The 69,912-nt window shown below is 33.2% G+C and overlaps 9 protein-coding genes across 17 annotated transcripts; 6 read left to right on the top strand and 3 right to left on the bottom strand.

Moving 5' to 3' along the window:
• On the top strand, nt 4,397–4,870 carry LOC110013194 (auxin-responsive protein SAUR50-like). The gene has a single exon (XM_020699312.1). It carries the CDS (start codon nt 4,431–4,433, stop codon nt 4,728–4,730), a length of 300 nt encoding a protein of 99 aa, XP_020554971.1. The 5' UTR covers nt 4,397–4,430; the 3' UTR covers nt 4,731–4,870.
• On the top strand, nt 9,332–12,656 carry LOC105178140 (peptide methionine sulfoxide reductase A5). Of its 2 annotated transcripts, XM_011101517.2 has the most exons (5): nt 9,333–9,695; nt 11,395–11,507; nt 11,586–11,730; nt 12,120–12,291; nt 12,396–12,656. In XM_011101517.2, exons 1-5 carry the CDS (start codon nt 9,417–9,419, stop codon nt 12,413–12,415), a joined length of 729 nt encoding a protein of 242 aa, XP_011099819.1. In that variant the 5' UTR covers nt 9,333–9,416; the 3' UTR covers nt 12,416–12,656. The 2 variants fall into 2 exon arrangements, with proteins under 2 accessions (XP_011099818.1, XP_011099819.1); XM_011101516.2 differs by having other exon boundaries at nt 9,332–9,695; nt 12,120–12,656.
• On the top strand, nt 14,787–17,992 carry LOC105178139 (peptidyl-prolyl cis-trans isomerase Pin1). Its single transcript, XM_011101515.2, has 2 exons — nt 14,787–15,250; nt 17,537–17,992. The coding sequence occupies exons 1-2, from the start codon at nt 15,016–15,018 to the stop codon at nt 17,659–17,661; spliced, it is 360 nt and encodes a 119-aa protein (XP_011099817.1). The 5' UTR covers nt 14,787–15,015; the 3' UTR covers nt 17,662–17,992.
• On the top strand, nt 21,512–23,121 carry LOC105178138 (GDP-mannose 4,6 dehydratase 1). Its single transcript, XM_011101514.2, has one exon. It carries the CDS (start codon nt 21,650–21,652, stop codon nt 22,796–22,798), a length of 1,149 nt encoding a protein of 382 aa, XP_011099816.1. The 5' UTR covers nt 21,512–21,649; the 3' UTR covers nt 22,799–23,121.
• On the bottom strand, nt 23,859–28,090 carry LOC105178137. 3 transcript variants are annotated; one of them, XM_011101512.2, is made up of 6 exons: nt 27,994–28,090; nt 27,754–27,840; nt 27,553–27,637; nt 25,323–25,411; nt 24,718–24,829; nt 23,859–24,279 (listed from the first exon to the last, which is right to left on the bottom strand). In XM_011101512.2, the coding sequence occupies exons 1-6, from the start codon at nt 28,027–28,029 to the stop codon at nt 24,056–24,058; spliced, it is 633 nt and encodes a 210-aa protein (XP_011099814.1). In that variant the 5' UTR covers nt 28,030–28,090; the 3' UTR covers nt 23,859–24,055. The 3 variants fall into 3 exon arrangements, with proteins under 3 accessions (XP_011099814.1, XP_020554690.1, XP_011099815.1); XM_020699031.1 differs by having other exon boundaries at nt 27,754–27,837; XM_011101513.2 differs by lacking the exon at nt 23,859–24,279 and adding an exon at nt 24,316–24,553.
• Nucleotides 32,212–39,381, top strand: LOC105178136 (nucleolin). Of its 2 annotated transcripts, none has more exons than XM_020699022.1 (11): nt 32,212–32,566; nt 33,081–34,024; nt 34,188–34,277; nt 34,357–34,821; nt 35,401–35,518; nt 35,602–35,769; nt 35,888–36,120; nt 36,216–36,306; nt 36,381–36,433; nt 36,512–36,595; nt 36,683–39,381. In XM_020699022.1, exons 1-10 carry the CDS (start codon nt 32,341–32,343, stop codon nt 36,578–36,580), a joined length of 2,457 nt encoding a protein of 818 aa, XP_020554681.1. In that variant the 5' UTR covers nt 32,212–32,340; the 3' UTR covers nt 36,581–36,595; nt 36,683–39,381. The 2 variants fall into 2 exon arrangements, with proteins under 2 accessions (XP_020554681.1, XP_011099812.1); XM_011101510.2 differs by having other exon boundaries at nt 36,216–36,309.
• LOC105178135 (protein BASIC PENTACYSTEINE6) lies at nt 41,757–46,380 on the bottom strand. 2 transcript variants are annotated; one of them, XM_011101509.2, is made up of 5 exons: nt 46,213–46,380; nt 45,201–45,241; nt 43,867–43,906; nt 43,423–43,470; nt 41,757–42,930 (listed from the first exon to the last, which is right to left on the bottom strand). In XM_011101509.2, exons 4-5 carry the CDS (start codon nt 43,423–43,425, stop codon nt 42,043–42,045), a joined length of 891 nt encoding a protein of 296 aa, XP_011099811.1. In that variant the 5' UTR covers nt 43,426–43,470; nt 43,867–43,906; nt 45,201–45,241; nt 46,213–46,380; the 3' UTR covers nt 41,757–42,042. The 2 variants fall into 2 exon arrangements, with proteins under 2 accessions (XP_011099811.1, XP_011099810.1); XM_011101508.2 differs by lacking the exon at nt 45,201–45,241.
• Nucleotides 48,390–49,479, top strand: LOC105178134 (histone H1). Of its 3 annotated transcripts, none has more exons than XM_020699266.1 (3): nt 48,390–48,576; nt 48,607–48,684; nt 48,877–49,479. In XM_020699266.1, the coding sequence occupies exons 1-3, from the start codon at nt 48,490–48,492 to the stop codon at nt 49,312–49,314; spliced, it is 603 nt and encodes a 200-aa protein (XP_020554925.1). In that variant the 5' UTR covers nt 48,390–48,489; the 3' UTR covers nt 49,315–49,479. The 3 variants fall into 3 exon arrangements, with proteins under 3 accessions (XP_020554925.1, XP_020554926.1, XP_011099809.1); XM_020699267.1 differs by having other exon boundaries at nt 48,390–48,591; nt 48,622–48,684; XM_011101507.2 differs by having other exon boundaries at nt 48,390–48,684.
• LOC105178132 (NAC domain-containing protein 37-like) lies at nt 60,309–65,143 on the bottom strand. Of its 2 annotated transcripts, XM_020698954.1 has the most exons (4): nt 65,077–65,143; nt 62,681–62,856; nt 62,019–62,290; nt 60,309–61,066 (listed from the first exon to the last, which is right to left on the bottom strand). In XM_020698954.1, the coding sequence occupies exons 2-4, from the start codon at nt 62,844–62,846 to the stop codon at nt 60,452–60,454; spliced, it is 1,053 nt and encodes a 350-aa protein (XP_020554613.1). In that variant the 5' UTR covers nt 62,847–62,856; nt 65,077–65,143; the 3' UTR covers nt 60,309–60,451. The 2 variants fall into 2 exon arrangements, with proteins under 2 accessions (XP_020554613.1, XP_020554612.1); XM_020698953.1 differs by lacking the exon at nt 65,077–65,143 and having other exon boundaries at nt 62,681–63,064.

Genomic DNA, 69,912 nt, shown 5'->3' with positions numbered 1-69,912 from the left:
TCATGAACTCAAACTTCTAACAACTAAGCACTCCATGTTATCATCGATGTCGAGCTTGAAATCTTGAACCAGAACTGTACATACGAGGAGTTTGTTTATATGTACGGGTGTACTGTATTGGACTTTTCTTATGATGCTGCTACATTTTGGACAAGTCATAGATTATTTGTGTGGTGAATTGGTGAAACTTTAGACTAACAAGGCAGCTCTCTAGTCCTATGAACATGGGAAACTACTACTCTGTCACCAAATATACATATCAGAGTTTCTAGTGATGGTCCTTTTGATTAGGGCCAAAGACTGGTTGGTAGTTTTCTTCCTTTCCCATTGCTTGATTTATTAGGCATTGACATGAGCACATGGGTAGTTCAAAATACCTGACATTTATCTTTATATTCAACTGTCTATTGAGGTGAGAACATACATGTGGGAAGAAGAACCATAAAAGGCTTATGTGGGTGGTTTGATCAGGTGTGATTGATTATGGTGGAGCTTTATGACTTAGTGGCTTAGATTTCAATATTGCCACAATCATGCATTGGCGCCCAAAGAGGCTCGATCTATGTTGGTTTGCTCCTCATGTGATTAGGCTTTGGTTCTTGACTATTGTTTGGTCTTTAGCTATAGAAACTCTGATTGCCACTAAAACGTCACATACTTTCTCCTTTTTATAAGGGTTAACTACATTAAAACCCCATTCTGAAAAAGTAAAATTGTACTTTTTCCATAAAGAAACTTACACTCATGTCCCTTCGAGAATTCATTGTTTACCTTTGATCTTCTTGAGATATGATTTGGATGAAAAATGTTGATGTCAGTAAAAAAAAATACATTACTTTTTGATTTTATTCTCATTTAGCATTTTGCCGTTATATTTTTATACTTGTAAAGGGATGAATTTGATACATATAAATTAAAAAGGTGTAACTATAATAAAATATTATTATCAAATTATAGCAATTGGATAAAGTAACCATAAATAATGAAAAAAAATTAGTCATCCTTTGATTTAATTTTATATATATATGAAGTGAGGTTATCATTATTATTGCATCTATTTCTTTCCATAGCAACGTTGTTTCCTTGCAAAGTGCTTTCCATCCAACCACCTTTCCATAGAAGATTTCGCTTTCGTTCTCGTACGCCGGGTAGACATACATGACCCCCGGATGAGTGGGAACGGCATTGTGATTAATGAGGAATGCAATGGGTGGGCTTGTTTGAGTCTTCTGACGGTAGAAGAAATGGCACTTCTTTTCATTGCTTTTAGTCACTTTATGATGGGTTGTGTGGCGGTGGGTCGACCCCCCCCCCAACCCAACTTGATTTTTGTGATTGATTGCTTTGATTGACCAATAACATTTTTTTACTACATTTTCATATGCAATCTTCATTAGATTTGGCTATGGTGTTAGGTTTAGAGGTGAATTAATTAAAAAGTACTTGTGGACTTTAAATTGTAATTTTATTTTTTAATTTTTTTTATGAACTAAGTTGATGAGTTTTTTAAATATAATTTTTCAAGATTTTCTATCACATTCGTTCGATTATTTATTTTTATTTAAAAAAATATTAAAAAAATTAGGTAATTTCATGCTTTCATTCAAGAATTAAATAATTTCTTCGGACCCAACATGAAATTTCTTTGCTGTGAATATTAGAAATTGAATAGAGGCCATTGAGCACTCAAAGTAGCGTCACAAGTGTAAACGCAATTTCTTGTGTTGTTTGATTCTCTTTTTAATCATTATTTTTGTGATTAAATTATATCAAAACCATGTTTGAATAAAAGTTACAATTTGTACCTTCTAACTTCAAGGCAATACTTTTATCTAATTCCCCATTATGCCAATTGAATAGTTTTCTTTATTTCGTTCATTAATTTTAAGAATGAGGTTATTTTTGGAATTTAAACTTACATAATCAATTATGAAATTACAAATCCAAATGCCGTTATCATTTTTTTTAAAATTAATTATTTTATAATCAATTATATGGTGAAAGATTTAGTATGATGAGCATTCTCCAGTTATTATATGGTAAACATTTCAGAACTAAAAATGCACTAATTTTCCATTTTTAGTAGCTCTCTTTATTCCTAGCATGATTATGGTTAAGATATTAATATTAAATGTTTAAATTTTTAAATAAAGTGTTCGTTGAACATATATTAGGGTCATACCCAATAAGAGATCTCGAATTTGAATTTTATTGCCATTTATTTAATGAAGAAATGTGCAATATTTGTGGGACTATTAAGATTTTAATGGTAAATAATTTTTCTTTCAACAACTTAAGTTTTTACTATATGATATGTTTAAAAAACGCACAGGTCCAATTGATACGAACGACGCTCAAAGCTTGGGCCGAAAGGAATGCCAATTCTAAAAGGGGATCTGCAAAAAAAACGTTAGCACTCTGACGCCCAAGTTAGTATCGGATTCAAGAGAAAAATAATAGTAAGAAATAAAATGTAATGAGAAATTGTGATAGAGTAAGCAATTTCGTCAGATAAATCGTGTTAAGAGTGCAATTTGAATGTTAAAGCAATAATAGAGAGTGTTTTTTCAAATTCTAGAGGGTGTCCCTATAGAGGGATTGCAGATATTCCGTGGGAGGACTCAAGGTTTCTGTTGGTGGACTAAAGGTATCCTCTCTTGGTGGATAGAAAGTGTCCCTCTTGTGAACTGAAGGTGTCCCTCTTGGTGGATGGAAGGTGTCTATTGAGGGGTGCTTAAAGGAAAAATTGAAATAAAAATACGAATTTCGTGAATAAAATATGGCAAAAGCACGACAGTTTTCAGCTTTTTGAACGGGTCTAACCCATGAATCAATTTTCACATTTTCTATGAAATATAAAAAAAAGTGAAGAATTTTATAAGATAGTCGAAACTCACAATTCATATGTGACCATGTAATTTTATTTTCTTTTTTTTTTTAAATAAATAGATAGTATACAATTGTATTAAATTTCAATAAACATATTAAATAACAATTTATAACGAACTAACATGTATAATTAATATAGACAAATTATTATTATTACGACTGAAGATTCATAATTAAATTCCACAAACAATTATGGAGAAATTAATTGCACAACTATTCATCTCATGATTTGTTTAAAAAAAAATTCATACTTACTACTTAGTCCGACACTATTTTTTTTCAATAGCTATTGAGTCATTTTTTTGTAGTATAGTAATTATATTAATTATAACATAAGTGTATTGCATATTATTTAAATAATTTAATTTGATGAATTAAAATTTTCCATGTCGCTATCACGACTTTAAAGATACGTGCCAAAATTAAATTGATGAATGTACTTGCAGCCAACTAATGACCCATTGTTCAACCTTTAATTTGTTACGGACCTTACATTTTAACGTACCACTAAAAATGCACATTATCCAGTCAACTAATTACACCTTCATACTTACCAAATTATTTTTTTATTTAAATATATATGACATTTAATGAATAATAACGCGACATGTATGCATGAGTTATAACACAAGACTAAGTACGAGAAAGTTGTCTCCTTATGTGTATGTGTTTCTTTCTCTTTTCTATTCTTTTTGTCGGTATGGATCTTCTTACATTTTTTAGTATTATATTGGTATGATATCAATGAGGGAAAAAATTATATTTTTACGTTACATAAGTCAATCCCTTTATGATTTTATCATGTCGACTCTGAATTCACATTGCATTCTATAACTTCAAAAATATTTATAATTTTTAGCCCCAAAACCCTAATTCTATTTAATTTGATGGAAAAATCAACAAAATATATCCTTCAAGATTTAACGGGTCTCGTGCAATGCACGTGATTTTTTTATAAAAAAAAAAATTAAAAGAGTTACGGTTTAGTTGGGACTAAATTTATAAACTTTTTGAAGTTATGGAATGCAATGTGGTCATGAGTTAAAAAACATGGGACTAAAATCGCGACAAATATAACTTATGGGACGCAAAATTGAGTATTCCCCATCAATGAATATTGACATATATATATAATGCAATCAAATCAGATTATAATTTTAAAGTAATTAAGAGTTAATATGTGATAGAAAATGAAATGTTTGTACCTTTTCTTGGTTTCTTAGGGGTTGGGGTGTTAATTAGAGCCAAAAATTGGGAATAGTAGTAGTGGTCCTAATGTCCTTAGGAGGGGTAACAAAGTAGGGCAAATTCCCATTGGAGAATGAAACCCTTTTTTCTTCTTTAAGTGACTTCTGCAAAAACATCCATGCAACAATCAGTTCTTTGCCCCCACCATCCACATGTTCATGTTGTTGCAAAAATCTCATTTCTCTCCATACTACATTCCATCTATAAATACCCTCTACTCCACTTTAATTCTTCCCCAACACCTTATATATAACTTCATCTCATTCCTTTGTTTTCCACCAAAAAACGAAGCAATGGCTATAAGGAACACGAACAAGAACAACGGTACGCCTCCGAATTCAGCAGCCCTCAAGCAAATCCTCAAGAAGTGTCCGACGTTTGGCAAGAAGCACGACGTGCCTAAAGGGCATTTTGCAGTGTACGTGGGCAAGAACAGGAGTAGATACGTCGTTCCTATAACGTTTTTGGCGAATCCCGAGTTTCAAAACTTGCTGCAAAGAGCAGAAGAAGAGTTTGGATTTCACCATGACATGGGGATAACTCTCCCTTGTGATGAACAAGATTTCTGCTTTTTGATCTCCATGATGAGATGAGTAGCTGGTTGGAGTTTATCTGAATTTTCAGAGTAATTGATCATTAATCTATATAGAGTAATTTAGTATATATATCAATGCAGACTATCTATGTCTCTATCTAATCGACTGAGTTGAATTCTTGATTTCTTAGTATGAGCATGAGGCGTGCTATTAATTTTTCAAATAATTACATCCATTTCCTTTGAATTTAGCTTAATTGCTAAATCATCCCTTTAAGTTTCGAAATTATCAGTACATCCCTTATGGCGGTGATAAATCTTTATTTTCTTGTTACTTTAGAGCTATATATATTCTTACTATATATGAACGTACGAACCATACAATATTTTTATTTTTGGTACGTACAAATATTTTTGCACCAATTAATATTACCTTTTTCCAAGTTGTGATTGTAATATTTGCGAAACCAAAGAATTAGTACTAGGGGAGACATTTATATGATTTCAAATTCCACGATCATATTTGATTGAATATTTTTTGAGGAACTGAACGACAAACTCCAAAGAGGCCCGTCTATCGCATCTTTTCATATAAAAACGAGTATAAAATATCAAGTTTTTGTAAAATAAACTATCACAAAACATGCTATAAAAACATATTTTCATTCTACCACATATTTCGTACAAAAACTATAATAAAAATACAATTTCAGATATATTTTTATTTTATGACATCATTTCATAAGAAAACATATCATATCATAAAATTTACTAATCCAATCCAATCATGTTTTTATTTCTCAGACAAAACTCAATAAAAAGCAAAACTCCACTAGTGTTTGGATTTATGGTTTTAGTGTTTTGTTTTGTGTTTTAGAGATAGAGAGCGAAAATAGTGATAAATAAGTATGTGCTGAAAATAGATGATATGTTTGGATTTGTGTTTTGAGGTAATTTAAAAATATTTTAAAATAAGTGGTGTAAGTTTGGTGTTGGGTTTGAGAGACAAAAATCATTGTTTATTGTCGAATCATATCTTTTTATATATAAATATTGTATGTTTAATGTTGTATTTTTTGAAGACAAAAATCACTATTCCCCCGTTTTACTTAAAATTTCTTTCCAAGTATTCCCTTTTGAGCAAAACCCCTAATTTTAGAACCCTAAATTACCGCTTAAGTTCGGATTTGGATGCGGTTGCTGTTGGAGGGCTATGGTTCTTTTTCAAAATTTGTACATGGACGATGGCAAAGCGCAACAAGTATGCGTTGGATTTCACTCCAGTCTATGGTAAGTATTTATTGGACAAATTCGAATATTATTTTTGAAGTTATAGAGTTTTCTTAAATGAAATAATATAATTAGGATAAATGATTTTTTGTCCTCAAATATAGTAATCAATGCCATTTTGGTCCTTTCATTAACTTTAACTTTCTTGTCAAAATATAGCACCACCATCCGCCATCATGAGAAGCTGTCTACTTTTCTTTCTCAATTTGGTCCAGATAGTAGTAACTTTCCGTTTTTATACTTTGTATCTCGTCCATATTGCGATTATATTTTCTAATTTGATATTCTGACCCAACTTTTTAACAAATATCTTTCAATTGTACGTTCTTAAAACTATTGTTGAAGTTTGAACACACACGCCGCAAGCAAAGTCGATACACACCGCGAGGAGGAACAAAGTCAGGAATGTCGTCTATTGCTCCCATGAGCCCTGAATGGCGGTAAACAAAATAGTGCAATGTCAAACAACAACCAACCACGGACAGACTATGCATATAAGTTATTCAAACGTTGGTTCGAACATTTTGTAGAGCATGTGGTAAATAGATTTAATCAGTTCGAACAGTCAAGCTCAATGGTTACAAAATGATATCATGGGTAGGGATGCAACACTCACGTTGTCAAAATTGCCAAACGAGGGTGTTCATGTGGCAAATAGAGCCAGTTTGGAATCGATTGTTCTCATGCTCAATAGGTATCCGCTGCATATAAGCTTAACGCTGCGCCAATGCCTTACATAATGACATATTCTATGTATTTCCAACCTTTGATGGCAAAAGAGTATTGGGATGTTCCAAAATTTTAATTGGTCCACGATACTACTATATGCACCACTACTCGTCCGGGTCGACAACAAACTACCAAAATTCCTAATGAGATGGACTGGCCCCAAGCACAGGCAAGACAACAAATTCGTATCCAATCACAACAAAATCAAGCTCCATCGCATCAAAATAATGTGTTAAGACAGGATCGCAGACGTCAAAATAATGAAGCCAATACTTGAATACATTTTTTTATTTGTATGTAATTCTTAATTTTATTAGTTATTAAAAATTAATTTAATATTAAGATATTTTTATTATAAAAATTTTAAATATTATAAAACTCAAAATAATAAGTATTAATTAATTAATCAATTAATAGAAATAAAAAAAATGGCTCAAGTCGTTACAAGTGCACAAAAAAATATGTAGAATATCTAAAAGTCGAAAGGGAATAAAAAAAAAAGTGGCCCTCATATGTATACCTACGTAATGTTTAGCGGATGATTGTATTCTATTTTCTAAATCTACACAGAAATTTACAAACAAAATAAATTGTATTTTTGATACCATAATAAAATTATGATACTTTGCAATATTGGTACCATATTTTTCAAAATAGCTTGAAATAATACTAAAAAATAGAATTCTTTTGTATTTTTGATAACTGCAGTTAGATTTCAAAAGGCAAGAAGCGTGAAGCTGTTAAATCAGGCAGAAAGGGCGGGCAAGAAACGAGAAAATTGTACTTTTGGTACCATAATTTAGGATACCTTACAATATTGGTACCATTTTGTTAAAAAATTTTATGTGACCCTTTAAGTTCACCTTCAGTTAGATTGGGCTGTATCGTATTTATAATTTATTTGACAACTAATTTGGACTAGATTAATAATCACGATTAGTTAACCACCCTCAATTAATCCCTTAATTGAAAGGGTACCCGTTACCATAAATAGCCATCTAGCGAGGGTCCATAGTACTAGAGAATAAGTGAAGTTTACGTGAACTTGTCAGCTATGCGTACCATGAAGATACGGTCCTTTGGCTACCTAACTTTCTAATAAAAAAATACAAGAGAAAACACACTCTTGGTACACCAAATATTTATCCTACTCAGGTAGACTTATTCTTTTCAATTTTGGAACCACAAATGGCTTGGGTGATTTTGAACTAAAGGATGGTCCATGAAATAAAAAATAGAACAGTTGAACATCTACTAAGAGGTAGCATCATAAGCAAGATATTAGCTACTCCTATTCCTTACTTCAACACAAACAAGACACAAAATCATGGATTTAGGAAAAGCATGGGATTCCTACAACCAAAAGTGCATAATATTTAGGGTTAATTACACTTAAACCCCTCAAAAAAAAATAAAATTTAAACTTTTTTAAAATATTTTTGAAATTATACTTACATTCTTTTTGAAAATTCTCCATCTATACCTGACTCTCTTCGATTATAATTTGAACAAAAAGTGCCAACGTCAATAAAAGAAATATATATATATATATATAAAGTTTTAACATTAACCCTCATTTAATATTTTTATTATATATTTTTTATATTTATAATTGATTAAAGTAATATATATATACATGGAGTGATGCTAACTTCATTATAATTTTTCTTTTATAAGTACAAAATTATTATATGAAAAATATTAAATGAGGAATAAAATTGAAAACTTATCTAATTTTTTTTCTGCTAATGTCAACATTTTTTGTTCAAACTCTAACGAAAGCAGATTAGATTTAAACAATTAATTTTTGAAGGGGAGGTAAATATAATTTGAAAACTTCTTTTAAAAAAGTGTAATTTTGAAAGTTTAAGTGTAAATAACCCTAACATTTATTAATAAATAACTACACTCAACATTATATCCCCAACTCCCTTGGCATATGTTAAGAACACCAAAATTACATCCTTGACCTACCTTCTTTGCTTGGTTCATAGCACATGAAAGATTTCCATGTTCAAAGTTACTATTCATCAGGAAAAAAAATCTTATACCATAAATGGGCAAAATGCACTAGAACATTATCACCTCTTGAGACAGGATATCCCTGTTGGATGATAGTCTTTAGTGGAGAGCAGATCCACGCCTAGCAGCATCTAAACATAAAAGGGTAAATAACAACTACTTACTTCCTCTGAGGTTTCGCATAATTATGAATATCTCCTTATTGTTTGAAAAATTACAAATACTTCTCTCAAGTCTCAAATAGAAAATAATTATGTGGCCCCTAGACGGTGAAGTGGATATTACTATTTTACTATTGTTGATTTTTTTAAAAAAATAAAAAGTATTTGAAAAAATATAAAAAAAAAATTGAGAGTGAATAAAATAAATAATCTAGAGGAAATATTAGTTCATAAAAGTATTTTAAAAAAATATAAAATTATACTTTACAATCCAAAGGGCATTTTGATAAGCTCACTACAAAAATTGGATGAAAACCTAACAGAATGAACTAATGAAGCAACAGCTTCTAATTTTGAAACCCAAAGTTATCACGAATACTTCGAATTTTTGAACAATAATTTGCATTCAAATGGTAAAAGAAACATATATGGACAAGAAACGTGTTTTGAGAGGCTATCTGGCAATTTTACCTCTCCTCTTTTCTTCTGTAGTTTCTATATCTATGAAAATTCATATCTTCCACATTTTTCCTGTGTGAAAGATGAAGCTGACTGCTTCAGTTTTGCTCGTGACTGTTATTATTTCTTGGGCGGCAAGCCCAGCTCTGAGCATCAGATTTCCGGATCGGATCTCAGGAAACGTGAATGCCTTATCTGAGCAGCCACTCAGAACTGCGGTTTTCGCCCTCGGCAGCTTTTGGAGGTCTGAGGCTGCGTTTGGATGCTTGGACGGCGTCGTACGGACAGCCGCAGGTTATTCTGGTGGATCCAGACCTAACCCGGAGTACCGAAGCTTAGGTGATCACGCTGAGTGTGTGCAGGTTTTACCCTTTCCTTTCAATTTTTTTTGTTTTTGGGGTTCTACTTTGTGTTTTTCTTACGAGTTTTTTAGTGCTGGTGGTGTCTTCTGTTCGTAGTTTGTGATAATGTCTAAATGATTATTGAGAAGATTATATGTGATTACTCTGTGTTTTTCTTTCAATTGGGCTACTAAATTTAGAGTTAACGTGGTCCTTGAAGCAGGGGAATTATGTGAAGTGTGGTTAATCTGAGTAATAGGTGAATCATACATTGATTCCGTTAAAAGAATGTTTTTATTGAGGTGGCTGAGCGGCACTGTGATATGACGGGAGTATGTGCACTTAGGATTTTGGAGATGTATGATGATTTAGCACAAATCTAGAGGACGCATTGGAAACAATACTTTTCCTGGATTGTGTTGAATATGTACAATTGATCAATTCGTCGTTGCACTGAAGTAGCCGACTCACTTGTTTCTCCTTGAATCTCAATTTCATGGTTGTGAGCTTCACAAGTTTACATTGAACTCATAAACATCACTCTGAACATGCATTCCGCATGTTTTTACCCAAACAAAAAGGAAATTATTGCAATTTTCTGTTAATTTCTCTAAGTTTTGTCAAGCCTATGGTAAGACTGAGCCTATGGTGACAAGAATTGATTTCAACAAAATGTATTTTGCAATGATTCATTTTAAGAAAAAGAAAATGTTTGATGATTAAGGTTGGCCAATAGCTCCATTTTTGGCTAGTGAGGCTTTGGCCTAATAACAAAATTGACGCTCCAAAACTCTGCAACTAAAAGATTCTGGATTTAAATCACCCAAAAGAATCCATTTGTTTTTCACATATATATTCAGTGTGCTTTGATATAGAAAATTTCTTGATAGTTTGTTATATTCAATGTATTAATGTTGCAACAGAATGCTCCCTGTAAAAGCTCCATTTTGCAGGTCTTCCAAAATGCTCAGTATTTTTTGGACAATCCAGTACTGATTCTGATTTAGGTTGACAAACATTCTACAAATGAAGTAGACTAATTCTAAATCCAGATTTAAGTTCCAAATGTCTTTAGAAACCAATGCATAAGTTCCACCATTATTTTGGGAGCCCCAACTGCTGAGCCTAACAGCCTGTTAATCTTGCAGCCTCTGATCTTTCAGTAGAAATCCAAAAAGATTCCGTTTTATTTTCTGTACAAAGCATTTCGACCCTATCCCACTGTGGTTTTGCTTTAAATCTTAACAATGGGATTGAGGCCTATTTCGATGTGCATCTTATTCATCTTTTACCCTGAACAACCAATAGAGAGGTGTGTCTAATTTATACAAGTGATTTCAAATGCATATATTTGCAACTTTCAAATTATTACTTGGTCTTCGTGGCGCATGCTTGGCCTATTATTGAGCGCAATAAATTTAGGTTGTCTTACTGAATGACCGAAGGAGTTTAACTAGGTGTCAATCTTATTATTCATGGAGTTTAAATGTTTGAATAGCTTCCACACCCAAGAAACTTGCCTTCCACAATCATCATCCAATTGCTTAAACCCATGGCTGATTGGCTAACATGTATTCCTATAGTTGCACGGTATTCTACGTTTAAATGTTTTCAGTGGAAAAATTACATCTTACTTGAGTTCTTCTCTTGTTCTACTTTTCTGCTGCCCTTACATGAAACTAATATACATATCTCATGTGGTTCCATTAATTCTGTGCAGATAGAATATAATCCCAGGATTATTAGTTTCAGAGAACTACTTGATGTCTTTTGGACTAGTCATGATTCTAGGCAAGTATTTGGGCAAGGTCCTGATGTTGGAAATCAATACAGGTACCAGTTTTCACCTGAAGCACTTATACACCAAGAAAGAAGCCTCTCTGACATGGTAAATCATTTCACCTAGAGCAGGTCTATAATCTTCACAAATGGAACTGAAGAAACCAGGTCGGCTGCTCTCAGCAAAGAAAGGGAGCAAACACGGTCAAAGACCAGTGTTGTCACCACTCAAATTCAACAGCTAGGAACGTTTTATCCTGCAGAGCCTGAACATCAGGTTTGTTGTTCTTAACCTTATCTTCTGCATGGAAGCATGGAGCTAGTCTGAGTTATAACTTAATTAGTCAATGGGATTTGCATAAGTGTAAAACAAGGGTGCCTGAAGTTCCTCTGATCTTAGTTAGCCCTTTTTAACCATGCACTTCAAAATGTCACACTTTCCATATTCTCTTAATTCATCTCGTAATGCAAGTTTTTTATTGCTTTCACAACCAACAGAGCAAACTATCAAAAAGAGAAATCAGCTTCTTACTTAGTAGAGGACATATGTGGAGCTCAAATCTTTATTTTCTTAAACATCTATATTTATATTGGCTTCCTTCAGAGCTCAACTGGTTTCAACATTTTTTTTTATCATTGGCTGACAACCCCTGCTCCCACTTGTAGAAATTTGAGCTTAAACGGAACCCTTTTCTTCTTCAATTGATTGGAAACTTGCCAGAAGAGGAGCTTGAGCAGTCTACCCTGGCAACAAAGCTTAATGGATATGCTGCAGAGCTTTGTCCACCTAGGATGCAGAGGCAGATTGATGCTAAGATCGATGACATTATAAGAAAAGGTTGGCCGATCCTAAGGGAGATTTAATTTGACTTTCTGCATATCCTAGTTGATACACAACTTTACAAGCCATTTTGTGCGCTAATTTGGGCCGATATCTACCAGCTGACAGAACCCTCTCTTGATTAGAGATCCATTTGTTCACAGCGGAATAGTGCAGAAAAGCCCTTTGGAACTGAGCCTGCTAATTCAGGTGTGTAGTGTCTCTGATGCTGGACTCCAGGTGGTTTCGTGGATTTAGTGTTCTTGTGTCAACTTTACCGTTTGTAATTCTTTTATATGACACGAGACTGCTCATTGAGAATGTAATATGAAAAATTAATAGCTGAATTTATCAACTCTTTTTGTGCTTTCACTGACTGATTATCTTTTTTCCATATATTTAAGCTACTAGCGCCTCAGAGAGAGAGATTTTACCTTTAGAATTGTAAAATACGGATATATGACTTTCATTCACACTGAATTTCTTTGAGAAAGGACGAGTGAAAAATCTTTCGCCTTTCGCTTTCCCAGGAAACGGCATAATAATATGATGGCAAAATGCATCCTTGCCCTACTGTGTTATTCGAAGGTGGAAATGCGCTTTTGTGAAAAAAATTCTCAATTTATCTCTTTGGCTTTTTTTTAAAATAAAAGTAAAACACCCCTTTACAGTATGGTGTGTGCAACACGCGTCCTAAATACGATTTTGATAAAATTTTACCTATAAAATAGTGATAATATCGAAAGTAGAATTTCCTGATATGATAATGCTAGATTATTCCTCATAACATGAGGCACTACAGTCATTTTGTATTGAATTTCTTGTACTTTGATTTATCTTCTGGTCATTTAGGTGATCATAAAGGGGATATTTTGGGCACCCATCCAATATGAAGATCAATGAGTGGCACGTCAAGAAATCATCAACTTGACCTAATAAGGCAAGAGATCTCCTATGCTCTTTTGATATTTGTGATTGATATTCTTGGCCAAAGTATCACAACAAGGGTTTTTAGGTTGACCATTTATAATCAAGAAATATAAAAGATGGGATGCATAGTTATTGGGCCTATAAGGTTTAGATTCACTATCCATGTCTTGGACTTATCAGGAGATAATTGACGAAAGAATCTTACTTGCATGGTATTCATTGTCTAAAGGTTCACCACCTTCATTTAGAGATACAATTTAACTAACATGATCAATTAAATTTGACAAATCATGTAATTCAAGTGTTGGATTAAGCATGTAGAAATATTAAAGTAAACTAGTTTATAGTTCTTGAACTCAATTAATTTAATAATAATAAATTAATTGTGTAAGGAATTTAATTAGATTAAACAAGCTCAAGAAGGAGTGTGAAATTAATTGATTTGGTCCTTGATTAATTTTATAGGACAAAATCAATTAATGAAGTTTGTGGATTTAATAAATCTCACGACCAAACCTCTAATATTTTGTAGGACAAAATGTTATTATTTGAAAGTAACTATTTTTGGAAGAAATCAATTAATTAAAAATATTTCATCTATACTATATATAAAAATATAACTTATAAGTGTTTGTTTGTCATTGTAAAAAGATAATTATACCCTTACTTAAGTAATCTATTTTTTATAATAAATCAAATTAGTTATAAAAGAATAAAATTCTATAAAGAAAATACTATTTCGTAGTCTTAATACCAATAAAATACTTAGACAATCATAGATATATTCAAATAAAAAGAAAAAAATAAGAAAATAATATTTTTTATGTAATTAATTTGTTAAAAGAGATTTTAAACATTTTAAGAAAAAATTAACTTACAAGGGGACAATTAAATTTAGAACGAAATAGCGTACAAATAATATATAAAATACTAATCTAAATTTTAAAAATAAAAAAATTAAAAAATAAGGATCATAAAATTTTAAGTAAAAGATATCAATCTTACTGAATTAAAAATGCTTTGTAAAATTTTAATATGCGTAACTTCTAACTAATTAATTTTATTTTAATATTAATATTAGATAATTACTAAAAAATTTTCTCATCAATTAAAATAATTATCCTTTATTTCGTTTATTTCCTTTAAAAAAATTTGGTCAAATTAAAAATTTCAATATTTTTTCGTCTTAACTACCTACCACTCCATGTTTCTCTCTTACCTTACTTCTTCCTATTTATTATAATTTTTTCTTTTCACAAAATTCTTTTTTCTCCTTATCATCAAGATTCTTGTTATATTGCGAGCAACCATAACTATATACTAACTGTTGTGGCACGTTGTTACTATGTGCATAATATAAATAATGTTTTATATTTTAAAATATTTTATAAATAAAAAAATACATTATATTTTTTTAAAAAAAAGAAAGCAAGAAAGAAAATCAACTTAACGCGTTATCGGCATAACAAAAAATTGATGTTGTGATATTATAATCGCAGTTATATATAATATAGATATAGATATATATAGTGTATTTGGTGCTCACACTATATCGTGTACATATATTACATATAAATAGCGTTATGCATATAGAAGCCGGCAGCTACTTTGGCGACTTGTTTTCATTTACTACGCAAAACAGATATAAAAATTAGATTCCATCTTCTACGCCGATCTCACTGAAAGAACAGTAGCTAAAGCCCTCAATCAGCAAAAATAGAGTCCGATCGCAAGAGGAAGAAGTCGGCGGATCAGGCCGACAACCACCACCACCACAAACACAGGCAAAGCAGCAGTAGCAAGAAGACGAAAATGTCATCGTCGGAGAAGGTGAGGGCTTCCCACATTCTGATTAAGCACCAGGGCTCACGCCGCAAGTCGTCCTGGAAGGATCCCGACGGCCGCGTCATCTCCGCCACCACCCGCGAAGAAGCCGTTGCGCAGCTCCAGGCCCTGCGCTGCGATATCCTATCCGGCGATGCTTCCTTCAAGGACCTCGCTTCCCAGAACTCTCACTGCAGCTCCGCCAAGCGCGGCGGCGATCTCGGTCCGTCTCCGATTTCTTTAATCTGCATCCCTAACCCTCCGACGATTTCACTTTATTAGTACGTGGGGTTTTGTGATTTTGTTGGATTCATTTTCCCGCCTCATGAGAAAGTCGAGCTGTGAGAAAAATTTCACAGGGGATTAAGCAGTTGAAAAGTAAATTAAAGATACTTAGTGTGTTTATGGTTTCTTAAGGTTTCTTTATAGAAGATTGAAGCTAACTGAATCCTGCTGATGAATTGTAAAGAAAGTGTTGTTCCCTTCCTCAAGATGCAGTTCTATCCGCTAGATGTTTGTACTTGTGTGGATTGGTGCGTACACTTGTCCACCAGACCTGCTCGCTGTAAATGCTTACCGGAATTGAGTTGGGAGAACTGTTATATATACATACATGTTTAAATTCATGAGCATGAGGGAGTTCTAGGTTGAATGATAATAGGCCAGCATGTCAATTGTGTCTCTAATCTGAAGCATTAGGTCACAAACTTTGGTACCTATGGAGAGCACTCTAGTGTTAAATTTGTATGAAATGAGATTTGCGTACATTACTTTATTAGAGTGACTGGTCCTTGTGGCTATACCATTCACTGGCTTTTGCATCACTGAGTAAACAACTTAGCTCTTAGTGTTTCCTTTTGGGAAGAAATCACACACACAAACAAAAGAAGATATAACATTATTAGTATTCATACATTTACCTCCTTACATGTATATATATATTGACTCAGTAACTCAGCTTTGTACAAGTGTGAAGCTGAAGAAATCATGTAAAACCTGTATGAAGATCTGTTTTGACTGCAATGTGAATCTGTAGGTGGGGGGTTCCAGAGTTGTACATTTAGCAGACTTGTGATAGAATATGTTGTACTCCCTCCATCCCAAACTGAACATACTTACCTCCTTTTTGAGATGTTCATAACCATTCCTATTTCCTAGAATTACATATTTTCGTCAAATAATATCATATTACTAAAAGAACTTTTGAGTTTTGACAGCTACTTCTAAGGGTACATAAGATACCCAAGAATCTTTAGTTTATGAACACTAGTTTAAGTTATGTGGCTATTCAAATTGCAAAGATAGATTATTTTATTTTGTTTTATTTTTTAACTTCGATTGAGAGGGAGATACATTTTGTGCATATGTGTCATATGTTGAGACTTTTATTGCGCTTTATGATGTATAATTTACTAAGGAACATACTAGCTTCAGTTATAGTATTATACTCTATATTTCAATCTTGTGAGGCTCCCTGGACTTGTGCTTAGTGTGTTAAACTACAATAGCACGTTCCTTAATGCTATTCTGAGTTTGTAGCCCCTGTCTTTGTTAGGATATCTTAGCACTCATGTTTGATTTTAGCCCGTCTTTGTTAGAATATCTTAGCTTTCATCTGTTAGATTTTTCTAATTCAGCTCATGCATATTTTCTGACCTTGACATTGCAGCATCCGTTGAAGGCCTTTACCTAAGCTCTATGTTCTATACATTAACATCTTCCCCTGATTATTTCTCTAAATTTTTGGAGCATCATCATTCATATGCACTTTTTATTACTTAATAGCTATCATTACCAAACCAGAAGGGATTTAATTAGAAGTGAAGAATACTATTGCCAGTTCAAAATTTGAATCGAAAAAGGACAACTGTGATGGTAATATAATTGTTCTTGGATTTGTTCCAAACAACAAATGCTTGGGAGTAGGGCAAGGAACATAACATTTAGCATGGAGTCTTCCTTACATTGTTCAAAGGAGCTAAGTCCTAGCTAATTTGGTATAACTGTGACATCTATCATACTCCTTGATGGGGCAGAAAATTGATTTTGGAGGTTGTGGCATAGTCTCAGATGATGTCATATTATTTCAGTTGCACGGTACTTGGATGGAGTCTCAGCGAGATGAAGATATGTCTACATGCTATTGATTTCTTGCTTTCGTTTGTCCTTAGTAACTTTTTGGTAGGTGTTTTCTTTTTGGCAAGTGGAAATTACCTTAATACTAACTATGTAAATGATGAGTAAACTAGAAAACGGATATAAAACATCTCCTGCAGTTCCTGTGCGATTAATAAATTCTGTACCTTCCAATTATTGCATTTGTTTCTGTCAATTGATGATGGAGGTTTGGAACATCAATTGCCTGCTGAAGTGCAACTTGGTGCTGCACGGGCTTTGTTTGAGTTGTCACGAATTATCAAAATAGCCTAAGCTTTAGGTCGAGAAAATTGTTGCAATTGTTGACTGACTTTACTGCATCTATTTCTTACAATGTGCAAACTGGGTGCAGGTTCATTTGGAAGGGGTCAGATGCAGAAGCCTTTTGAAGAAGCAACATTCGCACTAAAGCTTGGGGAGATAAGTGACATAGTGGATACTGACAGTGGAGTTCATATCATCATGAGAACAGGTTAACTGCCTATTCAACTTCGCTGGATGCAAAATTTGACATATTAAGCAGAAGGGAGAGCTTCTCCTTTTAATTGGGAGCAATAGGTTCTTGATTCTGTATTGCTTATAGCCAAAATATCTAAAGATTTGCAACTCCTCTTTGCTCCGAATAGCTCACATTTTAAACCTTCTATTCTGCAATTTATGTACAAAAGCATTCGATCATGGCATCTCTCTGCATAGACATTCTTTTGTGTGATGCCAGTCTATCTGCCTTTTTCCTTGTGCCCTTGTGCACGAACTCCTATCTTTTTGCTTATGATTCTTCCAGTGAAGGCTTCACAGTTTGCGTGTATGGTTCTCGTTCTTATTTATCCCCTAACTTAGCTTACTTTGTATTATTAGCTTCTAGTTCAGTTTCAGCTTGGCTTTCCGGCTTCTAAGTTTCTAATATCCACCACACGACTAATTCAGCTTTTTACTTCTTGCGGAGTAGCAAACTTTTTAGTGTTCAATCTGTTATACATAAGTTCCAATTCTGGCAGGCAGTAGTCTGTGGGTATGCACGACATTTCTGTTTTTCAAGATCATCAATCGTTAAAGACTGAACTTCAGTGAAAATTAAAAGAAATTGAGGGAATGAGAGAGGTCGGTTCTTGTATTTTTAAGCAAATATAAGTACTTCTAGATAAATTGCTGGTCATTGTGTTAACAATGAGTATGCCCGCGGGTGAATTTGTCCAGAATCAGGATAATCATTTTGTGGATGTTTTGTCTGTTCACTAACTTCAGGTAATGCAGTCATCAAGTTCAGGCAATCTTGAACTGATATCGGACCCTTTAGCAACAAACAAGTTGGTCGAAACTTTTACGTTCTCAATATTAAGTCTTCTTTAAAAATTTTGTGTTGTAGTGTATAACTTATCAACTTGTAATAAGCTCTTGAAAAATATCCAGTTTGAATTTGACTTCTTTATGTGGTTTAAGTCATCGTTCAAGTACGGTGATTTTGTGTTTGTATCCTCGAGCTTTGTATCAGGTCGTCAAGTTTGTTTTTGTTAACTTGCACTTACAAAGCTCGTCCATAAGAATATTTGGTAGGTCCTAATTGTAACATTTGGGTGTCTAAATCAGTAAGTTCCATACGAGAATAGTATCAAATTATCTTCATACATCTTCACACATTAATGCACGTGAGGAGGTATATCTTCACATTTATAAGGGTAGTTTCATTTGAAAAGAATTGCTTAACATATAATAAGTCATTTTAGTCAATTAAAAGTAGATATCAATTTTCATTCAATATTTTTGTTAATATCAACAAATTTAGTGAATTTTTAATAACATAAGACTTTTTTATTCGACAGAAACAAATCTTATGGGGTGCTAAATATAATTTTTCAAACTATATGAAGATTTATATATAAATACATCACATCTCAAAAAAAGAAAATGAAATATAATTATCCCAAAAATCAATGTACTCTATCCTAATACTAAACAGGAAGACACATAGACCAAACATGTCCAAGAATCTAACAAGTGCAATAAATAGAAGGAGGCCCCCCTATTTATTCACACTATGAATAAAGAAATTGAATTTATGGTGTGGCATGTGTGTTGCTGAGACTCCATTCCTTGCCAAGCAGCACTCATGTGCCACTGTTGCTCAGACTATCCTTCCCATGCATCACTTATTACCTACATCACATGATTCTCCACTTATGTATAATTTTGTGATATTTTGAGTTCACCAATCATACATTTGAATTGACAAATTTGAAAGAATTTAAAAAAATAATTTCAAACTGACTTCATATTATAAAAATTTGAAAATTCAATAAAACATAATTCAAATTTAGAATAGAAGGATTTGGAATTCTTTAGATCTAAAATTAGGGTTTAAATTATACTTAGATTCCTTTTAAAAATATAAAATTATAATTTTTTTAAATAACTTTTAAAAGTATACTTACAGTTAGAGAATTGTCTATCTACAATTATACATCTTTCGTTAGGATTTGACAGAAAATATTGATGTCAACAAAAATATTAGGGTAACATGGAGACAACCCCCTGACGTATGGGATCATTTGCGCTTTTCCCCCAATCATTTTTTTTTTTTAAATTTTTCCACCCAACCTTTTGATTTTGTTGTACTTTGTATTTTCAGAGAATAATGACAGAATATGGAAATCAACATGTGTTCACGCGCCTGAGGGTGATATAGAAATTCGTAAAATTATAAGGATTAAATGCAGACACCCCCCTCCCCCAACGTATGAGGTCATTTGCACTTTGTCCTCCAACCTGTTAAAAAAATAGGCAAAAATAAAAAAAAATTACGAAAAATGAAGAAAAAAATCCAAAAAATTTTAATTTGCAGATAAAAAATTTAACATTACAAGCCAAAATCAAACTAAAAAGCCATGAAGTATTTGAAACATCATGTGTATGAAATCCCTTAGCTGAACAAAAGAACTTTAAACTTCCATTCACTATCAAATAACTTCAACACAATCACAAAATCAGCTGAACATTACAAAGATGATTAAAAAAAACAGATAAGAAAACAAGAAAAACTCATTGACCCAAATGAAGAAATTAAACTTCAACAACCAAATAAAAAAATTGTGAGTGCAACTTCACAATAATACCCAATACACTCGGCAAACTCAAACCCAAGAAAGAAAGAAAAAAGAATCGTGTGTATTTCTGTCGGCGCCATCATCAGGCATATGTGTGAACTGGTGTCAACGTTACATTTGGCTTGTAATGTGAAGTTGTTTATCTGCAGTTCAAATATTAAATTTTCTAGAAATTTCCTCCATTTTTCTCTATTTCAGAACTTTTCCCCAAAATTTTTCAATTATTTTGAATTTAATTTGTATTTCATTTTGTAAAAAAAATTGGGGCCAAGTTGCAAATAACCCCATACATTGGGGGGTGTTTGCATTTTAACCTTTATAATCTTACCAATCCCAAAATCCCTCTCATTCGCGTGAACACACATGGATGAAATATTCTGTCATTATTCTACGAAAAATACAAAGTGCAACAAAATGAAAAAGTTGGGCAAAGAAGTGTAGAAAAAAGAAAGGATTGAAGGACAAAGTGTAAATGACCCCATATGTCCCCATCTGCATTTTACTCAAAATATAAAGTAAACTTTCAATTCTACCCTTCATTTTACAGTATAAATTATTTTGAAAAAATGCTCTATTAATATTTTTGTATTCGTAAGAAGACAAATATAATATATATAAGTTAAAACAGTATAATCATAACAAAATATTAATTTCAAATTATACCATAATCTAGTTACGTTTTTTTTACTTCATACTGAACTGAACACTATTATTGCATTTATTTTTTAAAAGTGACTTGCTCAACTACTTCATCTAGTGTTGTAGGGTCGAAATATAGAAGAAAAATATTTGCAAAGTAATTCGGGGAGTGCAATTATTATGATCTTCGAGATTTTCATCTAGTATTGTTGGATTAAAACATAAAAAGAAAAATATTTTCAAAGATAATTTAGAGGTGGGGAGAACAATTCAAGATGATGACAAATCCAACAAAATTATTATTATTATTCTGAATGTGGATTGTAGAATATACTAGTAAGAAAACTAATAATCAAGACAGTAATAATAATAATCTTGTTGGATTATTACTATCTTAAATACATTATTAGATGAAGTACTTGAATAAAATTCGAAACCCGTCTGGACTCCAATCGGATCATAGAATAAAAATTCCTTTCCGAACCCGATAATTTGGTCCGAAATCCATCTCATTCGGATATGGTCCGGGTCAAAAACCAGAAAAACAAATCAGAAATTCTGCTTTTACTCTCACCAGTTAAAATATCAGTAAAACAAGAAAAACTGGGCCTATGCTTCCCCCACTCCGACTCCCCACCCATTCTCCCCGTCAATAAATTTCCAGTCCATTTCCCCAATTTCCAACATTTACACCTCCACTCCTCCGTTCCCTCCAGTTTCTCCCAATGGCCACCGCCGCCGCCAACAATGACTCCACCACCTCCAGATCTGAATCTGATACCGCCGCCGTAAATGGCACCCAGAACCCACCCCGCACTCTCCAACCCGCCCGCAAGATCGCCCTGATCACCGGCATCACGGGCCAAGACGGCTCCTATCTCACCGAATTCTTGCTAAACAAAGGCTACGAGGTCCACGGCCTCATCCGTCGATCCTCCAACTTCAACACTCAGCGCATTAATCACATCTATATCGACCCCCACAACGCCCACAAGGCCCGGATGAAGCTCCACTACGCCGATCTCACCGACGCTTCCTCCCTCCGCCGTTGGCTGGATACCATTCAACCCGACGAGGTTTATAACCTCGCCGCCCAGTCCCATGTCGCTGTCTCCTTCGAGATCCCTGATTACACCGCCGACGTCGTCGCCACCGGCGCCCTCCGCCTCCTAGAGGCTGTTCGCTCCCACGTTTCCGCCTCTGGCCGCTCCCACATAAAATACTACCAGGCCGGATCATCCGAGATGTTCGGATCGACGCCCCCGCCCCAGTCCGAGACCACCCCCTTCCACCCTCGCTCGCCGTACGCCGTCTCCAAATGCGCTGCCCATTGGTACACTGTAAATTACCGCGAGGCCTACGGCCTTTTCGCCTGCAACGGGATTTTGTTTAACCATGAGTCCCCTCGTAGAGGTGAGAATTTCGTGACCCGGAAGATAACCCGGGCTGTGGGTCGGATCAAGATCGGGCTCCAGAGCAAGCTATTCCTGGGGAATTTGCAGGCATCCAGGGACTGGGGTTTCGCGGGGGACTACGTGGAGGCAATGTGGTTGATGCTGCAGCAGGAGAAGCCGGACGATTATGTGGTGGCGACAGAGGATTCGCACACTGTGGAGGAGTTCTTGGCAGTGGCGTTCGGGTACGTGGGGCTGAATTGGAGGGATCATGTAGTGATTGATAAGCGTTATTTCAGGCCGGCAGAGGTGGATAATCTGAAAGGAGACGCAAGCAAGGCGAAGAAAGTGCTGGGCTGGAAACCGAGAGTCGGGTTTGAGCAACTGGTGAAGATGATGGTGGATGAGGATATTGAACTGGCCAAGAGGGAAAAGGTGCTTGTTGATGCAGGCTATATGGACGCCCAGCAGCAGCCCTGAAGAAATTTTCATGCCGTTTTGAGTGATCGTTTGAGTACTTTGAAAATTAATTCCTTTCCCCTATTTGATGAAACTTGATTCAATTATTAGTAATGGGAGCTTGATCCTATAACAAGAATTTGAGTCTATAGAAGCAGTAAAGAATGTGGTGGTTTTTCAATCACATTGGTTGATAGTATTGTGGTAGTCTTTTTTGTTAAAGTATAGTATATAATTTCAGATCAAGGATTTTATGTACTTTATGAGTTGTAGTTCTTGGGATCTTGAGCCGTCCCATTGATTTCAATCTACTCAAATTTCCAGGGTTTTGAAATGCCCTTTGATGTCTTGTTTCGGTCTAATGATATAAACTAGGTGCTGGGGCTCACTTTGTTTCTAAAACTAGCAGCAATCTTCAGAGGTGGGACGGGGCTATCTTGGCAGATATTTACAAGTTCATATGTTCAGTTATAATCTAGCTAGTTACCCAAATTGTTAGACCTATTATTGATGGACAATGTTGAATAACCTTGTGTCGGCAAGAGGACCATACTTGCAACCCAGAACTGAATAGTCCACCAGCATTAAATGGATCATCTGGTTTCAGAATTAAGATGTTCAGATCTGGATTAAATGCCATCAATGGGGTAGCTAGCTTTCAGTTCAACTTCACATTCTGTCGGTGATACTTCAGTAACAAAGTGAGGCCAGGAAAAAAGAGGTCAGGTGGGGCTCAGGTTCTAGCAGTTGACGACATTCACGCTTTTCACTTTGTCCTTTCCAGTGTAGAAAACCCACTCTAACGGTGCATCAAACAGTTATTCTCCCAGACATTTGGGCACAAATCAATATTCGGGTGAGCTAAATTCGCACGAGTTTTGTCTAAATTTCTACATAGTTAAATACAGGCAGCATTTCCTGCAAAAACTGAAGAGCGGGTCATATGAAAACTGAACCAGACTTTGAATGCACGTCTTACAGTGTTGTTCTTTCAATGTAATGGCCTTAAGTTGTAGGATAGCGCACTTGTAAGAGAGTCATATGCATATTCAGGCATCCTGTCTAAAAATGGAACATCTAATAGACGATCATATAAATGTATCCTTTGGAATTAGTGGGATTATGTAGCAAGTTGTCAATACACGAGACAGGAAAATAAATCCTTTCTCAGATGAATACAAGTGGGTATGACCAGGTTGTTTAGCATAGCCAGCTTCTAACTCTACCTAATTGCAATTTTAAGAGAATGTACAAAAACCAAGGTAAAGAAAAGAAACCCTAACTTTCTGGCTGTGGTTGTTGATCCTGGTCTGCAGTCGAAGGCAAAGAGGGTAAGACAGAGACAATCTTTTGATCAGTGGAAGCTGCAGTTAACGGCCTGACTGTAGATCGTAGTGATTCTGGTCCCTCATTAACAATTCTTTTGCATAACGCATCACAATTGCTAATGACCTCAGTCAATCTCCCTTTTAACTCTCCGAGTTCCACTTGCAAGGCATGGACTGTGCAATATGAAGATGGTCATCACTCAGTAAAAATTACTGGAGGGTCCATCCCAAGCATAATGTATACAAATTTTCTTCTCCAGTATGTAATACATTGTTTCTTGAAGAAACATACCAGATATATGGAAGTTCTTACATAATATCATGAGATGCATTAATCATTTACAAATTCACAATGAGATCATACAAAAGGTTTCTGTTTTCATTAAGAAGATCTTTTCACATGGCATGCAATTGCATTAGCCAGATCCGACATATCTGTTCATGACACCTGCCAAATGTAACTAGGATTAAAGTTTTATATGAGAATATATTATTATTTTCAGCTTAATTAATGAACAAGATAATGCCAAGTAGAATAGATAAAACAGCTAATAATAACCTATCATGCACCAATATTGAATTTCCAAAATACTTCTAGGATGCATCAGGTACCTTCTGATAGATGATTAGATGTGGACTTCATTGCTGAGACTGAGTAATTGAAGCGTTGAAGAAGCTTGACAGCCAAAGCATCTGCAAGTTCTATTTTATTTTCAATCTCTTCCTGCAAACAAGATTTAAGTCATATAGAAAAATGTTATCCATTTGTTTAGCGGTCTAGGTGATCGCCAATGATGCAAGACAAGCTAACAAACAAATGAGCGGAAGAGATTTGAAATTCTGCAGAGAAAATCAAGCTTTATCTGTTAATATTTATCATCATCATTTCGAAGCAAGTTCAAATGAACAAAAATTTACTGAATCATGCAGTGATCAGGAGTCAGCTCTCACCAGAGGATGAGAATACACTTGTCAAAGATACTCACCTACTAGGTTATCACCTAAGATTGATTATTGCAAAGTTTTAATGTAATTGTAATTTAGGTATATGTGCACATCATGCCCATAAATACAAGCGAATAATGAGCTTTAAAACCATATCATGAAAATGATAGCATCAAACAGATTCACGAGAACTATATTGACTTGCTTTTCTAGTGTGCGTGTGTACGTGTATAACCAGGCCCTACATAAATGCATGATAAAGGAAGACCAACCTGTCGTTTACTTATCTTTTGGGACTTCTCCTCTTGCCAGTCACGGTACATTGAGAAGAGCTCCAGCAGCACATTCGGGTTTACAGTACCTAGTCCAAACATAACAAGAAATAAGATATTCGGCAAACAACTAGCTTTACTGGGTCTGTTACCACAAAGAAAGCTACTAATGGGAAAAGAAACAAGAAAAATTCTACTCGAACACAAACGAAACACAGTAACAGACAGTTATCCAGCACCCAGTTTACCTTTTCTATGGAACCTGTAGCATTTACATTTCTCCTCCAATAGAACATCTACCAAACTTTGACAACTCTAACAAATATTTACTGTATTTTTTCAGAACAAAACATTGTCAACTAATAATAGAAATTATCTGGGGATATCAATTGAATTATAAATTGATGAGATACTGTCCACTTGATTGTGTTTTAAGAGACAGGTTTCCTCTATCCTACGCTTGTTAATTCAATAGATCACACCAGATTAACATCTCTTGCACCTATATACAAAACAGAAATTAAATAGCATTCAAGTTTACCTCCATGTTTGGTGCAAGATCTATTTGTTCTTGATAGTGAAAGCAAAAGCTGGGTTTGGACCTGGCAGTTTGAGGGGTGAGGGGAGAGAGAGAGAGGGAGGAGCATAGAAGAATCATGCTAAATTCTTCTTTTATTTGTCCTTTTTCTTTTATCCCCATAATAGCTTTACTTCAAGTAAGGTTAAAATTTGAAAAATTTCTAGACAAAAGCTTCATCCGAAAAATAGTCATGTGAAACCTGAGCAGACTAACTAGGTGTAGACATACGAGCAAAAGCTTGTTTGTCCAATTGGCTAACCAATTACAGCAAGAGCCAATATTTCAACATATTTTAAAACAAGAGGTAATTTCTTTAAATAAGATACAATTAGTGACATCATTATCACAACCAATGATGTATGGAGAATGCAGAAGTTCCAACCTTCCCTATTAAACTGTTCCTGGTCATATGATATAGTGTATCAAGAATGACATACATTTATATGTCACTCAATCGATGATGGAGACACAAATGCTGTCAATCTGAAGCATCAGTCTAAGCCCAAGAACCTCCTTACTGATTTCAATAGTCTAAATGACAGGGGCTAACTGACGTTATTCTCTTGATTCTGATCAGAGGTTGTATAGTTGGAGTGAAGATAAACTAATGCTCTAAAAAGTCCAAAATTCACAGGGAACAATTTCTCAACTATGTTATCCCTTCTGTCAATTTCCTCAGATTCATCACGGAATTGGAATCCCTGACATGAGACGGAACTTTAAATAACAAGTAACAACATAAATAGCATCAGATGTACCCATTCTTAGGCATGAGCTCACAATAAGCCAGCTTAAAATACCATAATTTTGGGAAATATCAGATGTATCCTGGAAGATTTCTACTGTCCCATTTATAAACAAGAAAAGTTTGACATAACTTATGAGACAACTTAAATGCATCAAGCACCTTCTTGAGAAAACAGTTTATATTAGTATAATCAGTGAATACTATTCTCCTCAAGTAGGTACTCCGAAGCCCCAATTGCACAAGAATTTATTGACTTGCTAACTTTAGAAACTTCTTCTGAATGAATGGAACTCCAGTGAACCAGCTGTAGCAGCTAATACTAATGTTATCCAATGCAACCTACCGAGAGTGTGAGTATATCAAGGATGAACTTTGATATTTTTCGTTGGGCTGGAAATTGCATGACTGCAAACTTAGAAGATGTAAAGAGAGTAAAGCAATAAGGAGGGATGCAAACAAGCACAAAACAGAAAAAACAAAGAAAATGTAGGCGCACTAAATAAGAAGTTAAATACATCCAGCAATCCCAGGGGCTTGTGGTTCGCCACAATAGTACGGACAAATGCTACTACGAGAATGCAAGATTAATCCTTTTAACTTTATTATTCAAAAAATTAACAGCCTTTAAAGCTTAAAAGTATATTATTATTGGATTAAGTAACTATCTTTCTGATAACTAGGATAAAGTTTCTCAACATCCTATGTAGAACACAATCTTATGGCATCCCCAGCTAATACCATCAGCTACTGCATTTGCAAGCTTCACAAACTAGCCCAATGAAAGAACATGAATTCATCCCGAAAATACAAATAAAAATAGAAAAAGGGCGCTCAAATCAGCACATCAAGAGAAAGCATAAAAATAAGTCAGGGATAAAATAAGAAGCAAAAAAGAAACTTACCAGCAGTTGAAGAAGAAGATGGTTTTCGAACAAGGATATCCGTCAAGCTACCCTCTGCAGGGGCTGATGTAAGTAGCGGCTTCGTCTGTTCACGCACACATATACATACACAAATATTTACATAATTAATGAAAATTAATCAGTGGACGAAATCTCGAAAATTGGAAATAATGTACAAAATGAATGTAAACCGGATCTCACAATTTCGAGGGATTGAAGCCTCTGCAAAATGGGTTCTAAACCCTGTGTACGCTCCGAAACAGTGGTGATCCCATCCTCCGGATTCTTCTTGTAAACAAACAGAAAGATAATAACAAGAATTAATCACACAGAAATCGCAGAAAGGGAATTAGCAGAACGAATAGTTGATGAACGCAAACTAAAAGGAAATTAGCAGTGGAAACAGAAGTAGCGGCCATGGACATAGGAGCTAGGGCTTACCTGAGAGCCCGTAAGAGATGATTCTGAAGCACCCATGGAATCAGACACACATTAGATCACCTCATTACTCAATTACTGAATGGATGTTGAAATGGGGCGCACCTGTGTGTATTATATCTATTCTCTGTTTTTTTTTTTTTTTTTAAACTAGAAGTTGTTAATAAATAATTGTTTATATTTTAAAATATATTATAAACAAATATAATTTAGAAATCAACAAATTATAATTTAATTAAAAAATTTAAGTATTATCGACACAATAAAAAAATTTGTGTAGTTGTCTTGAAGTGATGTGGAGTTACTTTTGAAAAAAAAAAAAAGTAATTACAACTATTTTTTAAAATTATCTAATTAGGGATATAATTATCATGTTTAAGAATTAGTGGGATGGTATCATTAACGGTTGTTTGTAAACGTAGAAGGCCTTTATTTTTTATATTAATATGGATTAATTTAAGGGTAAATACTATATTTGGTCCATTAAGTTTTCGTTTAAAATCATTTTAATTCCTCAAGTTCATTTCTTGATTTAAGCATCCTTAAACTTTAATTTTTGTCTCAATTTGATCTCTCTTACCATTTTTTATCGAAAATGTGGCCTGGTTTTGAATCGTTGGAGGGTAAAAATGGTCAATAAATTTTTACCCTCAAAAAAGTTAAACACCAACTATATTTTCAGCGAAAAATGGTCAGAGGGACCAAACTGAGACAAAAATTTAAATTTAAGAATGCTAAAGTCAAGAAATGAATTTGAGGAGCTAAAGTGATTTTAAATAAAAATTTAAGAGACCACATATAGCATTTACCCTAAATTAAATAGACTATTTTAATTTGCAACTTTTTATCTTAAGTTAATTTAAAATCAAAAACTATACTTATAATCACAACATACATGGTATAGCATTGGGGTGTTGTGTTATGCATTTTGACGAAAGCTTGTGATCTCAATTCATTTGAGGGAACTTTGTAGGAGTTCTCGAATTGAAAAGGTTTTTAGCTTTGTGATGTTTTGTTATGTACCTCGAGCAAATTTGTGGTCTTAACCCATTTGGGGAATTCAGTTTGAGTTCTCGAGTTGAAGATGTTTTCAGCTTCGGGATTCGTATTATGACCCTCGATGAACCCTCCTTTTTTATTTGCCTTAGGGGTCAAGTTGTTCAATTTTTTATTAGAGGCTTGTCTGTGTACATCAATAAAAGATAAAAAATGTTATTCACCTTTAAGATAGAAGATTTTGAAATACGCAACTTTTATCCCATGACATAATGACCATAAGGAGGTCTGTTCATTCTAAATAATCATTTATTCCTACCCTTTAAGTACAAACAGCTTTTGTTCTTTGCCTTCTCATTAGTTTTTGCTTCCTGCATTGGTAACCTTAATTATTCGAATAAAACTCGTATGGTTGGCCTTTAGGATATGGTCCCAACAATTTTTTCAGTCGGTGGGTTGTCTCTATATGATTTCATCTTTTTAAATTTTTTTTATTCGTTGTCGTCACCTATGAATTTTTTAAATTGCCCTTTTTGAATTAGACTTTCTATTTCATCTTTTAAGTGATAGCAATTTTAAGAGGTGCATCTTTTGTCTTCATAAAACTGCAATAGCGATCAGACTCCATCCTCTTATATTCTCTCTCATTTATGGTGGTCAATAGACTAAACCTTGCTACTTTGCAATAGCAAGAACTACAACGCGACGTTTCAATGGCTTGTGGTGTGCTAAGTTATTTTGGGCATCTTCTACTTTCTTATCCTATTGAAGGTGTTATCTTTTCCTCCTCATTGGTATTTCTTTTTATAGGGGTCGGTAGTTATCTCGATTTTGATGTATTTCTCGGTCCTTACCAATAGTTCAAAGGTAGCTCGGGGTTTCCTTGCTATTAACTCCTTCAACCGGCCCATCCACAGGTTTGTTGCATTCTTTAAGAATAAAAGAAATCTACACACATAATAAATAGTCAAAAATCTCGTTGCACATAACATTTTCTGTGTAAGAATCATCCAACATCCCATTATTTAATAAAGATTTCAATCATTTTTGCAGGACTTCAACGTATAATTAATCATGATTAATGACAAATTTGATAGATAAACGCCAAGTCACCAAATAACCGATTGCTCATCAATAACAACAAAACTTTGATATACTATGTTGTTTGCACTCAAATGCTGCTTAGTGCTTCCCGGGATTAGTGGCATCCTATATGAATTGGCTTGATCAACCATGTACCTCCTCGAACCATATAATTAGCCATTAAGTCTGGATAACTGATTGCAGGCAAGTTACCTCAGCCCAAAATCTAAAACTAATTTGCTAAATTCACACATTTTAGGAACTAGGGATGTTAATTGATATATTCACCAATCTCATATTTATCAATAATAGAAAAAACTTGAGAATGTCGCCAACTGTTTGTAGATTTGTTAATATATTCAACAATTATCTCAAAACGTCCCTCTTTCATCACAACGTACGGCATTTTATAAATTAAATAAATTAGAAAAAATCTTGATGATCGTAAGATTTATCAGAAAGTGCAAGGCAACTTTTATCTAAAGAAGAAAGATCAAACTTTTGTCTTGACCTAACTATTTCTCTAACCATATTTTTGTATTAGTATAGCTATTTTATGGGAGATTGTAATTTAAATTGGAGTTGGTCGAACTTGAGCCAATTATATGACAAGTTCAATACAATTGTCTTGTGATTGATATATAATTCATGAAAAGTGACCAAACATATGACGAATATATCACACTTGCTTTGTAATTGATTTGATTTGGATAATAATTTTTCTATTTCATTTATATTTTCCCTTTCTGATGAGTGTCGAAGTCACCAAAAATAATTCCTACTACACTTGTGAAAGTGGGAGTAGGGTCGATCCACGGGGATTGGTTTTAAGTTAATTTCTTTTAGAAAAATGAAAAATAATGGGGAAGGTTGTTGATAAAAAGATGTGATAAAAAACTAAATAATTAAAAATACCTGATAGAGATATGAGAGAGAGATTTTTCGGTTAAGATTATGATTATGCTTGATTCTTGTGAGTTGACCATTGATGCAAGAATAACACATGTATGGACAAATAAACCAGTTATGGTCGTTGGTACGACCTAACAACCTCACCTTTCCTTACCTTTTCGTCAGCCAAGGTACGACCGTTGGCTAGATCTCTAATTAACAGACAACCTTAGGAACGTCCACAAGATTTAATCTATTAACAGCATTAAGAATTAGAAAGGCCTGATTCTAATCAACAAACTCCTACGAGGACAATTCGTTTAAACTAGATCATGCATTCCCCATAATATAACTAAATACTGTGACATAACCAATTATGCTACGTTGCTACTAAGTATTGAACTAAATAAACAATTACACAGATTTATAAAGTCCAATTAGCTAAGCAAACCTTATTGATAATGAACAACCGGCCGAATCATTCATAAATCAGACGTTTGTAATTAAAGCACAGAGAATAGCATGAATATTTGTCTGACAAGTGTAGAACGCAGACTAGATCTCACAACATAATGGGAATCAAGCAATCACCATACCTTAACCAGAAAATAGGGAATTTAGCCGGACATATTAATGGAAGAACACACTATAAAGTGAAATTCCATTAATTCCGGTAGTAAAATAAAAGAGAAGAGATGAACAGAGAATTCTATAGAGTTCTAAAATAAAACTGAATGATTTCTAATGAAGAGATCCCCCTATTTATAATAAAAGTCCCTTACGAATCTAGACGTAGTGGGGGGATAGATACGTGATAAACTCTAAAAAGGTAAATAGATTACAAAAGATAAGCTTAAAAGAATCCTTTTTAAATCTAAACACTTGATTCCTTTATCTTTTGGGGAAATCGTTCGTGCTTATCCTTATCCCGAGTTGACTACTCCATTAAGCGTGGGCGCACTTTGTCAATTTTGCAGAAACGTCCTTGTAATCTTCCTTTTTTGCTGAATATGCAATAAAATCACATAATTAGGAATATTTTGGCTTAAAAAGGAAGATTAAATTGCTATAAAATTATTATAATTGCAGAGTTATCACTTTCCTTGTGCAATTTCTAGCCAAAATTGGTAATAGGACCAAATATAAGGAGATTTTACTAAATGGGGCCAAATTGGAATACTGCCTAAGTTATAGGACGAAATCGATAATTACGCAAAATATTAGGTGGGAAAAGAAACCTCAATGTCGACAACAACAACATGCAAATTGAAGGTTGAATGACATACAGCATTAAAGAGTTTGTTCTCGAAGAAAAGCTAGGGTTCCAAATTCTTCCGCAAGAATTGAGTTCACGTAGAGTAAATAATATCGAAGATTGCCATGAGAACCCGAAACTCCGACACCCAGAAACCAGCCGCGGCGACTAAGAAGACACCTCCGGCGGCCAAGAAGTCGGCCGCCAAGACACAAGCGACGCCGTCATCTGTGGAGGTGAAGGTCGAATCTTCTCCAACGCAGACGGAAACGCTGAAGACAGGCGAGGCAAAGCGTGCGTGTGCCGGGAGGACAAAGCAAGTCAGCGTCACTCCCGATTCGAAGCCATCAGGTTTATAGGAATTGTGTAACCTGGCTTATTTTTTGTGCCTTTTGGTGTTAGTTTTGGGTATTTCCTTTAGCATCAAATAGTTATGACTTTGTGATTGTCTTTTTGGCTGGTGGATGCTAATTTTTAGTATTGATAGTTGATGAATAGCTTTAAGTAGTGAATTTTGCTACAAACGAACGTCAAAGGCCTTCAGTCGAGAATAGACGAACCTTCTAACAATATCTTGATGGTACCCACATGGTTTCAACCCATAATACCTGTTTTGGTGCACATGCAAAATGTTGATTCTTGATTTTTCAATCTAAACTGCTTTGGTTTGAAAAGGTTTAGCTTTTCAGATATCCAGCATGTTAACTGGTTTGTCTATCCAATCCAACAACCTTGGTCTTCTACATGCGCTCTCTTTTAGAACATGAGGAGGCTTTTGGATATTACATGCTTCTTTTAGGCATTCGATTGTTCAATTTTGATTCTCACGTTTGATCAGTTGCTTTTTCATTTTTATTTGTTGTAGTTGAACAAGTTGGTCAAGCATCAGCAGTAGCAAAACCTGTTTCTGGAACAAAAGTAGTTAAAAAGGTTGTAAGGAAAGTGATCAGAAAAACTCCAGTTTCAGCTAGAGCTGCTTCTGGGCGGACCAACGCATCAGCAGTAAATGAGAAGGCAAAGATTGAAGAAACCACGGAAAATAGAACTATAGAGGATAAAAAAAGTACAGAAGCTTCCAATGATGAACCTGCAACAGATGAAAAAACTTTGGTTGAAAATGTTGAGCACGCTGTGGTGGAGGATAAAGACACTAGCGATATTGGAAAGTTGTCTGAGAAGGCAGAAGAAAAGGCAAGTGAACCAGAAATGCAGTTGATGGACATTGGTGACAAGTTGTCTGAGACTATAGGAACTATGGCTACAGATGCAAATCCTGTGGAGGATCAAGAACCCTGTATGACTAATAAAGCAGAAGAGACAAAGGAAGAAAAAGGGTCGCAGTCAAAAACAATTAGTGAAGGAGATCCTAAAGCTAAAACTATTGGAATTGAAGGAGAAACCAGTCATGAAGTGAAACAGGAGGATGCTTCCCTAGAGGAACCTGATGATGGAAAGATTGAGGGGCTCAGCGATCAAGAGGTTCATGAAGAATTTGGTGCAGAAGATTTTGCTGATGATGATGCACCGCAGAATGAGGCAGAAGCTGAGACTTTGGAAGAGGAACGCGTGCAGTTAAATGCTGCTGCAAGGGAGCGTAAGGTGAGGAAAGAGAGGGAGATATTTGTTGGTGGGCTGGACCGGGACGCTGTGGAAGCGGATGTTAGAAAGGTGTTTGAGTATGCAGGCGAGGTCGTTGAAGTTCGCATGCATGTGGATCCATCAACAAACAAGAATAAGGGGTATGCTTTTGTCCAATTTGCGACAAAGGAGCAAGCAAGCCGTGCTCTGTCAGAGATGAAGAATCCTGTGGTATGAATTATTTCTGAGTTTTCTTGCATTTATGTTACATTTAATTATTAGATTAATGTATAATTTGGTGAGTTTATTAGCTGTTTATGCTTGTGCGAGTCTGTTCACTAGTTTGTGTATATAGGAATATGCGAGTGCAATTCTGATATTAGCTCTTTCTTAGATACATGGTAAGCGATGTGGGACTGCAGCAAGTGAGGATAACGACACGTTGTTTTTGGGGAATATTTGCAACACCTGGACAAAGGAAGCCGTAAGCTAATTCTTCATTTCCTTAGCTCCGTATAATGTTATCAATAACTAAATGCTTCTCATGATTGTATCTATGACAGATAAAACAAAAACTGAAGGATTATGGAATAGAAGGTGTTGAAAACATCACTCTGGTAGCAGATCCCCGATATGAAGGGTTGAGTCGTGGTTTTGCATTTATCGAATTTTCTTCTCATGCTGAGGCTATGTTGGCTTATAAAAGACTCCAAAAGCATGATGTTGTATTTGGCCACTCTGAGAGAACGGCCAAAGTGGCATTTGCTGAACCTTTACGTGAGCCAGATCCCGAAGTCATGGCCCAGGTTAAATCAGTGTTCATTGATGGGCTCCCACCATACTGGGACGAAGATCATGTGAGGGAGAAATTCAAAGTTTTTGGTGATATTGCGCGAATTATGTTGGCACGAAATATGTCAACAGCCAAGAGGAAGGATTTTGGATTTGTTGATTTCAGTACACATGAAGCTGCAGTTTCATGTGTTGAAGGTGTAAACAACAATGGACTGAATGATGGTAACTCAAAGGTACATGTGAATTTCCATTTATGTGGCCTTTGTTTAGCAGAGTTCTAAGGAACAGTCCTGATTCATTTGAGATATTATCATAGTTGTAAATGGTGAGCCATGGTGCTTAGCGAGCCTTTTTCTGTGGCATAGTGGCGCTATAGTGCCCTTCTTTTTTCAGCTCAATTTTTTTTAACAACTGGGCTTTGCCCAGTTTAATACTGGACTTGCGTTTTTGGAACTCTTCTTTTCCCTGAAACTAGTTGTTTTACATATTTCTTTTATGGTATAATTGTTAAAATAAGTTCTAGTGTTTATATTTAATTGTTTGGGCATTATTGATGTTATGAGATATTTATGTATGAATATATAATTTATTTCAATAAATATGTGCCATGCTTTGAAAAGACCTGCACCATGCTGTCCGCCTTGGGACCTTTCATGTAATGTGCTTATGTTGCCAAGGCAGTATGTTGACTGTGAACTAGGAAGGAAGCCTGTAATATCTTTTTAGTCTTCTGGTTTGTTTTGTGCTGATTTTACTTTGCTTTATTTGTAGCACATTATGAGTTTCTCTCACCTCGTTCTATTTTTTCTTAGGTTAAAGTGCGAGCAAGACTTTCAAATCCTTTACCCAAGATGCAGGCTGTAAAAGGTGGAATGTGTGGGGGTTTTTGGATTGCTCATGGTAGCAGTGGAACTTTTCCTAGATTTTCTGGTAAGGATATCTGTTTTCTGTGCAATTGAGATTCTTACTGTTTGTGTCATAGGCTTTTCTATGGTGTATTGATTTGCTTGTAGGAAGGGGTTTTGGACGAGGTGGACGTTCTTTTAACCGAGCAAACATCCAGCATGGCCGGGGTTTCTATCCTCGTGGACCTGGACGTGGAGGCAGGATGGGCTTTCCCCATGAACATGAAATTGACAATCCATATCCTCCTTTTCATGGTAGACCTAATCTCGAACAAGGTGTTGTATCTCCCTTTGCATTGTTTCTTTTCCAATGATTGGCATAAAATTGGAAACAAGCACATGAACTTTAGCTTTGATTTTGAACTTTATAAATAATGGTGCATTTCATGAGCAGGGGGTAGATGGGGGTTTAGGGGTGCCGATCGAGACCCATCGCCGGTGAGACCTTATCCTGACAGAGTGAGGCATGGTGCAAGTGATAGAGGCTATGGCGACTATGATTCGTATAGGAGATATCCTTATTCTTTTGAAGAGGGATATGACAGATCATTCATGAGAAGGCATTTTGATGAACCATACCCATATGATGATGCTGCCCATGGAATAAAGAGGCCCTATTACATGATGGTAAGCTAGGACTCTTAGTGGTTTCATGTGAACTCTTTTAAACAGGGAATGAGTTGGTATTTAAGTATATTTGATTTATTGATTTTCACTTCTAGGACCAGGATTCTGGTCTTGCAGAGCCTAGTAGGCACCGTGCTCGACTGGATCTGTCAGACCCTGCTGTTCCATTTTGCGGAACTAGATATCGTGGTAAGGGTTTTTTGGTTTCGTCCATTTTTGAAGGATTTCCTTCTTATCATCTCAGTTTCTTTTGGAATCAGATGATCTTGGAGCTGATGGTGGCCTCTACCGCCAAAATTATTATGGTCCTGAAGTAAGTACCATGATTTTGTATTTTTTAATTGGATCTGCATGTCGGACCTTCCACACTCATTTTTCATATGATGTACAGTATCGAGGAGGTTCATATTCATCGTTTTATGGGAATGATCACACATATGGACGTGGTTACTATTACTAGGCTCATGGTTTTAAGGTAGGTAATTATGAACGTAAATTTCCCATATTCTTTACTTCTGGCTGCAAGATTGATGTTCTTCTCACTAGCTTTATGCCATTGCAGGTGAAATCTAAAAGGTTAAGTTTCAGTTGTCTGGTTGATGAGAAGACACGACTCTGGTCTGGTGGCCTGGAAGAAAATCTAATGATTCCCTTGCGTTTCCTCCCATTTTTTTTTTCTTTTACTAGTACTTGTTCCATTCACCTTCATCGCTGTTCTTTCCTTGCTCGCAGTTCTTCGTTTTGCAGATTTTAGATTTCGGTATAGTGTTCACAACTTTTAGGGCATCGCTTGTGAAAGGACCTTCGTGTAGATAACAATATTCCATGTCTAAGATGCCTGGATTTTAGTACTGAATTTTTGAGGTGGAGTCCAATTGTTCTGCGAGTTTCTTCTGCTTGGGTAAAGCAGTTTGAGGATGTTGGTTATACTTTTAAGATGAGGCGGACTAATTCTTCTTCTTATACTTTTCCTGTGGGATGAGTGAGTGGTATGACCATTTTAACTGGAACCTTCGACAGACAAGTTAGGTTGTAATTTGTTGGGCAGAGTGCAGTCTGAGATAAAAAAAAACAGTAACCAGTGGTATTGCTTGAAATTCTGATCTTTGATGAACGAAGCAGGCATTTTAAGTGAGAAACTGTTGATTTTTGGAGATTATTGCAATGGATTTTGGTTGAATGAGATAGTGTTTAAGAAATCCATCTACATTGAGTTAGAAGTGATGATTGCAATATGGATATGTTAGTGATGAATATTATGTATGTACTTCGACAAGAGGTGGTTATATTATAAGCTGATAACCATATATATCCTACTTCACCAAGAAATTGGTATTATCTTCTCAGAGGCCGTCAGGTTCATAAGACCGTTTCTGGAAATGTGATAAATTTTATGGGGGATATTGATGGATCTTTATGTAATTAGTGGGCATCTAACGTTCTGATGACAGAAATACTTGAGAGAAGAGCTCCATGTGCACATTGAAGGCTTGGCATCTAATTGAAAATATTTCTTATTGTTGAATGCAAAAACTAACCTTTAGTTACCCGGTTTGAATGGTGCTGTCTTTTGATTAAAGTGATAGATTTTGCCATCAGTATCTTTTTTATGTTAATCATAATTTTATAGTAGTGTGTAGTTCTATCAAATAGAGGCATTGGCTTTCTTTTGAATGGGTTTAGCAATCTATTGTATGCTTGATCTTTTAGCTTTCTCTTTTGAAAAATACAATGTTTAGAGGATGTATAGTTTCAATTGGTTTGCAAAAGAGAAACTCTCTTGGTAATGTAGATGTTTACTAAATGGAGAAATATCTATTCCTGTTGAACTGAAATTACATTGTGATTTCTGGGAATTAGACTCACTGTGACTTGGGTCTAGTAAAGGGGAAGATTTTAATATTAGCTATTTTCTTCAAGTTAATTTCTGATTTCTGTATATGGTTTTTGTTGGTCAGCTAAGCTTCTCAATGCTAAAAAGCTGATTGCCCCAAGGATTTACTGACAGCGATTGATCCTTTGTTGGAAATGATATAGGAAAGAACTTGGTTATTTTAGGATCCGTTTGTTTTGGATCAACATTTTATGCTGATGTCATTTCCTAGGTGATCTGATGTTTTTTAGGATTTTATTGTGGGTATACATTGCTCCTGTAGGGCTTGTTATGATGTTACATGTGCTTGGTTGCATTTCTGATGTCCTGTCTATGACTAAACATAGATATAGCCTGCGGAGGCAGTCCAACAAGCCTGCCATTGAGCTACGACTGGTAGGAATTATTTATGGAGATTGGCTTGTGATCCAAATTACTAGATTCAATAGGGATACACACACACACATATGTATATGCTTATGTGATAATGGGATGCTGCCTGAATTACTAAGATCAGGTGGTCCTGGGTTGAGGATGTTCCAGTTTACTGTTGCTTAAGACCCTGTTTGTCTCTCTCCTATATGAAATATCTCCTGATGGCTCGAATTCTAGGAAATGGGTCTGGCCTTTCTTTTTCTGGAGTTGGGTGGAGGAGAGGACTTGCGTTCCTCAGCCTGAACCAGTCCTCACTGATAGCAGCAGGATAATCCCCTATTCTTTTTTCCTACAATGAAGGTTGATAAATCTTTTTGTGACACAGGAAATGATTGGGATACAAAACTATGGGTGTCATATTGGTAGATTATCTTTTGTAAATGGGTGATAGATCTCGCTTTCCTTTCTTGCTTATTGGGTCCCACCTGCGGACGCCCATACTGGCAGTATCTTTTGGTGTAGGAGAAAATTAGCTTCTCCCCATGTTGGGTATTTGTGGAAACCTTTTGATGCAAGAATAAATATAAGTTACTCCACTTATACAGTTCATCTACTATTGAGCACTTGCAAAAGTTCTAGCATTCAACACATTCTTTGCTACTTTGATTTGATTTTGCTGCCAGGACTGACCTTCATTCTCTGTTCTCTCTTGTTGGCTTTTCTTATTTTCCTGTATCTCCATCTCCTTTCTTTTTCCTTGTGTAATTTTTAGTCAGCACAAGTATCATATATGCAGACATGTAAATATACTCGTGCTCTGTTGATCAAAAACCGTGACATTCGCCATAGGTACCTTTCCTTCTCATGCATGCATTTTTTATTTCTCACCTGTTTAGACAGGCCGATATTTGGTTTCTTACTTGGTAATAAATCTTGGGATGTGATCATCATCTTATACATTTGAGGGTTCGAAATATTGTTTGTTTTATATGATCTGTTTGAATTTCCAGTTATGTTCTAATTGTTCAATAGTTTTCCAGCTTTCTGACCTGTTCTTTGGGTGAATTCTTATTGTGTTGAGGTTAATGCTGGAATGGTCCTTACATGTCATTTCCATTTAAGGTTGTCAGTAAGTATTATGAGCCAAGCTTATTAGTATAATTTCAAGCTCAAATCCATTGCGCTTGATCGTTATAGCCTCAAATTGACTCATAAATTTGGATTTGGGTTTCAGCTCAAGCTTGACTCACATTTTTTTTTTTTTTTTGTTATAAGTAGCTCATTCTTAATTTTTTCTTAATAAAATGGAGTTTATGTATGAAGAGACTAATCTTGGGGATATTTTATTATTATAAGATAAATAGCAATGCTTTGACTGCTCTCGTATCAATAAATTGGATGTGCAGGGGTCATGGTTATGTCCTATATAATATTTAGTATATGAAAATAAAAAAAATAATTTAACATAAACAATGTGATAAATGTCTTAGTGAGAGTTTCTCAACAATAGGAGTTAATCAAGCAAAAAAATTAAGTGGGTTATTATTCACGGTTCAATTGTTGGGCAAAATGTGGTCTGAGTAGTAATGTTATAGATAAATTACCAATGTATTAAAATTAATTAATAACAATATAAACATATTTTTTACCTTTGAAGTATGTGTTTTTTTTGGCTGTCAATGTCAAGAAAATATGTCAGTATAATACAAATTATAGCACAAAGGTATCAAGATTCATGGAAAAAAACGAGTCCAAGTTTTACAAATTAGATCATAAAACTACATTATATTTACTTTAAGCACTTTTTAACCATTCTTCGTCATCTTAATACATCAGCCAAACCGAATTTCCAACTCTAGTCGAGAAATCTTGCAAGTTATCATTGATGTTAAGTTTTTTGGAAGTTAAATAGTTTATTTCATCAATTTTTGGGTTCGTTGACCATAAATATTTAGAATATTATTAGCGTCAGCTGTATTTACATAATAAATGAGTATAATATATCTACTACGAAATATTCTTTTTATACTTTGAAGATTGTTTTTTTCTTTTTTATATATGTAACACTTATAAATCTTCACAACAATGATTATTGTTGCCTTTTCATTCTTGAAGATATAATATACTATCAATTTTTTCATAACTGAGAAATGACTTTTCCTCGTCATAAAAAACGTAAGTACCAATCTAATCAACTATCAATAGTGAGGGTATGAATGGGTGAACATGAAACAAAATGGTGATAACATAAAAGTCAATCGAATAGTTAGATACATCAAATTGACTGGCAATAATATTCATCAAGCATATGATGATCATATTAGGCAATGACTAAATTACATAGTCTCCACCTTATGTCTTACGAAAGATAATTTACTATCTTATCCTCCACATAAGGAGCAACTCCATGACCGCATTGGGTTGACAATGCCTTCGGTACATGGCTACTCAATTAGATGCAGACGTTACCCTAGTGAACCTTGCGTACCGTTCAGTTCAAGCCCATTGACCACTTTGAACAAATTCGTAAAGCCAGATAAATATTTAAAGAACACTTGCATATGAATATTGTGAGGAACCGAGCAATATCAAGATAAATGGAACCTCTTGAATATTCATATGGATTGATCCTAGTTCATAACAAATGTTAGATGTTCACAACGGTCAAATAACAACCATGTTATAACACTTAACTTCATACAGTTTTAAATGCCCATTCAATCCAAATAGATAGCGAATTATATCATATTCATTTAGATACAAAACAGTGAATAATTTTGAGAAACATCTTACTCAAAGTATTTTGTAAGAAAAAATCATTTTTTATAGCTATCCGACCTCTTTAAGACTAAAAAAATGCCAGAAAACAACATCCCAAGATTCATGTATTATTAAACTTTCGGAATTAAATATATATAACAATTTAGAGAAAAAAGAAGTATGTTGGAACTGGAAGCAATAGCTAATGCAAGGATTTCAATATGTTAAATTGATAATCAGAATGTCTTTTGTAATGTTTCTTGATTTTGCTTTTGAATTTTTATTCTCCTGCAAACTTAATTTAGTATATTCACTATCTATTATTGTATTATCTGTGAACGGTGCAACAACTTGATCACAAGTATTATGCATTATATGCACGATTGAAAACTACTATTTTGTGAACAATTATACTTTTATTTTAGTTATTTACTCAAATGAATACTTTAATTAATTTTTGTTTGGAGGCTTATTCCCTTATAAACTGCAAAAAAATCGTCAGGAAAAAATTCTTATCCAAACTAAGTTCGGACGAACCAAATCAATCACACAGCAAAGTATGATACATATATATATATATGTCTGTGCGCGCGCCCGTGGCTGTATCTTTATGATCTAGGCAATAGAATGCGGTAAATTTCCTGCAACCAGCAAAGTGCCACATAAACAGGATATTTCTTTCTCATCATCAATAGTGTACAAATCGGGAGTTAGACATCTGAGACTGCAAGTGTTTCCACTCAGTCCGGTTCCTAACCATTTCTTTCAACAGTGTATACATAACAAACAAGAATCCAATCAGGGCAATTACATTGGATGGATATTATAGAAAAATACGAACCCCAAGACTGAAGTAAAAGTAGGAGCATCATCGGACTCCAAACTTTTATCCACGTGTCTCGGATGATTAAAATCTATTTTAGAGTGCTGTAACGATTCGTGCCATGCTTAGCCCAGTGGTCCTTCAGATCAAGTGGAGCAGAAAAGTCGTATCCCTCAGCAGCAAGTCGATTAAGCAACTTGCTAAAAGCGCTTCCACTCATTTTTCTGCCACCAACTCTAGAGTAGCGTTTATTTGCGACTTGGGGTAATGGGTACATTGAGATCGTGGTTGTACAGCAGGCGGACTGCCATCCACCGTTTCCCCATCTATAGCATGGCTGTGGTGAACCTGTGCAAGTGCATACCGGCACTGGCATCGCAGACTCGTCGAAGTTAATTTGGTTCAAACCCAGATTATCCTTCCACGAGACCTGCTTATCTAGGTCCTCCTCGTCGCTCTCGAAATCCTGCTGAGTATTCCAACCATTAGATGGAGCAGAATTCACCTGCTTGCTCATCCCTTCGGCCATTCTTTTGCCCACCCTTGGAGACTTGGATGGTTTCGTTACCTTTCCATCTTTCGGCTGCCTTCCTCTCCTAGACTTGGCGGTCTCAGAAGCCTCTGTAATATCACTGCCCCTCAAACTTCCCCTTGGACTATATTCAGGTTCAGATGCACGAATTTGATGCTGGTAGTGAATGCGTTTAGATCCACTTTCTAGTTCATTTCCAAGTGAATCAGGGATAGTGCTATTGTCATTCATTGAGCCCTCCCGAAATCGCAGAGAAGCAATTGCTTCATCTCGCTCTTGTATGGCGGCGTTACGCTCAGCAATTGCAGCATCTCTCTGCAACATTGCCATATCTCTCTCTGCAAAAGCCCTCTTTCTCTCTTCCAGTGCCATGTTCCTTTCACGGATTGCAGCATCTCTCTCAGCCGTGATGGCCATGAAGGTCTTTATGGTCAAGTGATTGTGGTCCTTCGATTAAAGCAACACGTCAGTGAATATAGTCATTTCTCATCAAGTAGAATGCAAGGCTAAATAAACATAGAGGTTAAACATTCTATTCATATAGCCTGTATTCTCCATTCCGATTTTACATTTTAAGTCCCTTCAAAAGTTCATATGCAGCCAGTTCTTACTATACATCATCTCTATGAGATGAGAGGTGGACATACTAGTAACAATATACCCTGTCATGACAATCTTTTCCTCTATTCTTTCAGTGTTTTAAATTCTTTCATAAGTCTGATGCTGCCAACTCTCACTAATTTTAGTTTCATCTACTGTTGCCACATAATTTAAAATGTCTAATAGTTGACCCCATGATTGTTCATATCAATTTTTCGTCATGCTCTTCTTACTGTTTTGAATTTTCTGACAAGCATGAAGATAAGAGGCCTAACAATACATGGTAAGTAAGGATAAAAATCTGGACATGCGTGACGTAGTAAACTGCAACAGCTTTACCATCAAGAATAATATTTAATCTAGAAATCCATCCCCAAGTGGCCTTTCCTGCGCAAGTGAAACCAAATATATCAGGTGCATGACGTCATGGTAAAGTACAATATCTATACCAACAACCAAGAATATATATTTTAATCTAGAAAGCAATCCCCTAAGTGGCCTTTCCTGCACAAGTGAAACCAAAATATGTCAAAAATCAAACCCAAGCAACATGGCTAATCACCAAAGTGATTAATCTTGTGTTTGAACAACGGATAAATTTTAGCGAATGGAAAGACTATTGAAAAGCTTTTCCTCATTCCAAAAATACAATTCCCTGCATTGATTTTTCAATATTCTTCCTTTTACTTTTCCTCACAAGATCATGAGCTAAACATAGGTATACTAAGAATAAGTTTCAGAAAGAGAACATTAACTTGATCGTGCCAGATTCCAAGGGTTTACCTTCAGAAGGAAGATGTTAGCATCATGTTCTGATGTCCAACTGAAATTTAAAAGAAGAGATATATGGATCAGAAAGAAATTGAAGCAGCTGCAGCTGATACAAATGTAGCCATTAAATGTAAAAGATGTTAGATGAGGATAATGGATGATAGAGGTACAAGAGAATTGAAGATGAGTAATCATCTTAGTCTTGTCGCAGTAGGCAATACATTAACATGACAGCATGACTTAGTTTCCAACCTCGAACAGTCCTGGACTGAGATTTCTAATGAAAATGTCGGTCGTTCTTTTACATGATTTTGTGTTTCTTTGTCAAGAAAAACACTGTTTTTCCCCCTCTCATTTAAATAGAACACTTCTCATGGTACTCAGTAACTGTACCCTAAATTCCTCCACCCCTATTATATACTAGGAAAACAAGATTGGGTACTTCTTTATAGAAAGTCCATTATCTGCATGCATTTTAAATGAGAAAAAAAACAGGAATCATCTAAACCCAACGAGTTTCCGGTAAGTGATTATGGAAGTTCTCTCAGTCCATCATCCACAAGATATACTCATTAATAAAGGAACAACTAAACTGGATCTTTGTAGTTCTAGAATCTTTCAAAATCAGATGTGGGATTTTCACATACCTAGAAGAAAAGTAAGGTGAGAGAAAGGCTTCCAGAATAGAATTGTATAATGTGACTGAAGTAGTAACAGAGAATGTTGGGGATCTAGCAACCTTAACAAATTTCTACTTGCATGGCACAGCGTATTATAGAACTTATCCTTTATCTGAAACTTAAAGATGGACAGATGTGCAGTAGTCCCTCTATCCAGTATTGGTCAAAGAGGAGAAAGGCCCTTCTTTACTTGGTCATTAAGGACACCTGAAGGAGGCACAAAGCTTAAGGGGTTTAGTGCATTTTGGATGTGTTGAGAGGGCATGAATTATCAGGAGCACAAATATGGTAGATTCAGAACAAACATCTTCACATCTATAAATTGCATCACTTCGGCACCGTCTTCCAGAGGAACTTGAAACTACTAGTTCTAGGATTGAAACAAAATGAAAAGAAAATGCTCTAGCTTCACAAACTGTAGCTGGCCGTCATCAATTAAGATGATTCCATGGTCTGATTGATGTATATTGACTGTTGAAATTGATAAAATCCCTCACTTCATCCTCAAGGCTTATCCTCAACTTATACCACCAAGACAAAGCTTCCCAGTAAAAATTGCATAACTGCCAGTCGGATGAGCATGCCATGTGAGTGCATACACTCCAAAGATGCACATAACAACTCAAATCTTAAGTAGAAACTTCAATAGAGAAAGGTGTTATTTACATCTTTATTGAGTTTGTACAGGTTGATCCAGAATGCCACCTCTGTTAAAAGAATAAATTAAATCATAATTCTTCCATGCGTTCAGTCAAAGAACAACATCCTAAAAGAATGAACACTGTTGCTATGGATCCAGTCATCCAAAATTTCAAACCAAAACCCTGATCAACATTCGCATGCATCTAGTCATAGCAAACACCTACAACGCTGATTGAAAAGTAGCGCTACCATACAGAAAGGCCATTAAACAAGCGTCTACCTGCTAAATGTCTATTGCGCTCTTCTATTCTTAAAACCAAGGATTTTGGCATGAACTAAACACCCATTCCGCATGAACAACAGCTTTCACCCATAAATTCTGTAGCATATGTTTAGCTTCTATAATGCCAAGTGCTTGTTACCATCAAAGACTATCAAAGCTCTCTTTGGTATCTTGTTGAAGTAAAGCAGTAAGAAAAGACAAGTTATTATCGTGTGACATCAACAGAACACCTATTGGACTGAGGATCTAAGCAGTTTTTGTGCAAAAGTAGGCACTACAAGCAAACTGAAATGCCACCCTACAAAATGGAAACACCACCTAATTGCTAACACAGCTACTTTGAGCATGGGCTTTTGCCTAATTCTTGAGCACCTAGTAACTCATTCAGTTAAAAGAAAAAAACAAAGGAAAGAACTACATAAAACTAAAACATGTATAAAGACTAATACAACCAGAAACACCTATGTAGAAATTTCAAAAGCTAGCAATTAAATTTTTAATTCACAAGTTTCTTCCATGTACATTTGACAGAAGTTATCCACAACTACACAGAAATCACGAGCTGAAAACAAAAGAGATCAGGAATCAGGATAAACGGCGATGCAAGAGCTTCAGTAAAGATCAAGATAGATGGAAAGTGATTTGAAATGTTAGCTGAAAAATGAGGCAATCAACGAGGAACAACCGAGCAGATCGAGAAATCAAACAAGAAAATAAACTTCAACTAAGAAAACACACAAAACCGGAGCATACCAGGAGAAACTTCCTCAGAGGAATATTCAGAAAATGGCAGATACCTCTCTCTCTCCTTCTCCTTCTCGTGGGAGAGAAGAGAGTTTAGTGTGTATGCTTCTTCCGAATTGCAGGCGAAAGAATAAAGATGCCTCTTTCTCTCTGTGTGCTTTTTGGCAAATTCTGCAAGTTGAATTGGGAATTCAATTCGATGAAGCGCTGTCGTTTAGGGTAGCACGACAGCGTTTGATGTCTCCTGGGTGGGTGCGTGGGGTGGGGGCAGCTGAAGACCGTTTTCGGACCCGCGTCTCTCTGCTGGGCCTTCGCTTCTTTGTCTTCGGGTTGACTGTCTGTCCGCTTTCTTTGCTCAGCTTCTTTAGATTTTCTCCTTTCCTTTTGTTGGAAAGCTTTTTTTTTTTTTATTTTTTGGAAGTTTTTGGGAAAATATTTTGGAAAATAGTGGAGAAATGAATTGAGAATGCAAAGACCCCAACTAGTGTTTGCATTTATTTTCTCAATGTTTCGTGGAGATAGAGAAAAACAATAAAAATAAATAAATATGTGTTGAAAATTTAGTGTTTATATTTGAATTTGTTTTAATAGATAATTTAAAATAAGTGTTGTATGTTTAATTATGTCTTAAGAGACAAAAGTCATTATTCATTGTCAAATCATGTCTCTTTGATATATATATACAGATTGTATGTTTAATGTTGTGTTTTTTTTTAGACAAAAATTACTGTTCATTGTCAAATCATATTTCTTTTATATTAGGCGAAATATCACTTTTAATCATACTAGATATGACCCTTTTCACTTGCAATCCTACGCTTTACGTGTTCAACACCTTTAGTCCCAAAATCCTTTTTTAACATAAATGGTCCTGTTCCGTTAACAACTAACGGAAACGGCACGTCACTTGTGTTAGTCAACTGGAAGCTAGCGAAAAAAATAGAAGACCAAGCTTGTGTTCAATTTTTGGAGAGAAAAAAAGACGCTAAAAAAATACTTTTTAGCTATTTATATATGTAAATAACCCACAAACACCACACAACATTTTAATCTTTTTTTCATCATTTAATCTTGAGAGCAATAGGCCAAAAGATGTCACAAACATTTCAAAATATTTCAAATTATAATATTGAGTACTCACAACAAAAAGTTTATAAATTAGATTTATATATATATTGATATATATATTTATATATTTCTTTTTATATTTAGCAATTTCTTATCTATTTGTTTTCCTTAAATGTATATCTTGATCTGAAATTTAATTTAAAATTAACGATGAAATTGATTAATTTTGAAGTTTGAACATATTGACGTGTGCAAATTCTTATTTTATATATTTTATTTGAACGTATTCTTTAAATTAGGGATAAATTATATTGACACTCCCTCGGGGTAAGATAAGATACACAAATACTCTAATGTAAAATTACAGCTACATCTCTTGAGGTCATAGTTGCAATTACAACTACACCCTTTATTCAAATGCAAAACTTACACAAACATTTCCCTGAAAAACGTTATACTAACATCCCTCCCCCTATTCAAATGTAAAACTTACACAAACACCTCTTGAAAAACATTACACTAACACTCCTTAGGGGATGTAGTTATAATTTTGTAAAATATAAAAGGCATTTGTGTAATTTAACCTAAATTATCTCAGAAGCTATAAATATAATTTACCCTTAATTTAGAATTTAATGTGTATATATTCATATATTATAGTCGATTTTTAACTTTAAATATATGAAATAACGTAATAAATCGTTTTTCATAAATAAATAAGTTGTTTTCTATTTGATGCCCCAAAAACACATCCAAGTCGCCACAAATCTTCCCCATTCACCCCACATTACAACCCCAAATTTCTGAATTTCAATCCCATTGGAATCCCTAAGTTGAATTCATTGAAAATGTGAGAAAATTTAGCCCCTAATTCAGAAAGAAAACACACCCCTTGAAAACTGTCCAAGTAAAAATTGCTGCCCCCAGTATTCTTTGGGGATAAGAAAGCCACCTCCTCAATCCAATTCGAACTGCAATCAACGCTTGAGAAACTCCCATGTGTACGTACCGGATGCTTCCACAGAAAAGTTCATGATCCTCGTCACTTCAAACTATCCAATCAGAGTTCACTATTCCATTTCTGAAGGATCGCGCTCGCCTATATATCGCGAAAACTGCGTTTGCAGTGTTCACAGCGCTCGAAGCATTTTGATAATCCCCAGTTATACCCGGGTTCTGTTTTTTTTCTCTCGCTAGCAATTCGGTGTTGATTTTGTGATGTCGGCGACTGGAGAAGTCGAGCAACCCACTGCGGAGCAGCCAATAGTGGCTGAGAAGCCTGCCGCGGCGGAGAAGCCCGTTAAGGAGAAGAAAACGAAGGCGGGCGCCGTTAAGGAGAAGAAACCGAAGGCGGCCGCCAAGGAGAAGAAGGCTAAGACCACCAAAACCGCCTCTCACCCACCTTACTTTGAGGTATATTCGTCTCGTTTTTGCCTCGTGAATCCTTACTTTTCTTGTTAATAAGATCAGATTTTAGCATTTATCTGATTGTTAATGCTGAAGTTTGGTTTCCTTTTATTTTTCCCACTGTTATTAGAATTGAAATTCACGGGATTTTTTTCTGAAATTTTGTTCTGAATTGTTGTTTCTTTGCCAATTGCGCAGATGATCAAGGAGGCTCTGTTGGCATTGAATGAGAAGAGCGGATCGAGCCCGTACGCCATCGCAAAGTACATGGAAGAGAAGCACAAGGCCGTGCTGCCGGCGAATTTCAGGAAAATTCTGGGCCTCCAATTGAAGAACTCTGCAACAAAGGGAAAACTCATCAAAATCAAGGCTTCCTACAAGTTATCCGAGTCCGGAAAGACGGACAAGCCCGCTGCCGCGAAGCCCGCCGCCAAGAAATCCACCGTCCCGACAGCAGACACCAAGAAGCCCAGAACAGCCCGAGCCACTGCGGCTGGAACGAAGAGGAAGGCGGAGGGAGTGAAGAAGGTGGCGGCAAAGAAGGCCGCAAAGAAGGCAACTCCGGCGAAGGCGAAGCAGCCCAAAAGCATAAAATCTCCTGCTGCCAAGAAGGCCAAGAAAGCTTCTGCTGCTTAGTTTTGTGGATTGGTGTGTAGCTCTTAGGGGTGGGGGGTTGTGAATATGTGCATGGGTTAATCTAGTTTGTTCATAGGGGTGTAGTGAATACATATGATGATGTGTTTTTGTGATCTCGGTGGAGTTTCTGCTAATGGAATAACTATTTTACAAGTTTTTGCTTTAGAATTTGTGTTCTTGTTATTGGGTATTTTCGTTTTTGTGTGGAGTTTCTGGAGAATTGGTGGGGTGAGTTAAGAAGAAAGGAGAGAGCGAGGCAGCATCATAAGTTTTGGTGAATTCCCGGCCAGTGACGACCATGTGTTCGTAGGGGGCCTACATGATTGACAAGCGGGTGTGGTGGAGACCTGCAAAAGGGTATCAAGAATTGAAACTGACCAACGAGGATTTTGATGGAAAAGAAAGGAAAATTGGTTTAGAATCTTGTCAGCCATGCCAAGGATGAGTCGGAAATTTTAGTTCGAATTGGATTAAAAATATATTATATTTATTATATAAATAATATTAATTTTTTTTAAAAAATAATCAATTATATAGAAATAAAGCTCTTGATTAGGTTTGATTTTATATAACTTTTCACACTTTATATACTCATACATATTTACTAAAACAATATGTATATACATATAATATGTGTATATATGAATTATATATACCTATACTATATTAAATAATCTATACCTATATTAAAAAGAAGACCTTTTTATCACAAACGGTTACCAATTTTATTATTATGTCAATAATATGTCTAAGTTAATTTTTTATTCTTTTGTTGTTGTTTTTCTTTCTTTCTTTTTATAGAAATATGATGCGTTGATTTATATATAGATATATATATTTATTTATTTATAATATATTTTAAAACATACAATATTATTAATTATATGCAAACAGAGATGACATGCCACAATGGACAATTATAAAAAAGAAAACCCCTTCTCGCTTACAAATATCAGTTACTTACGCCGTGACACTAATTTTTTAAATTACCAAAAATGTTCTTATGTATTTTCAATCACTGCTACTCAAATTATTCTTCTCATCTATATTATCTATATTATATATAATATTTCTAAATATTTTATATATTTATTTATTTTTGAATGTAATGTGTTGGTTTATATATATTATTTTTATTAATAACATATTTTAAAGTGTAAATAATAATTTATTATATGCACGTAGGAACAATGTGACATAATAGCTAGAACTAATAAAAAGAAAATTATATTTTTACTCACAAATAATGGTTACTTACACCGCGATATCAAATTTTCAAATTATCAAAAATATCCTAATGTCATTTTCTAGCACCCCTACTCAAATTTCTTCTCATCTGTATATCTATATTATCTGTCTATATTAATATAAAAAATAAGGATTTTTTTTTACTCACAAATAACAGTTTGGGATAGCGCGATACCAAATTTTTTATGTCGATAACATTCACAAGTTAATTTTTTTATTTACTTATTTGTTTCTTTAAATGTGATATATCAATTTATATATTTTATTTTATGTAAGATATATTTTAAAGCGTAAAAATATTATTTACTATATGCACGCAAAGACGGCGTGCTATAACAATTAGTAAAAAATAAAGATTCTCTACACTCACAAACGGTGGTTTATAACACCGTTGTATCAATTTTTTTTTTAATAAGATTTATAGCTATACTATATATTAAAAAAAAAATAAACCCATTTTTACTCACAAAGGGTGATTACTTACTCTGCAATACCAATTTTTCAAATTTACAAAAAATATCCCTTATATATATTTCAATCACCTCTACTCAAATTCTTCTTCTCACTATATATCTGTACTAATATAAAAAAGAAAGATCTTTTTTCACTTACAAATGATGATTTGTGACACATCGACATCAATTTTTTTCTTGTTGATAATGCCTTTAAGTTAATTTTATTTATTTATTTATATATTATTTAAAATATGATATATTGGTTTAGATATTTTATTATTATAATAATATATTTTAAACTGTAAAGAATATTTATTATATGCACGCAGAAATGACGTGCCATAACAGCTAGTACTAATAAAAAACACACATGTTTTTACCTACAAATAGCGATTCTTTACAATACAACACGAACTTTTCAAATTACCAAAAATATTCTTAATGTCTTTTTCAAGTACTCCTACTCAAATTTCTATTCTCATCTATATATCGATCTATACTATCTATCTATATCTATACTACATCCATACTCATAAATAGCGGTCAATGACATTACTTTATCAATCTTTTATGAAGTAAAAAATGTCATTCAACTAATAAGATAACCAACTTATTCAAATTCTCAAATCATACATTAACTAATAAATTAATTTTTTTTATTTATTTATTATTTAATGTAATGTTGGTTTGTAAATTTACTCTTATTTATATATATAGTTTAAAATGTGAAAAATTATTTATTATATATGCACACAAAAACAACGTAATACAATGGCCAACAATAATAAAAAAACACATCTGCAAGAATGCCTTCTATCCCAATTCATTCCTTGTTGAATTTGCAGTTGGACATCAATTTTAACCAAACACAACAATTGAATGGGTGTTTGCATTAAATTTTTTCTTTTGTGAGGGAACTAAGAGAGTGTTCATAAGCTCCTTTTAACATATTTTATAAGATATTTGAGAGTTTATAAATTTTAAATTTTATTTTTTAAATTTTTCTTAAAAAAATTATAAAATTTTAAAATAAAATATTTTGGATCTTATAAGCTTTCTGGAAAAAGATAAAATTTTTAATTTTTTTATAATATCTTATAAGCTCTATAGAATTATATATTTTGAAATATAACAATCATTATTCATACATGCACCCCCCCTCTCTCTCTCTCACACACATGCACAAATTTATTGACCATTTTACCCTTCAAAGAGTCAAAATTCAGCCACAATTTCACCGAAAAATGGTCAGAGGGACCAGACTGAGACAAAAATTAAAATTTGAGGATGTTAAAGCCAAGAAATGAAGTTGAGGGACTAAAGTAATTTTAAATGAAAATTTAAGGGACCAAATATAATATTTACCCTAAAGAATTTAATTACTATAAAAAGAGAGTATGCTTCAGATTTAATAATAAATTATTATAGTTAAACAAAAATAAGATTGGTATTGCTATTATATTTATTCAAAAAATATAAATTCAAGATATTGTAAATTATACGAATAGAAGTATATATATAGTCATTTCTTAAACAAAGAAAATATCAATTATATATCTATGTTAAGATTCAACTAGCATGAATGTACATATGTACTGTTGTTGTTCAAAAGTTTAGATAATAATTCGTTTTTTTTATTATCGTAAGAAAAATTATCTATTAAGTTTTTACTTGGAGTTAAATTAATGTATACTATTTATAAAAGTATTTTAAAAATATTTAAATATAAAATATGTCAAGAAATAATAACTTATTTAGTTTTAATGGTATCTTGTCCTATTTGATCATTTTACCAATAAAAAGATCCTATTATGCAATACACCGTAACATCTTATAATATCCTTCCGCATCTTATAAATTTTAACATTTTATTTTATCCAAATACTTTAGAAACTTATTTCTAAAATAAGATCCAACATCTTATCAGATATAAAAAACCTTAGCCAAACACCCTCTTAAGTTGTGGAAAAACTGTAAGTTAAAAATAATAGTAAAAGTTGGGAGTGTTTGAAAATAAAAATTAAAAGTGTAAAAAGATTGACATCAGAGTGTTTGAAAGAACAGTTATTGAATACTGTAAAAATTGGTAAAAAACTGCTTATAATTTTTTATTTAAATCAACGTAATTTAAACAGATTGAATATAGAAACTATAAAACAAAAACACAGTTGCTAATGATGATGATAGCTATGGTTATTGCGGTGGATGACAAAATTTTGCACCTGGAGGAATTATTTTGCGAGGTCTAATACAAGGCTGATAATATTTTGAGTCGAGTCGAACATGTTTTTATTTAAATTTTTATTATTATGAAGTTTTGAAAATTGCGTTCAAATTTGATTTGATTGTTGATCTAATCGAGCTAAACGAGCTTTAATTTAGATCAAAGACGAGTAATTTGATTTTTTTTAATATTTTATTATCTTTATTTTAATCAAATTGAGTTTGAAAGTTTAGCAAACAAAGATGATAAGCAAGACTCGCTACTGATAAACAACTAATGGAAATTGGATAAACATTAGGATAAATTTTAAAAAGAAAAATGCGAATGAAGCATTGTTCTATTGGTAAGGTTGAGACCTTATATTTAAAAGGTTGTGAGTTCGAGCCCATGAATGCATGTGGACTCACTAGAAGATATGTGACTTTTCATTATGGTTAAAAGTAAAATTTTTTGAAAGATATTAATTAACCACGGCCGCGAAACAACTATTTACCTATTGTTTCTGCAAATGAAGCCAAACATTTGCTACAGTTAATTACTATGGCGAATATTTCGATCATAGGTAAAACCGCAACGAATGTTAATTGACCGTGGCCAAAAGTTAAGTTTTTACATCGACTTTATCTGACCGTGATAGATTTTATTAATTTACTATGATTTTCAACCCGTAGTAATTTAGAGTATAGCGAATAATCAAATTTTTCTTCTTTTAGTGATATATGTTTCCTTGCATAATAATTTGTTGTTTTCTTATGTCGCTAATTTGAATTTATTTATCGACTTGAATTATTAATATATTAAATATATTTTTAAATTAATGTATATTCAATGAAGTAATGAATCATATATTATCAAAAAAAAAAATAAAAAGGTGGACTGTGATCCCTGTATATAGGCAGTCTCTTATGGGTGATAACCCTTTAGGTAAAAGGGCTTTGAAACTAGGCCTTCTTAGTTGGGTTCTTCACATGGACTTTTGGCTTCTGGCTGTTAGATTTTTAGCTTAAGATTCTGGGCCTGTCATACATGAGGGAGCTGGCCCAATATTTTATCGTGCCATGTCGAAAATTTTGTTAAGGTTACGTTTGGATTGATGGATTATACTGTGTGACGTCAAAGTGGGATAAAAAGGTAAAAACAAACCTTAATTAGATATAAATGGATATATTTCTGACAATGATTTTTCTTTTATTTTTTTTTGAGTTTTTAACATTCACGTTCAAATTCTGACTCGAGTATCAAAATATTGGTAATTATCAATGAATTTAGCAAGGAATAATAATTTGAAGTTTTGGTGATTTTAAAATCAATTTAAAAAACGAAATATTTCCTTGTTATAATTAGAAAGGAAATTTAACATTGTAAAACTTCATAGCAGGCCCTGGTAAAAAAAATTCAAAAGTTCCGCGCAAAAAATTTACAATCTTTGTTAGTAAAATTTCTAGCAAAATCAACAACAAAAAAGTTCGACCCGAGCTAATTACCAAGTAAATATTTTCTTGCTAATTTCACTATTTTGCAAGGAATTTATATTGTTACTGATGCCATTATTTTTTATAGTGTATTTTATTCGATTTAAAGACGGAACAATAATCAGAACGTCATAATATTTATTCAATTGAAAACAGAGAATTATATCTACAAATATTTGAACAAATGAAGGAATAACAACTAATCTATGTATATATATATATACACACAAATTTGAACTCCTTGATCCATGTGTTGATGAGTGGTCCAAAGGGTTTCATGTCCAGGACAACTGCTGCAACACACAAACCAAATAAGCTGTATTTTAATAGAGGAAGTTTGAAGATATGTATAAATAAGGTTATCTTGATGTAATAAAAAAGGTGATGCAGCTATATATATATATATATATCCAAATGCTGCGTGCTGTGGTAGCAATCATTGATTCCCACAAGAAATATAAAGCCCTCTCTTCCTCATCAACTCTTTCACAAATAGCTATAGCTTTTCAACAATATGTCTTTTTCAAAATAAGTTTTAATTTCTACACAATACGTATCGTCCAATTTAGGAATTTTTTCGATGTGGGATCTTACATTAATATATTGCAATTATTATTTATTATCTTTACACTCGATTTATATATATATTTGGGTAAGTTAAATTGAAACTCTCTTGAAATTAGGTTTAATGATACAAATAGTCCTTATTATTTATAAAGTTACAAGTATACTATTAAGGTTGTAGTTGTAATTACAAATATATCTTATATCCAGTGACAAAACTTTAAACAAACACATCTTAAGATACATGATACATTACACCAACAGTACTCCATCAGGGAGTCTTTTACAAAAGGCAAGTAATATTTGTGTAATTAGAGTTAATTTCAAGGGGTGTTGATCATAATTTATCCATTTCGTTTTATTCCTCATAAAACCAACGGCCCTTTAATCATTTTTTTTAATGGTAAATTTAATACAACCAGAAAACTCGTTATGCAACTTTTCGGTCAAATTGACTGAAGGGGGACATTTGACACTTTTAGTTTTCTACTTTAATGGAATTTTTAAAATGGTCCCAGAATTGAAAAAAGTTTAGTCCTCTATTTTACCGGATTTTCAAAACAGTTTCAAAATTCAAAAAGCTTGACACATTTAGTCATCTACTTTACGGGATTTATAGAATTAAATGTGTCGATTTGTTTCAATTTTAAACCTAATTTGAAAATTTCATAAAGCATATGACCAAATATATCGAGTTCTTTCAATTTTATAATTATTTTTCAAATTTCATAAAGCAGAGGAGTAAAATATTAAACCCACTATTTTATGAAACTGAAAATGTAATTTCATTGACTGAAGTTAGAGAATTAAAATTATATATATATATATATATATATATATATATATAAAGGAAAAAATATTTATATATATATATATATATATATATATAATTTTAATTCTCTCACTTCAGTCAATGAAATTACATTTTCAGTTTCATAAAATAGTGGGTTTAATATTTTACTCCTCTGCTTTATGAAATTTGAAAAATAATTATAAAATTGAAAGAACTCGATATATTTGGTCATATGCTTTATGAAATTTTCAAATTAGGTTTAAAATTGAAACAAATCGACACATTTAATTCTATAAATCCCGTAAAGTAGATGACTCCCCCCCCCAATTTTACCATAAGAAACTATCTAAAGAAAATAAAGGGTGCTTTTAATTATATTTGTTTTATTACAAGATTAATTCATAATTCAAAAAAAAAAAAAACAAAAATCAGCTGCCGTACATAATTAATTATATTTGTTTTATTAAATGCGATTGATATTGTAAAACGAATACATAATTTTTACGATTAGGATTATCGTTCGTCGATGTTAATATTCTTTTTACTAAAGTCGAATTCTTCTTGTTATTATTTTTCGCAAACCACAAAGCAACAAAGCAACAAACCATCTAATTGTCTCCAACTCTTATTGATGTCTCAAAGTGTTTATAGGTAGTTTCAATGTGCCTCAAATATACAAAACCTAAAACAGAATAGTGTCAATGTAAAGTCCAAAGTTAGTGTGTGTATGTTGGGGGGTGGGAGGGGGGGGGGGGGGGGGGGAAATGGGGGAAATAGAATAGAAGCTGCACAGCGCACGCTAGACAGGCAATGGCCCCACGGGGAGTATATATAGTACCCCCTCTAATTTGACCTATTTCTCTTAATTACTTTTATTTTGTTTATTTTTTTATAATGTTGAATATTAATGATTTTTTCTTTTTTTTTTATTGAGTTGGTATTGGATATTGTTATATTCTTTTCACACTGAAATTGTTTGTGCTTTTTTGACCTTCGTGTTCCTGTTTTTCTTGTCATAATTATGGCCATTTTCCTTGGTTGTATTTCAGTTGCAATTCCTATTATATTTTCTGTTTTATTTTACATGTATAGGTTGTGCGATTAAGAATACATCATGAATTTTATTTAAATTTTTTTTATGTAATATCTGAAATAAAATAAATGATACAATATGAATTGTAATAGAAAATTCAATTTAATTTTTTTGGGCTAAATCTAAATTAACTCACTATGAAAATTAAAATAGGTATATATTTTTCTAAATTTTAAAAAAATATAAAAAAGGTATCTAAGCATTTTGAGAAGAAAAAAAGATAGAAACATATAATCCCTTCCTCCTTGTTAATTATGTGTTTCGATTGGAGAGGAAAGTGTTTGATTAAGCTTATATGAAATATATTATAAGTTCCTGCATTTTATAAGATATTTTAAAATTTTAAAAATATTTAATTTTATCGTAAGAATAAGTTTTTAAAATGTTTGAATAAATAAAATATTAGAGTATTTGACATAATAAATAAAGTATTAGAGTATTTGACATAAATATTTTGTCGAACGATTTTAAAAAACTTATAAGCTCTCAAACATTTTATAAAATATTTTGATGAGCTTATAAGCTTAGCCGAACAACTAATATTTTAATAACTAATACTCGCACTTTTGAGGTAAAAATGTTTGGTACATATTTTGTACCACACTACCTATGAAGTATATGTAACACTTGAAGAACATTTCACTAAGATTCGTAGCACAAAACCTGAAAATTCCTATAATATCATATAAAAATATTATAAATATTATCTCGAAAATGTATCATATATCATCCTAACTTAAATAATATAGTGATAAATAATAAAAATGTCTAGCATTAATTTAAAGTAATTAAGTATGACAAATGATGTATATTGGTAAAAAATATCAACCTGTAAGGGTAAAAAAGTAATTTAATATACATGTGGGACATGTTAAACAACTGAGACCTACCATACAGTATAACTTCCAACTCTACTATAAATACAAAAAATATTAATTTTTAAGCAAACCACTATTCATTGATAGTGACCGTTTTTTCTTGCTCGAAAATTGTGTTTCACCTGGTGCATAATTGTGCAGTAGGTAAAATTCTCAATTTTATCCCTTCGTAAAATAATATAAAAATTAATCCTAAAAGATGCTTTTTGTATTTGTATTCCAGTCATGTATGTATGTGAACTTTTCACCACAACTTTTAAAATAAATTTAGAACATAACGTGAACTTTTCACCGTAACTTTGAACAGAAAGTAATAATATATTAATATATAATACTAATATATGTAGGTAAAAAATAACTCCCAACTTGTATTTATTAATTAATTAGGATAATGAAAAGGGAGGTTAAAAACTTTTAACTTTAGATGAAGAGAAAGTCATATTGACAATTAGTACTTAATGATGATTAGGGCTACCCTATTTATGCCACCCCTAAGTACATAGAAGCTACTAAAAAGAAGAACAAAACTTTGACAAAAAATAATTTTAATTTTGTTTTTTTTTCTTTATCCTTCTTTTCTGCCGAAATTACTAAATATGTTCTAAATTCGTGAAAATTTAAAATATATAGGACTATTTTGTAATTCTAATAATGTAATGGACTAAAATGCCAAACATAGATCACTGGAGGATGGAAAAAGCAATTTGTAATTTCATTTTTATATAATTAATATTAGCTTTTCTATCTTATGTTTACTTGTATAAAAACAAAATATATTTTAAATATTTTGTGGCTCAAATCCAGCAAGATCATTGAAATTAAGACATTTGTTTCTTAACGTACGGATGTAGGTATTCAGTCTCTTTTAATAGTAATATTTATTTGCTTTGAAATTATTGATTGATTTTGAAATATTAATTTATTTGCTTTAAAGTTATTGATTAATTTATAAATATTGATGTATTGATTACTAAAAATGTTGTAATTATATGTTTATTAAATTCAAAATATGAATGTATTTCAAAAAAGTTATACAACTCTATCTAAATAGAAACATCTTGCTTTATGAGATGCCATACCTATTTAATGTAGTTTTTTCATCTACATTAGATGGCTCATTTTTTTAATGGAAAATGATTTGTTTAGCTCTTTAAGTTTGCTTGCTATTATATTTAGTTCTTTAAATTTACTCGTTTTAATTTTAGTATGATAACTTTTAAAATTATCTAATTTTAGTCATTTGATATAATTTCGGATAATTTTACCTCTACACAACTTTTCAAGATCAAATTTAATCCATATATATTCGTTCATATGGCATCTCCTAACTAATGTTCGCTTAAAATGGTATAAGAGTTTATGTTTATTAAAAAAATATTTGTTTGTATTACACTTAGAGCATGAGTGGATTATTAGTCTTCATCATCAAAACAACAAAAGAGTAATAAATTAGGTTAAAGGACCAAATATACGTAAAATTAATAGATAAAAAACTAAATCTTATATTACCAAAGATAAATGATCAAATGAATTCAGAACAAAGTTATAGGATGAAAATTTTCTTTTTTCTTTTTTTAATTGAAGAGTTAGATACAACAATTCTTGTGAAACACTCACAACAAAAAAACACTTTTGAAAAAAAAAAATAAAAATCTTAAACTCTTAAAGAAGGCTATGTAGAATCTCAAGAGAGATAATAAAGGTTTTTTTTTTATTTATTTAAATTTTTTACGCACATGACCCAATTAACACCCTCATGTAAGCACCCACTAGATTTGAATTCAAGATATTTCATAGAAAATTTTGAGTCCAAATTATTGGGCTTAACCCTAGAGAACCAGGGAGTCAATGAGCTTATATTTTTTCAATAGTTCAAGGGTTATATTATTTTTTTTTTCTTAACGGGTTTTTTTTAATCTACTATTGTTTCTATAATGGATTTGCAAAAAGTTTTCTTATAATATAGTGCCGAAATTGATTAAATTTCCTGCAATAATCAAACCCTCAAAAAGGTTTGGCCGAGCAGGTCCAAACTAAAATATTCTTATGGACAAATTTTTGTTCGGATCAAATTTGGTCGAATCGAACTAACCACAAAACAAATGTATTGCACCTCCTATTTGATTGATTATTTTTTCTAAACTGTATATCAATTATACGACAAGTTTATTGTACTTGCATACATGGATGAAGTTTAATTAGCTCGCACCAAAAGTAAATAGACATATATATATATATATATATATATATATACAGAGAGTTAATCTTAAACTTCTTTTATAATTTCCCAACCAAACATGTTCACAAAAATTTTATATATTTGTAATATATATATTTATATATATGTATGTAACTCAATCAACTGGCATAAAACAATGCCATGATCATATCTCCATAATCCCACAACAATTCATTTATTAAATATGCAAATCCCAAAATCACAATCAGTAGTTGAGAGTTCACTAAGCTTCGGGCCCGCAGATTCTTCCCTACCACTTTGCAGTAGCAGCAGTCCGAAATCATCGACGCCGCTCTCAAAGCTCGGCCCAACGACGTTGACCTCGTCGTATCCGTCACCGTGGCTGAGCTGAGACGCCACGAATTTGTCGAGGTCCCTCCAATCCGTCACCTTCTTTGATGTACTGCTAATTCCCCTCATCATGTACTTGTCACTAGCATCTTCTTCGTTGTTATTCGTTTCTGTGGCGATTGATGTCGAGCCAGGCCTCTTGATCTGCGGCAGTGATGGGCTCTCAAGCTGTGGGAGCTGCACGAATTGATCGGACTGTACGAAATGTAGACTTTCGGTGGCTTCGGTCTCTTGCTTGCAGATCAAGTTCTGGGCTCGAAAGGATGAGGGCTGCGGCTGCTGATGTTGCCTAGCTATGTAATTGATGGACTCCGCTATTGAGCTAACACCCGTAGATTCTTCGTAGTAGTATGTCGAGTCCCAGCCTTCGTTGATGCTCTTCGTTTGCCCTGTCGATCGTTTCTTGAAAGCCCGGCAAACCACCCACCCCTCTTCCTGCGAAAAGTTCACTATTATGTATAAGGGTACTACTACAAGAAAATGGATTACTATCTAAGTTGCAATATGTACTCATTGTAAATCGATACTATCGACTCCGTCAAATGAATCAGTGTGAAAGTTTAAGTTATTGAGCATTATTAATCAATATTTGTTAGAATCTTTAGCTATGGTCAAAATATTTATCATAAATTTCGACTATGTTTGACGAAAGGAGTGTAGACTGCAGAAGGGTCAAATGTGGGTAGAACGAAAAAGAAAGGGCACTTTTCTTTTGGAAATGTTGAAGTTGTAAGGAAAACTCATGCAAGGAAAGTTGGTCTAAATGGAGAGCACACTCATTTGCGGAAAAGTAGTGACTTTTTGACTTAGAGGCGTTAAGGCATCAACAGTGAAACAAATTGCATGTAATGGGACATGCAAAGTGAAGCAGATAAAAAAGATTAAAGGTTTGCTTGCATGCCTTACAAGCCGGGGAAAATTGGGCCCTATATATGGATAGAGAAATCATTGTCTATGTATTTAAATAATCTATGCATCGTTTCACTTATTTTTTGGCAAGACCATAAACAGGAATTAAGATAATATTCTTCAATTTTACAGTAAGTATATGTTGTCTTCTCACTAATAGTTACAGTTTGGTGCGCCATGCCATTCACAATTATCACAAGGACCAATCACTTAGACCCCTAAACAACAAATACAAGCGTTTACGTCTCGCCAACTTTATATTTGAGAATAATTTTTCTGAGTTCCTATTGATTAAAACAATGAGAATTCAAAATATCGACACTGTTCGTACGCATCGTTGCACTAGCCCAATAAATTTATTTGTTTTCTTGACGATGTCTTGATATTTCATGACTAACTAGAAGTTGAAGAAGAACACACATACATAGAAGAAGGTAGCGATTTTTTGAAGAAAAAAGGATATAATCAAGAAACTTGCCTGTGGAGGGCCATTCTCTTCAGATTCAAGCCTATATTCGTGCATGATCCAGTCAGTTTTCTGACCATTAGGAGCCCTTCCTTTGTAGAAGACGAGGGTTTTCCGCATGCCAATGAGCTTCGTCCGGTCGTAGACGGCCTTATCTCTTCCGGTAGCCTTCCAAAACCCTGCCATGGTAGCCCTGTTCGTCCTTGTCCCCGTTGGATACTTCTTGTCCTTGTGGCTGAAGAAATACCACTCGTTCTGCTCCTCATATCCGATTCGACATTTATCTGTTTCATACTACAGTTTCCATGATCTCCCTCAAAACCAGAAAAACAAGAACAAATTAAGAAAAACAGTCCTTTTGTGCTATATATTATTTATCTTTGCTCCCTATTCAGGACCTGATTGAATTTTCTATTCCAAACAGACACAACAACGTCAAAATGCTTATACATGTGGAGTTGCATTAAGAAACCCTAATTGCTGACCACATCCGTAAAACAAAAACCGACGAGCTAAGGTAGCTTGCTGGTAAGCACCTTCGACCCGTAACCTATAATTAGGCTACGGGTTCGTATCAGAGTCGGCCAAACAATCGGTCTTTGATCCTCCTTCAAAAAATATTAGAAAACACGCGCGCGCACACAGACGCACATTTTTCCACATAACTAATTTACCTTGAAGATCCCATGGCTCAATCCTGTACAGATCAATATCTCTTATAACATCAAGATCGATCTTCTGGGACGCAACCTTCTTCCGAAGATAGTACCCGACGAGCTCTTCGTCCGTGGGATGGAACCGAAAACCGGGCGGAACGCAGGATTCCGTGGTTGTATCCATCGTTCAAGCTCTGCATAAAACTCAGAACCAATTGTGCATACAAGTCAACTTAACAGTATATATCGAACTTTTACTACACCATCATCTCAGAATTATATCCAAGAAGAGATATATACAGGGCAAGAAGAGAAGAAAAATTACTTAGAAAAAAATAAATAAATAAAGGGAAGAGGCAAAAAGATGAGAGGGAATTATGAACCCTACATATGAAAAGGTGACAAGTGCTACTCAGATATAATGATCAGCTCATTTGCTGGTGAGCAATGGCTTGACATTTTATCTCTAAAAGGTAATGAACGCGTGTTTTGACAACGCTTTTTTTTTTTTTTTTAAATAAATTTTGGTGGTGTTTGGTTCTTAGAATAAGAGAGAACGGGAATAATGAGAGGTTAGGAGATGGAAAACGGACAAGTAATGATGTTGTCTTGTGTGTTGTGCTTGTGAGTGTAAATGACACTTCATCAACTTACTTATATAGAGATATATCTCTATATATGCATGTATAATTTAGAATATGAAAAAAATATTTTTTTAGTTTTATAAAATAAGAGTAAAATTTTTTTTGGTACCACAATTATAGCAAGTGACGTTTTTAGTCTCGTCAAACTTAAAATCACGTCTTTTTAGTCTCAAATAATTTTTAGTCCCAAAACCACAATTCACATGATATTTTGAATTAAAAAAACGTGATTACAAGTTTTATGGGACTAAAAGCGACACATGTTTACCCTTATTTTATGGGACTAAATGAAAAATTAGTTGGGGGGGGGGGGGGGGTTCTTGGTGGAATTTTGGCCTTAAGATTCATCACATTGGTTCTATCTTGTATGGTCTATATGAGATTTGCACTTATGGATTTTATATGAATCGATGGTTGTGATGTATCCGAACTTTTGGTTGAAATATATCGTAACAAAGAAAGTTGCAAGTTTAGTTGTAATTTAAAGTTATGGATGTTAAAAAAAATTAAAACTAAAAATCAGAATTTGAGTGATTAAGAAAAAAATTATATCTACGTATGATTTTTACTAATAAATTGTAAAAGTTGATAGAAAGAAAATTATAACTTTTTATTTACATTTAAACAGTTTAAAAGTATATTGTAAATTAAAATAATTTTGAACAACAAATTGATAATCATTTAAACTATTGCAGACACCCTTTAATAGATTTAAGCTTCTAAGTTTTTTATATTAATATTCAAAAAATATTTTAGGTAGTAGTTTATAAATTTGATCACATGATAGATCAAAATACACTTGCTCTTCAATTATATAATTACAAATTATATAATAAATATACTAACACTTGCTACATAATTTAATTGAATTAAATAATATAAACTTTCTTCTAAAAATAAGATTTTCCCCTCCCCCCTCATATAGCATCATATATATATATATGTACATATGAAGAAAAGAATCTTGCGAAAAACATTGTAACATTAATTAGAAGAGAAATGAATATTATATTTCGATGTTTCAAATGTTTAGAGCAATAGTACTAAATTAAGTATATATATATATATATGTATATGTTAATGAGATTAGTGGGAGAAGGGACATGAATGTTGGGTGACGTTAACTAAAAATAGAGCACGCGCCTGTTTGGGAGAGAGAGAGAGAGAGAGAGAGAGAGAGAGAGAGGAGAAAAAAGGAAAGAAGGGTGCAGAGAGAAAAGAACATTCTGAAGGGAATTTTGCAGGGTTTGATGTGTCCGTTTGGGAGATGGAGTCTGACCCTCTTGTCTGCTTGTCTCCAATTTACATGCCACATACTCTTCTTCCTCTTTTCCATAACCACATCGACAAACTCACACACACATGGATAGATACAGATTATACTGTATATGCACACACACACACACACATATGTAGCACATACAGTTCCGCTTCCACCATGGAATTTCTATGTGAAGTCTGCAAAACGTGTACTGTTCTGTGTGTTCATCTCTACACACACACATATACACATACATATATAAATAAAGACAAAAAACACACACACAAACACGCACAGAAAGATCTATGTTCAAGTGCAAATGTTGAAGGTCATGGTATTTACGCATGAATGAGTGAACCTTTGAACAAGAAGATGGACAACAACTCTCGTTCACTTTACCCCCAAAAATCATGGATTTGTACGTAGTACGTACGATCATAAGTAGATATTCCCATGCAAGAATGGAGAAAGCAGACATGCAGTACAGCAATAGCAATTACAGAGCTCACCTGTTTGCAGGGGGTATAGCTATAGTTGGAGCGATCTGTGGAGAAGAAGTGGACAAAAATAAGGAAGAAGAAGAAGACAATCAAAGAAAAAGGAATGAGAGAGAAGGCAGTAAATAAAGAGAGAGAGAGAGGTGATGAGGGACCGTTTGAATTGCGCATGGGTTCGATGGTTGTCCCCATTGCTGATCTCATCACTCTCTTGCTCATTACAAAACCCCATCTCCACCTCAACAATATTTTCACCCAGATCGATGTTACAAAACGTTTGATAAATTATTTGTAAAAATAATGTGAAAGATTTAAAGATGAAATGTTAAGAGCTTTTAGGATTAAACTTGTCAGGATTTTTTTTTTATTTCGTCACTACGTACAATGACTTTGATGATATTATTAGAAGCAATTAATATTCATAAAAAATATTGTTACTAATTAATAATATATATATTTACTGAGAACTTTGGAATTGTTACTAATTACATATATTTTTTGTATCTTACTGGCAACTTGTATAATTTAATTTTCTTCAAGTTAATTAGAATTTTATAGATTATTAGTGATATATTACAGGCTTCATAATCTTATAAATTCAAAAAATATTTTATAGAATATATAAAGAAAAAAATTATAATTTTAGTTTTGTAACTTAAGCGGATGGTATTTTCAGCCCTGTATGAATTGATTTTCGTAATTTGGTCCTATAACTTCGTAATTTTTGACAATTTTAGTCCTTTTTCGGCCAACTTGGCCGGGAATTACAATTACTTTCAATTTTAGTCTTGCAAATAAATTCATGTAGGACCAAAAATATTAACTCTCCTAACTTACAAGACTAAAAATGCAATTTAATTGAGACATGTGCAAATCACATGTAACTTTTCGGCCAAATTTGCCAGAAAAGGATGAATTATCAAAAAAAATTAATTTATAGGACTAAATTGTGAATATCAATTTGTGCAGGACCAAAAATATCACCCCCATAAGTTACAGAACTAAAATTATATTTTTTAAAATATAAATATATAAATCTTATAAATAAGTTTAGTCGAAAACTCTCTTAGGGAATGCTCGGGAAAAGTTCTATAAGAAAAAAAAAAGTCAGATGCAGCTGAATAAAAAATAGATAGTGGTTGTAAAAAAAAGTAAAAAGTAGATAAAAACTAAATTTGGCAGCATCTAGGAAAATTAAAAACACGTCTAAAATAAGCTTAACTGATTAAAGACCATTTTATCCTTATGTGTTGAAAGGATACTACTATTACTTAATATTTTGTTAATAATAAATTATTTTCTCTCAAAAATAATACATTTAATTTTCATTAGTATATTTATTGTTTATTTTATAAATATTTATCATTTATATTATTAAAATATTGAATACTAATAGATATTAATTTAATAATACTCCAACTAAAAAATATAATTATTCAATCATATACAATAAATAAAATAACTTGCATGATTAATGCAAAAAAATATTTTTTATTAATTAATCATAATAATTAAATTTATATTTTTCTATGATATATGAATACTATCAGATAACACAGAAAAAAATAAAAATTCTAAAATATCAAATATATGAGCACATACATTTTATTAGTTTTATACAATCCAAATTATTTGAAAATTCTAATATCAATTTTTAGATGTGCAATTTTAAAAATTAATAAAAAAAAGTGTAAATTCAAATTAAAATTATTATAACAAAGGTAAAAATAGTATAAATAAAAGAAGTTGAATTTATTTACGAAAAAATCAAAACAGCTAGAAGCACAAATTTGACTTAAAAATATTTATTTTTAAAAAATTTAAAAATAAAAGTTGATAATTTTAACACCTCAAAAATATTTTTTTTAAAAATCAAAATTAAAAAATATTTTTCAAAAACTCTTCCATAATCATTTCACCTTATATTTACTTTATGTGTGCATGACGTGGACTTCTTATTTACCACTTTCACTTAGGCTGTACTTTTTAAGTTAGTTTCTAAGTCTTTGGATGTATATATTTAATTACATCATAATACATTCTATTGGAACATCATTATTATTTGTTTTAGTTAAAAACAAATGTCTGCCCTCTACTAATATTTATGCTATGAAGTCTATAAAAAGTAGAAATTACATTTTATATCCCACAAGTTAGTTTTTTTATGATTTTGATTTTATTATTCGTAAATTTATCATATTGCATTTCATAACTGTAATATTTGCAGTTTTAGTGCCAAATCTTAGTTCCGTTAAATTATTACGGAAACAACACGTGCATGACACAATCACTGTTAAGTTTTGAGGGGAATTAAGGTTGTCTCCATTATATAGATACGTATGGATCGTTGATTTTAATCAGACCACTAAAGTTAGAGGAATTTAGCATCTCCCGTCCTATATTTCAGAGAATCAGTATACTTTTCATTTTATTAGTTAAGAAATTTTTATTAATGGTCCCATAAATTATAAAAATTTATGCTTTTAGCTCTTTTATCATATTGCGTCAGTATTTTGATGAAAAGAGCATGTGGCTGTTAGTTCTTTGGCCTTCTGGACAACGGCCACATGCTTAACACATGACATTTTTCTCTGAAATACTAATAGAATATGATGAAAGGATTAAAAATTGAGATTCTTAATTTGTAACTTATGGAATCACGTGAATGAAAATTCCGTGAATTATGGGATGAAAGTGTATGTACTGGTCTTAAGACAGGGGACGAAAATATTAAGTGCTTTAAAAAAACTTCGAATTACTTTAATTTTCAACTTTATTTTGTTGAATAGCGAGGAATTTCAATTTTTTTTTTAATATAGCGTCGTCTAAATTTCAATTCTCCATATTCGACACTCAAATTCAAATATATTAATCCAAATGCAGTCTCAGAAAATTATAAATGGAAAAACAAATTCATATATAAGAAAAATTAAACATGTTTAATTCGAATTGATATTTTAATTTTTTTAATTAGTGGATATTAACATCATTGGGCATTAGGCTTACTATTAATTAAAAAATAATGATATTTATATTCATATATGAAGCACTTGATGGCTATTAATTCTCATAATTAAATACTATAAAGTAAACTATATAATATATACTCTTATATATTTTAAAATTAAAAATCTTGGTCTTTTTTCTTTCTTTATTTTTTTTTTCAAAGTAATAAAGGTACAGTTTGACTAAGCGGAATTAAATTTAATATTGGCAACAATAATTTACAGTATTACTTTAAAAGTAATTATAATTGAAAATTAATTTTTATGACATAATTACTCTAATTGATGATAAGATAATGTTAATTAATTTAAATTAATTTGGAAAAGAATATTGAATTGGAGGCAAAGGTTATGAATGATTTGGGTGGACAAGTCCTTTGGAGAAGGAAGGTATATAAAAACAGTGGGAGTCTCATTTCTAGGCATAAAGTGCCACTTGGCGTCTTCTGATTGGGTACAACATTTAAGGTACTTTACGTAGAAGATAACCAACACCAAAAATATCCCTACCTACGTAGGGCTGCCTTTGGGACAATGTGGGCTTCCACGTCCAATTTTCAACTCTTTCAACAAAAATATATACATATATATATATATATATATATATATTAATCAAACATTAATCAGATGTTTTTGTTTTGCTTTTGTACCGTTCACTACAAAGATATTGATTATTTGCAACGATTTTAAATGATTACGATTGAAATGTCATAGTAAATTGGTGATAATTCATTTATATTTTCATCATGATTAATAAAAACTTGTGATGATCTCATGAATATTAGGTATGGTTCAAATATTTGTCATAATTTTTGATTATGATTAATAATTTGATCTCGTCTATTTGAAACAATAACTAATAGTCAATTGCATCGTTCTGGTGAATAATGATACACCATTTTTTTTTATCTTTTGATTATATTAATTTACTATAATAAAAAAGTCAATTTAATATATAAGTGCAAGACCGTATCAGAAATATAATATTTAATCATGAGTAATTGTTATGATTAATAATAAATAGTCATTGACCAAGGCAACAGAATGATTGTTGGATGTGGTTTCTATGAAGGTAGCTAACCGGCTAAAAATTAGAGCAAATATTTTTACCATAGCTCTTGGTTGTGATAAAAGCTTTTTTATGATGGAAAGTTAATATTTGCATCACTTTTTACTTAATCATAATTAATAATAATTATTTACCATAATTTTTAGTCATAATTATTACTACTGTAGCCAATAATAACTTTTTTTTCTAGTCCATAATATAATATCTACTCGAATATGGATCAATATATATACTTATTGACAAATTAATGAAGATTTCTAGTGTAGCCCTGATCGATGCTCATATATAATTGATTCTAGTTTATAATTGTGATGCGTGTAAAAATCACATGTATGAGACGATCCATGGACTTAGGATCTATTGGGCTGAATTCATTTGCAAGCATACAACGGGGACCTGCAAAAGAAATGAGTATTTTGATACTCAAGTCACTATTCAATTTATGGAGGCTTAATTTTATTTTCAGAAACATATTGGGCCTCGTTATGAGCATAGGGAAAAGATAGTTGGACTATATGCTTTCTTTAATAGGGCAAAATAGTCATTAATTAGGCCTAAGTGTCGAAACTGTTAATATTTTAAAAGTTGAAAGACTAAAATATAATTTCAATATGTTTAGGGACTGAAAATAAATTAATAGCAATATATGAGGACCAAAACTATAATTATCCCAAAAGAGACGTAAAGGTAAAATAAGGAGCTATAATAAAATAACAATAGAGAAAACCATGTGCGTGTTAGCTAGATTGCTTTTATGAGTGAGAAAAATGTTAC

This window comes from Sesamum indicum, linkage group LG15, assembly GCF_000512975.1.
Source record: "Sesamum indicum cultivar Zhongzhi No. 13 linkage group LG15, S_indicum_v1.0, whole genome shotgun sequence".
Lineage (NCBI taxonomy): Eukaryota > Viridiplantae > Streptophyta > Magnoliopsida > Lamiales > Pedaliaceae > Sesamum > Sesamum indicum.
Note: the sequence above shows the minus strand (reverse complement) of the source record. Positions and strands in the feature narration are given on the sequence as shown.

Coding starts and splice junctions, on each gene's coding strand:
- LOC110013194 (XM_020699312.1), top strand. CDS start 4,431: ATGGCTATAAGGAACACGAACAAGAACAACGGTACGCCTCCGAATTCA.
- LOC105178140 (XM_011101516.2), top strand. CDS start 9,417: ATGAAGCTGACTGCTTCAGTTTTGCTCGTGACTGTTATTATTTCTTGG. Junction 9,696..11,394: donor ATCACGCTGAGTGTGTGCAG/GTTTTACCCTTT, acceptor AATTCTGTGCAG/ATAGAATATAATCCCAGGAT. Junction 11,508..11,585: donor GATGTTGGAAATCAATACAG/GTACCAGTTTTC, acceptor CACCTAGAGCAG/GTCTATAATCTTCACAAATG.
- LOC105178139 (XM_011101515.2), top strand. CDS start 15,016: ATGTCATCGTCGGAGAAGGTGAGGGCTTCCCACATTCTGATTAAGCAC. Junction 15,251..17,536: donor CAAGCGCGGCGGCGATCTCG/GTCCGTCTCCGA, acceptor AACTGGGTGCAG/GTTCATTTGGAAGGGGTCAG.
- LOC105178138 (XM_011101514.2), top strand. CDS start 21,650: ATGGCCACCGCCGCCGCCAACAATGACTCCACCACCTCCAGATCTGAA.
- LOC105178137 (XM_011101512.2), bottom strand. CDS start 28,029: ATGGGTGCTTCAGAATCATCTCTTACGGGCTCTCAG. Junction 24,830..25,322: donor AAAAGATAAGTAAACGACAG/GTTGGTCTTCCT, acceptor TCTTGTTTGCAG/GAAGAGATTGAAAATAAAAT. Junction 24,280..24,717: donor ATCTAATCATCTATCAGAAG/GTACCTGATGCA, acceptor CATATTGCACAG/TCCATGCCTTGCAAGTGGAA.
- LOC105178136 (XM_011101510.2), top strand. CDS start 32,341: ATGAGAACCCGAAACTCCGACACCCAGAAACCAGCCGCGGCGACTAAG. Junction 34,822..35,400: donor TGAATGATGGTAACTCAAAG/GTACATGTGAAT, acceptor ATTTTTTCTTAG/GTTAAAGTGCGAGCAAGACT. Junction 36,434..36,511: donor AAAATTATTATGGTCCTGAA/GTAAGTACCATG, acceptor TATGATGTACAG/TATCGAGGAGGTTCATATTC.
- LOC105178134 (XM_011101507.2), top strand. CDS start 48,490: ATGTCGGCGACTGGAGAAGTCGAGCAACCCACTGCGGAGCAGCCAATA. Junction 48,685..48,876: donor CTCACCCACCTTACTTTGAG/GTATATTCGTCT, acceptor CCAATTGCGCAG/ATGATCAAGGAGGCTCTGTT.
- LOC105178132 (XM_020698954.1), bottom strand. CDS start 62,846: ATGGATACAACCACGGAATCCTGCGTTCCGCCCGGTTTTCGGTTCCAT. Junction 62,291..62,680: donor TGAGCCATGGGATCTTCAAG/GTAAATTAGTTA, acceptor AGTATGAAACAG/ATAAATGTCGAATCGGATAT. Junction 61,067..62,018: donor AAGAGAATGGCCCTCCACAG/GCAAGTTTCTTG, acceptor AACTTTTCGCAG/GAAGAGGGGTGGGTGGTTTG.